This window comes from Euphorbia lathyris, chromosome 3, assembly GCF_963576675.1.
Source record: "Euphorbia lathyris chromosome 3, ddEupLath1.1, whole genome shotgun sequence".
In the NCBI taxonomy this organism is placed as follows: Eukaryota; Viridiplantae; Streptophyta; class Magnoliopsida; order Malpighiales; family Euphorbiaceae; genus Euphorbia; species Euphorbia lathyris.
This window is the reverse complement of record NC_088912.1, coordinates 9,680,820-9,742,528: the sequence shown is the minus strand read 5'-3', so window position 1 is coordinate 9,742,528 and position 61,709 is coordinate 9,680,820. Positions and strand designations below refer to the sequence as shown.

The following is a 61,709-nucleotide window of genomic DNA, read 5'->3' as shown; positions in this document are numbered from 1 at the left end:
ATCAGATAAGACGGTGAGATATTACCACTGACTTATTATATAAACCAGTAGCAGTATCTCTCAAATAAGGAGAAAAATCAGGCAAAAACCAAATTCTAATGTTAAGCTCAAATGACCAACATATGTCATTTCCAGCATAACTTTTTCATACGGAGTCCGATTAAGACGATTCAAAAACCCCTGGAAACGTAAGATAATAATAAAGAACTTTCATTTAGGACTCCATGACAGACTCGGCCTATATCTGGTCGAAAAATGCATCACAAGATTCAAGTACGAATCTGATTTTCCAGCATCACCTATATAGACAAGTTATGACTTACTCATAACCCATATCACAGTATTCCACAAATTCTCAACTTCAGCTAATTATATATATATCTACATGTAGACAGTACAAACCAAACAAAAGGACACTGCCAAAAACAAGTTCTTCAAGTGTCCGTATACTATCCACATATATGTACATGAACAAAATAGATGCAATACCCTAGAGACGACTTGCACCTCGTAGCTGTAACCGAACCTCGCCCTAGGATCGAGTACCCCTCTCGGTACCTTGCACTTCTTCGCCTAAAACAAAACATTAAAAACATTTGGAAAACATGAGACAAAAATCTCAATAAGAAACTATCAGCTATAGAAATCAACTTTACTTAACATAACTACTTATATATACATTTATAAAAGATTTAATCAAAACCTTGTAAAATATACTCAAAACTAAAGTTCATAATAGGATCAATGTATTAAACCAAAAACCCAAAATATATAATCTTGTATCCATTCTTGAGTTCATCCCCTTATAATTCAAATCACAATTCAAAACATGTATGAGACGTCTCTTAACATTGCCTATCCCATATGGTCTTACCCAACACTTTACTGCCATACCCAATAGGTCTTCAGACTGTGTACACAGGCCATATTTCTCACTAAATATGGTCTTTAAAATTAAATCCACCATACCGGACTACTCTCAATGGATACCAAACATTTAATTCCATATATATATAGATTGAAACCAAAAACATATATGTATATATGTATATACTTCACTTGATCATAATCAAGTTCACAAGTGTTCAATTCTCCAAAATATCAATCGTTAATCAAATAAAATTCCAAAATTAATCAACCAACGAAACCTCAAATCAATATAACCTAGTAAAAGCTGTAATTCATATTTAAACATAGTCAATAGTTCATTTGAACTATAATTTCGCAAGATTGTGAAAAACCTCAATTTTACAAAATTCCAGCATAACCCTAAAATATCAAGTTCTGGAAATTCTTTGATTATATATATATATATATATATATATATCTATATACATAAAACTCAAAATATAGTTGATAGTGACTTACCTTAGCTATGAATTGAAGAAAATACACCCGTTCAATTCTCCGCTAAATCAGTCTAAGACGTTTCCCCTCCAAACACTTCCGAAATTCAGAAACTCTTCGGTTAGGATTTAGATCTATGCCTAAGGATGCTATAGTTTAAGTTTCAAGTGATTTGGACGGTCGAATCTCCGCAAATCAAAGAAACGGTGGAGAAACGGTCGAAGAACGATTAAAAGAAAAAGAAACAGAGAAGAAAATGAAGGAAAAGACGATGATGTCGAGAGTCTGGAACATTTGGGATTTATATCCCAAATTTGTCAAATATCCCTTTTGGTCCTCCATCTTTATATAATCTTTTAATACTTACCCTAAACTTTTAATTTACACCTAAACCCATCGAATTAACTCCAAATTTTTCCTATAACACCAAATAAAAATCACATACCCCATAATTATCATATATATTAATATCTAGATATAAATTCTAGAAATTTAGACACGGACGTGACAACCAGTGTTAGTGATGTCCATCTCGTGGGTTGGAGCAGGCCGAGAGAGAGGGTTGTGAAGTTGAATACTGATGGCTCCTGCCTCATCAATGGTAAGATTGCTGCCGGAGGTGTTCTTAGAGATGCGGGGGGCGTCTGGCTTTCTGGGTTCACCCAGAATTTAGGGTTGGGATCTTCCTTCTCAGCGGAGCTCTGGGGTATTCTCTCTGGTATCAAGCTTGCTAAAAGGCTGGGCGTTAAGAGGCTTTCTGTGGAGTCTGATAACATGGAGGCCATCAAAATGATTTCTGATAATCATGCTATTGGTCTTAATAGCCGCAACCTTATCAAAGCTATTAAAATGCTTTACTCTTTCTTTGAGATCTTAGAGTTCAGTCACATTTTCAGAGAGCAGAACCGAGTTGCGGATCGCTTGGCTGCGGCAGGCCATGAGGGGATGTTAGGTGTTACTACCCTTTCTGATCCCCCTATCTTTCTCTCTTCTCTTCTTTTAGAGGATATGATTGGGGTTAGCTTTCCTAGGCTAATCCCAGGATAGTTGTTTTTTGTTTGTTTTTTCCTTTCCTGTTTCTACCCAAAAAAAAAAATTGAATTTCAATAACCACAATATTAAAATAGATAAAGTTTAGTGTCTATGGGTGTAATTTATCCTTACAATGATACCTATATTCACATATGTCTTTCATGTACTCCATTATTAATCTGACAGCCTAACAGGTGCAAACAAAATACATTTACTGATAATTAATAAAGGGTCAAATTGACCCTTAAACTTGACATGGAAGGTCAATCTAGCCCAAATCAATATTTGAATATCAACTCAGTCATTGGAGTTGGTTTTAAGGGGTCAAATTAATTCACGATCAAATCAGCCCTCGAAATATAATACAATTTTTATACATAAAAGGTATTAAAATCGTACTAATAAAGTAAATCTCTAAAAATCTCTCGAAGTATGAGTATGAGCCCCGAACAATTAATTTTGATAGAAATCCTTGAAATCAGGGGCGGAACCAGGGGGTTTGGGGGGCTCGAGCCCCGACAGGGCGCCAGAGAATTGAGAAAAAAAAATTTAGTTTTGGTGTCTGGTAATATTTTGGAGGGAATTATATTGCCTCTATGTAGTATTATTTCAATGTTTAAAGGTAGATGAGATGGTTAAGGATACTTACTTGGGTCATATGTTCAACTCCTTTCAACCTCATTTTCTTTTAAAAATTTAATTTTATTTTTCAATAATTATAAAAACATGTTACCATTATTAATTAATTTAAATGGACTCTTTATTTTTATTTTGATAACACTTTTGAATTCATTTTTAATATATCTTTACCATTAAAAAAAATAAACATATTTAATATTCATTTTTATTATGTCTTTACCATTAAAAAAAAGTAAACATGTTTAATTTTCAATTAGTTCAATACTAGTTTCTAAAAAAAATGATAACATTTTCACAGTTTTAATGCGTTGGAGGCTAAAAAAATTTTGCCCAGCCCTAACGGGATTGACTTTGAAAAAATTTCAGAGATATTTTATTTATAAAGAGAACATACCAATATTGGATAAGAATTATTGAATCTATAATTTCCATTCTATTAAAAAAAATAAAAGTTTATTATCTATTAAGCGATAAAATATGAAAAAAAATAAAGGTCATAACTATATTAATAAAAGAAAATCTCTCAAAATAGGAATATGGGTCACAAACAATTACTTTTGGTAGAAACTCCTTGAAAAAGAGACAAAAAAAAACTTACTAAACCCCACAAAATAGTATTAGTCCATCGATATTCTGTATCGGCGCATAAAGAAATGTGTCGACGCCAATGTGTTATATGTCTCTGCAATTATAATATGCCAAGTTGAAGAGTGAATTTGACCCTTTATTCATCGATCAATATATTAAATTTGTAGTCAATGTGACGATCTTATATAGTAAATACAATTTGCAACATAACATTTATATAATGGCCTCACATTAAGAAATAGTAGCTTCCTTAAAAAAAAATATTCACATCAATAAAGATTAAGGGGATGTTTGTTTATTATATTTCCACCTCCTGTTTAACTTTTTATATTGAAAATATTAGTTTTAGGCGTTGGGTTAGAGCTGATGTTTGCCTTTTTATACATGAAAATTAGTTTTTTTTTTTTTTTTTACAAAAGTATGTAATTTCAATTCTTAACAATGTGACAACTCTACATTTGTTTAACGCCGGTAGCTACCCAACGCCTCAAAACATTGTTGACGGCCTCAAAATAAATTTTTTGAATAGTTAATGATATACTAAGTAACTTTAATTCTTGAACATTTTCGTTTTGAGGTCATTTAGGTATTATTTGTTTAGAAGAGAGAGAGAGAGTGAATTTTTAGAGAGAGAAGCTCCAAAAAAGGTGATTTTGGAAAATAAAAAATGTGGTTTCATGGTAAATGTCGTTATGAACAACTTCAATTCTTGAATATTTTCATTTTGAGATTGTTAAAAGTCATTTTGTAGAGTTAGTTAAAGTTGAGTGGTTACCAGTGTTAAAAAGTGTAAAATTCAATGGCCACATCGTTAAAAATTGAAGTTCAATAACCACAATGTTAAAATGGATAAAGTTCAGTGGCCATAGATATAATTTACCCTTAAAATGATACCTATATTCACTGTCATGTACTCCAATATCAATCTAACAGCCTAACATGTGTAATAAAATACTTTTACTGATGTAAATGAATAAAGGATTAAATACCATTGAACTTAGCATGCAAGGTCAATCTAGCCCAAATCAACATTCGGACATAATCCAATCCTTGAAGTTAGTGTCAAGATCAAATTAATCCATGATCAAATAAATTTTGAAAGTATAATATATTTTTGATACTTAAATTTTTATTGTGTTTGCATATTAATACCTGAAAACTATTTTTATACTAATAAAGGAAATCTTTAAAAATCCCTCGAATAGGAGTATGAACCGCGAACAATTAATTCTGATAATATTTTTTTTAAACATCCTCAAAATAGTATTAAGACACTGATATTATGCAATATTATTGTACGAAATTTATTTTTTCATTTCTTTTAAATAATTTTTTTTTCAAATGTTTAGCTAATTAAATAATAATATTAAATAATAACATATGATACAAATAGTGGTGAAGCTCTTAGCCTAGTGGTTGAGAGCTTACCTATGCTTTGGGAGGTCATGGGTTCGAATCACATCTGGGTTTGGTGGAGATTTTTCTTTCTTCTTTAATGTAAGCGCACTGTGCACAAATTTTATAAAAAAAACATATGATACAAACAAATTTCGGATATATTTTATTTATAAAGAGAACATATTCAATTTTTGGATAAGAATTAATTGAATTTATAATTTTAATTCTATTAAAAGAAATTAAAATTTTGTTGCTAATGAAATAATTCTATTAAGTAATAAAATGTGAGAAAAATAAATAACGGCCATAACTGCATTAATAAAAGAAATTTCTAAAAATCTCTCAAAATAGGAATATGGATTACGAACAATTACTTCTGGTAGAAACTCTTTGAAACAGAGACGAAACAAACTCATTAAATCCCTCAAAATAGTATACTTCTACAATATTCTGCATTAGCACATAAAGAAATTCGTCGATGCCAATGCATTAACATCTGTCCAGAATATAATAGCTTTTATGTATAAAAATAGATTTCAGGTATAAAAAATATGTTATAGGCATAATACTTTATTTGCCCCCTCAACTTTCAAAGTGTCCCGATAGCTCCTTTAACTTGCATAAAATATTTAGTTAGTCATTTGAACTTACATAAAATGTAATCAATTAATCACTCGGTTACAAAAAAAAAAGTAAGTGAAAGATGCATTGCACGCGTCTTATAACCAAAAAATTAGATTACATAATAGCCAAAAGATTCAACATTTAAGAAAAAAATAGTAATAGATGATAAGAAAAGCTTTAGGGATTAAATATGTTTTATTATATTTTTGGAGCAATTATATCCTGGTATAGTTCATTATTAAATCTAATGTTTTAAAACATATTCTAACTAAAATTTAAATTGGGTAAATTACACTCATGGCCACTGAACTTTGCTATTTTCAACATTATGACTAATGAACTTCAATTCTTAACAGTATGGTCACTGAACTTCACACTTTTTAATACCGTTGGACACTAAACGCCTCAAAACGATCATTGATGACATCAAAATAAAAATTTCAAAGAGTTAATAATATCCTAAGAAATTTTAATTCTTGAAAATTTTCGTTTTGAGATCATTTAAGTGTTGTCTGGTTAGGAGAGAGAGTGAATTTTTAGAGAGAGAAAGCTCGAAAAAAATGTGATTTTGGAAAATAAAAAATATGGTTTCATGGGAAATGTCATTCTGAACAACTTTAATTATTGAATATTTTCATTTTGAGGTCGTTAATGATCATTTTGAGGAGTTAATTAAAATTGAATGGTCATCGGTGTTAAAAAAGTGTAAAGCTCAGTGACCTTACAGTTAAGAAATGAAGTTCGGTGGCCATAATATAAAATGGTTAAAGTTCAGTGGCCATGGATATAATTTACCCTTAAAATAATACCCTATATTCACGAATGTCTCTCATGTACTCCAATATCAATATGAGAGCCTAACATGTGTAATAAAATACTTTTACTGATAAACTAATAAAAGGTCAAATACCATTAAACTTAGCATGTAAGGTCAATTTAGTCCAAATCAACATTTAGGAATCAACTCAGTCTTTGAAGTTGGTGTTAAGAGTCAAATTAATCCATGATCAAACCATCCCTGAAAGTATAATTTACTTTTGATACTTAAAATTTTATTATGCTTATATTTTAATACCTGAAAATTATTTTTATATTTAAAATGTGTTAAAATTGTACTAATAAAGGAATCTCTAAGAATCCTCAAAGTAGGAGTATGGACCGTGAACAATTAATTCTGATAGAAATCCTTGAAATAGTGGCAAAAATTTCAATAAATCCTTTAAAATAGTATTTTTTTTGAAACATCATCAAATAGTATTAAGACACTGATATTATGCAGTAACGCATATTGCACGGAATTTATTTATTTTATTTCTTTTAAATACTTTTTTTCCCTAATTAATGAAATAATAATATTAAGTAATGACATACGACACAAATAAATTTTGGATATATTTTATTTATAAAGAGAACATATCTAATTTTTGGATAAGAATTAATTGTATTAAAAAAAATAAAATTTTGTTGCTAATGAAATAATTCTAATAAGTGATAAAAATAGATAAAAGGCCATAACTGCATTAATAAAAAAAATCTCTAAAAATCTCTCGAAATAGGAAAATGGATTACGAACAATTACTTCTGGTAGAAAGTCATCGAAACAGAGACAAAAAAAAATTCACTAAACCCCTTAAATAGTATTAGTGCATCGATATTCTGTATCAGTGTATAAAGAAATGCACCGGTGCCAATGCATTAACATCTATGTAGAATATAGTAGTTTTTATGTATAAAAATAGATTTTAAGTATCAAAATATAAACACGATAAAGTTCGGGCATCAAAAATATATTACATGTATAATACATCATTTGCTCCCTGAACTTGTCCAAAAAGCTTGATTGACCCCTTGAACTCTCAAAGTGCCCCATTAGCTACCTCAACTTGCATAAAATGGAACTTGCGTAAAATGTAATCAATTGATTACTCGGTTGTAAAAAAAAGTAAGTTAAATGCAGAAATATTAGATTGCATGATAGCCAAAATATTCAACATTTAAGAAATAAACACTAATTGATGATAAGAAAAACTTTAGGGGATCAAATATGTTTTTTTAATTTTTTGGAGAAGTTCAATTATATCCTTAATGTATGATATAGTTGAATATTAAATCTAATGTTTTAAAACATATTCCAACTAAAATCCACAATTAAGTGTTGTTTGGTTGGAAGAGAGAGTGAATTTTTAGAGAGAGAAAGCTCGAAAAAAAAGTGATTTTGGAAAATAAAAAATGTAGTTTCATGAAAAATATCGTTCTAAACAACTTTAATTATTGTATTTTTTCATTTTGAGGCTGTTAACGGTTATTTTGAGGAGTTAGTTAAAGTTGAATGTCCACCAGTGTTAAAAATGGTAAAGTTCAGTGACCTTACCGTTAAGAATTGAAGTTAATGTTAAAATGTTTAAATTTCAGTGACTATAGATATTAATTTACCCTTAAAATGATACCCTATATTCACAGATGTCTCTCATGTACTCCTATATCAATTTGACAATCTAACAGGTGTAATAAAATATTTTTACTGATAAATAAATAAAGAGTCAAATACCATTAAACTTAGCATGAAAAGTGGGTAAATCATTAATTTTAGAATGTGAAAAGGTGGAAATATATTACAAAATATCTAATAAATTCGACATTTTAAAAAATAGTATTTGATGATATTTAGGGATTATTCAAGATTTTAAGTATTTTCCAGGATCTCTTTTATAATTTCTTGTTAATCCATAGACCTATTATGTTATTGTTATTTGTATCGTTGTTTTTGTTTTGTCTCAACGACACGTGTAGGATATTAGTTTTCTTTTTTTTGCCTGTTATTCCTTTATTGCTGAAATTTCACTGTTTATGGTATCAGAGCACAATAGCAATATGAAAAGGAATAAGAGTTTTTGGTATTGATTCCTTCGTCATTATTATTTTTCTCATCATCTCTCTGTTTTTTCTCTCTTTCTTCTTCTTTCCTTCTCAATCTAACTTTAAATCTCTTTCTTGCTTGCAAACCTTGTCTTAAATGGAAATCCTTAAAATCTTGAATAACCACTAATTAGATAATAAAAAAGTTTAAGGATCAAATATATTTTTAATATTTTTGGAGAATTTCAAATATAACATTAACGTACATACGGTTCAATATTAAATTTAACGTTTTAAAACATGGTGTAACTAAAATCCAATTTAAAATGATAATGATATCAATATATGTCACTCATGTACTCTAACATTAATCTGACGGTCTAATAGGTAAAATACAATACATTTACAGATAAAAATATTAAATTTGTAGTCTATTTAACGGGCTAACAAATTAAATATAATTTGTAACAAAACATTTGTATAACGTCATCACACCAAGAAATATTCCCGTCAATAAACTTTAGTATGTTAACATCTAGTATCATTTTAAATATTTTTGGAGAAGTTCGATTATATGCTTAACGTATGCCTAGTATCATTTTAAATATTTTTTGGAGAAGTTCAATTATATCCTTAACGTATGAAACGCATGAAACAATTTAATGTTAAATCTAATGTTTAATTATATCCTCAATATATGAAACACATGAAACAATTTAATGTTAAATCTAATGTTTATGTTTTTTTTAAAAGATCTAACGTTTATATTAAAAATTAATTTCAAGCATAGTCTAACTACAATTCAATTTAAAATGATACCCGATATTGACATATACACTTGTATATCGCTTATGTACTCCAACATTAATCTGACGGCCTAATAGGTGAAATATAATGCATTTACAGATAAATATACTAAGTTTGTAGTCAATTTGGCGGTTTAACAGATTGAATACAATTTATAATAAAATATTTCTATAATGTCATCATATCAACAAATAATCACATCAGTAAATTTTAGTATGTCAATGCAAAGTATCACTTTAAGAAAGTTAAGTTTTAGTTAAAATAAGTAACGATATAATGGAACGATAGATTTGAAATTGATCTCGAATGTAAACACCCACCATAACATTGTGTTGTTTTATATGTCACATGTATATTTGACTTTAAAAAAAATTAATGATCATATTTGATAAAATAAAGGAGGATAAGATATAAAATTTGGCAATATGACTATCGTGTTATCATGCAAGAAACTATGAAATGAGGATAAAAAAAACATAAAAGAAGTCACTTTCTTAACAGGATAAATCATTAATTACAGTGTGAAAAAGTAGAAATATATCACATAATACCCAATAAATTTAATATTTAAAAAAAGTTTAAGGATCAAATATGCTTTTATTATTTTTGGAGAAGTTTAAGATATAACATTAATGTTTAAAACAGTTTAATATTAAATTTAACGTTTAAAACACTCTAACGAAAATCCAATTTAAAATGGTACCGAACATTGATATATGTAACTTGTATATCGCTTATGCACTCGAACATTAATCTGGCGGTTTAACATGTGAAATACAATACATTTATTGATAAATATATTAAATTTATAGTCAATTTGGCGGTCTAACAAATTGAATATAATTTATATTAAAATACTTGTATAATGTCATCAAATCAAGAAATATTTGCATCAATAAACTTTAGTATGCTAATGTAAAATATCAGTTTAAATTAAGTTTCAGTCGACTAAGTAATAATATAATATGAATTGATCTCAAATATAAATATTGAACATAACATTGTGTTGTTTTATATGTCACGGGTATATTTGACTTATTCGGAAATGTTAATGATCATATTTGGTAATAAAAAAAAACTGAATGGACAGTGCAATCAAATTTGTATGGCAACGTCGTTAAAGCAGCATTACATAGGGTACAGAAAGGTTAGAAGGGCCAAAATTAGTACGATCAAAGATGATGAGTTTGTTATTGTGGAGAAGTTGAATGTGCATGGCGGAGATGTCAATGCTTTTTTGGAGAAGAACCCATCTGCCACGTGGAGGGTGTCTTGACGTGGAGAAGAAGGGTGCTCGTTGTTGGTGGTGAGTAGAGGAGTAAGGGTAAGTCAAATGGAGGGTTTGGGAGGTGCCTTTTCTTAGTGGTAACGGGTGATTCTAGTTGAAAAGCCTTAGATCGATATCTTTCATAGACAGGGGAAGCCCCCTTCCTTCTAGAGGGGGAACTAACAAGATAAACTCATCTCACCAGCCCTAACTAAAGAAAATTCTATTCCGGAAGATTTAGAAAGACAACCCCTTTAAGGAGCCCGAGGATCTTTTACTTAAAGTATGATACCACCAAAGGAAACAAAATTTCTTCAACTATGGCAATTCTTGGTCCCAGCTAAACAAGAGAATCTATCCTAACTACAGTAATGCCGATTCCAAGACCTGGTTCAAGCTTGAAAGCATAAAAGGAGACGAGATCATCACTAGAATACAATACAATATGATGATAACACCTGATTAGCAAAGCAAGAAAAGCTCTGCTGATCTGGCTAAGGTTACTGCGCATTTTGTAATAAGACCCTCTTCATGGGCATTCTCTAATTTTAAGTAGAATGCATACTCGGCAATCTACGATCTACCTAATGCCTTAGTTTATGTTGAATAGGCATAACAGCCGGACTTCCAACTAATTGTCAAATTAAGTTATATGTGCAGCAGCTTGAAAGCATTCTTCGAAGCCGGTAAATCAAACCCAAGCCTAACCTAAGCCAAATCATGCGTAGAAAACTTTACTTTTCCATGTGCAAGGCCACAAACAGTATTCCCCCCTAAAACTCAACTCTGCGAAGGCCTTTCGGAGATTGTGGGGATAAAAACAGTATAAATGAGGCTCTTCAAGATTCAAGTAATTGCAGAAGGAAAAAGATAAAAAATATATTACATAATACCCAATATATTCAACATTTAAATAAAAAATAGTGATTGATGATAAAAAAAAAATTTAAGGATTAGATATGTTTTTAAGCATAAATATGTATTATTGTTGATGTTTATTGTTTGCAGTTGGAGAAGTAGGGAGTCCCAGCTTCATTAAAAATCTACTTTTCATATATGGAAAGGCAAACAACATCTCCTTATCAAATACCTAAAACTTTCCTTTTCAATATGAAAAGTCAAAATGAGGTAGAAATGGACGAAACAAATACCCCCTAAGTAACTATGTAATGTGACAATAGATCTGAAATTGATCCCAAATATAAACGCCCAGCATAACATTGTGTTGCTTATATGTCACGAGTATATTTGACTTCTCCGAAAACGTTAATAATCATATTTGGTAAAAAAAAGGATAAAATATAAATTTAACCATATAATTATCGTGTTATCGTGCGAGAAATTGCAAAACGGGGATAAAAATCATAAAAGAAACCACTTTCCTAACAGGATAAATAATTAATTAGTGTGAAAAAATGAAAATATATGACATAATGCCCAATAAATTCAACATAAGAAAGTAAATGATAATAAGAAAAAGTTTAAGAGTCAAATATGTTTTTAATATTTTTTTTTTCGTAAACTCAAATATATCCTTAACGTATAAAACAGTTTAATATTAAATATAACGTTTAAAGTATAATCTAATTCAAATACAAGTTAAAATGATAACCGATATTAATATATGTCACTCATGTACTCTAACATAAATATGACGACGTAACAGATGAAATACAATACATTTATTTACTAATAAATATATTTAATTTACAGTCAATGTCAGGTTGAATACAATTTGTAACAACATTTGTGTGATGTCATCACACTAAGGAATATCCGTATCAATAAACTTTAGTATGTTAACGTTTAGTATTATTTTAAATACTTTTGGAGAAGTAAAAATATATCCTTCAACGTCTGAAACCGTTTAATGGTAAATCTAAGGTTTGTGTTAAACATTAATTTTAAGCAGGGCCGTTTCTGGCCTTTTAGAGGCCCGGGGCGAGATGATAATTTGGGCCCTCTATATATACATTTTACTTTTTTTTTTTTAGTTGTAGGTTAGATGATTTTTTTTATTATTACAAAGGATAAGATACAAATTCAATCATATTGTTATTAGGAGAGAGCAATCAGCGTTCATGCATAAAATAGTGCAATTTTAAACCTAATATTTATCAATCGGTATAGTTTCTAGCTTAATTGACAAAAATGAGGTTTTTTGTATGTAATTTCTTGTTCTATCCTCGCTCCAACCTCCACTGTTCTGGTCACTCAATATGGTTTGAAGTTGCACATTTCATGTTAATGAAAAGAACTCATTTTTAATCAACTAGGCTTAAAATTGCACCAATTCGTAAAGGTTATTTAAAATTGCAATATTCTCTACATAAAAGCTAAATTGGTAGTTCAATAGTAGCGAGTATACTAACTAGAATTATTTATGTACTAAAATAACAAGTATATTAGAAAAGATTTAATTATGCTATTTGTTATAAATATATAATTTTTTAGGTAGATGTTATGCTTACTTTGTTTTTTACAAAGTAATATGTATTTTGACAATTAAATTTGAGAAAAAAAAAATTGAAATGAGATAATAATCTTTTTTAGAAAAGATTAAATGGTTATTTCTTTTATTGAATACATAAATAAATTGATAATTTTGATTCAACAAAACAAAAAAAATGATAGTGATAAAATGGGTGGGAAGGGAAAAAACATTTGATAATAATAAAAATGAGGAGGAAGAGGTTTGAACCTCCAACCACAATGGTTAATTTAGAAGCATAAGCCTCTTACTTATACCAACTGACCCAATTCATTTTCATGTTATTTATGCATCTCGGTTTTATATATTTACAATCTAAAATATTTTTTTGGGCCCCTTAATCTTATGGGCCCTGGACGGGCGTCCCGCGTTTCATAGCCCAGGGCCGGCCCTGATTTTAAGAATAGTCTAACTAAAATTCAATTTAAAATGATACATGATATTAACTTTTTTTTTTAAAAATGTTAATGATCATATTTGGTAAAAGTAAAAGGAGGATAAGATATAAGTTTAGCCACAGTATTATCGTACTATCATGCGAGAAACTACGAAATAAGGATACAAAAAGAGCATAAAAGAAGTCACTCTCCCCACAGTAAATCATTAATTAGAGAAGTTAAAAAATTAAAATATATTACATAATAATACCCAATAAATTCAACATTTTATTGGATACTCGAAAAACTAATCGAGTCAAAAATATCATTTTGAAACAAAATTCAAATGGATACTCGAAAAACTAATCGTGTCAAGTGAGTTTCTCTAACATCGGTTATCACGTCAAAAAATATCATTTTGAAACCAATTTCAAATGGGTACTCGAGAAACTAATTTTGTCAATTGGCTTGTCTCTAAAAATGTGCTATTGTATCCGAAAATGTCATTTTGAAACCAAATTCAAATGGGTATACTCAGGAAAATTAATCGTATCAACTGGGTTATCTCTAAAAATACGTTACTGTATCCAAAATTGTCATTTTGAAACTAAATTCAAATGGGTATTCATAAAATTAATTGTATCAACTGGATTATCTCTAAAAATACGTTATTGTATCCAAAATTGTCACTTTGAGACCAAATTCAAATATGTATCCAAAAAATAATAATCATGTACTAAATTTGTAGTTGCAATACGAAAAAGATAAAAATATATTACATAATACACAATATATTCAACATTTAAATAAAAAATAGTGATCAATGATAAAAAAAAAAGGTTTAAGGATCGGATATGTTTTTAATATTTTTGGAGAAGTTCAACTATATCCTTAACAAAATAAATCCTTAGCGTATAAACGGTTTAATATTAAATCTAATGTTTTAAAACATAGTCTAACTAAAATCCAGTTTAAAATTATACCCGATATTGATATAGGTCACTCATCTACTTTAATATTAATATATCGATCTAACAAGTGAAATACAATGTCTTTATAGATAAAAAAACAAAAATCCAATTTAAAATGGTACCTGCTATTGACATATATCACTCGTGTACTGCAACGTTAATTTGACAATCTAATATGCGAAATACAATATATTTAAAGATAAATATATTAAATTTTTATAGTCAATATGACAATCTAATAGATCAAGGGTGGAGCCGGGGGGCAGGAGGGTCGGTCGACCCTCCGACCTGTTGGAAAACCCCATACTGGGGTAGCTCCGACCCTGTAAATTTTAGATCGCCATGGCTTGGAGCCCCTCCCAGCCATTGCGAATCGGAGAAGGGAGAGGAGGAGCAGCCATTACAGAGAGGACGAGAGAAACAAACGTAATTTTTTAGGGATTTTGAATTGATGATATTTATGGTTTTTGATTTTAGGGTTTTGATTGACTTAATAATGTGATATTTTAGAGGTTTAAATTGAATTGATGATGTGATATTAAACTACCTTATTGTTATGAATGAGTATGTCATTGAAGTAAACCACAACAAACTTCCTGGTCACGGGGCGAAGTACTTGGTTCATGAGCTGCATAAAGGTACTAGGTGCATTAGTCATCCCAAATGGCATCACCAACCACTAATACAATCCATCTCACATCTTAAACGTCGTTTTCCACTCATCTCTAGCTCTAATCCTGATTTGGTGATAGCCGCTCCTCAAATAAATCTTGGGAAAGACCTTAGAACCACTGAGTTGGTCTAGCATATCGTCAAGTCTTAGGATTGGAAACTTGTACTAGATAGTATTCTTGTTGATGACCCTACTATCCACACACATGCGCTATGAACCATCCTTCTTTGTGTTAGCAAAGCCGAGACTGCACAGAGGCTTATACTCTCTCTCACGTACCCCATCTTCACTAACTCCTCCGCCTTCTTTCTCATAATCTCACTCTCTTTGGGACTCATCTGATAATGAGGGAGACTAGTTGGACTAGCCCCTGGCACTAGATTAATATGGTGCTGAATATCCCTTAGAGGTGGTAGCCATGAGGTACTTCTTTCGGAAATAGATCGTCATACTCTTCTAGCATTCAACCCACTTCTTTCGGTAACTCTCTCTCCTCTTCTTCACCATGTGATCTCCCACTTGCCTTGACCATTACTACATAAATTGTTTCGCTTTCCTCACACTTGTTTATAAAACCTTATGAGTTGGAAAATAATTAACGTAGTCTTCTTCTTAGCTTTTGGTTCCCCCACCATAGGTGTGAGCACATACTAAACATAATCCTTCACAAATCGATATGTGTTTCTCCTCCCGGCATGTGTAGCATCTCGGTCAAATTTCCATGGCCAGCCTAAAAGCAAATGGCATGCATCCATGTCTACCACGTCATAATACACTTCATCATAATATTCCCCTATAACAAAAGGCACTTTGCATCTTTGAGTCACCTTCAACTCTCCCACACTCTTAAACCATCTGACACTATAGGAATTCAGGTGCACTTTCATGACCAAACCAAATTTTCGAGCCGCAATATCACTAATGATGTTCTCTTGGCTCCCACTATTAATAATCACATTGCACTTCACTCCTTTCACAAGACAATAAGTGTGGATGAGTTGGTGTCATTGGTCCTCAATTCGATTGGAGACCAATAATGTCCTCACTACATCGATATCATGGTCATCTTCATAACCCCCATCATCTTCATCTTCAATAGTCTCACAAAACACATCATCCTCATCCTCATAATCATCCTCATATATTTCCACCACATTCGCACTTCGTCTCTTTAGGCACTCATTGGAATGGTGTCCTGACTCATTATATTGAAAACACTTGAAAGGAGCCAGTTTAGCATATGGATTGTTACCTTATGAGGTGGTGGTGCCCCCTATAGGGCCTTACATCCCCACTAGGTGCCTTGCTCACTATAGGAGCCTTGGTTTCACTTGTGCTAGCCACACTTTATCATCCCCCTTGGAAGGTTCCCTTCCACCATACGACCCATCACTTTTGGATCTTCTATAGTTATCTCGTTCCATTACACTTAATCAGGATTCGACCTTCAAAGCAAGATTCTAAGCGTCTTGCACCCGAATAACCATTTGAGTCCCAATTCTATCTTGGATGTTGTACCTTAGCCCTTCAAGATACCTTGAAGTCTTTTGGCTTTCGTTTTTCGATAAGTTAGCCCTTGTCGAAAGCCTCAAGAACTCCGAAGTATACTCGTGCACACTCCTTGCACCTTCTAACCAACTACAGTATATAAATGTATTGCTCATAATCAGGTGGTAAGAATTGTTCCCTCAATATATCCATAGCCAAGACCGTATCGTTTCCCTTCCTCCTCTTCTCCTCTCTTCCTTAACGTGGTCCCACAAAACTGATGCCCCACCTTTTAACCTATATGTAACCAAATGGACCTTCCTCTCATCCGGTATTCTCAAATATTCGAAGAACCGCTCAACCTCCGATAACTAATCAAGAAATCCCTCAATATCAAACTCACCTCCAAATGTAGGCAAGTTTATCTTCAACTTAAAGGCATCATCCAGATCATAATTACTGGCATACCTGCCCCTAACACTCATATTCTCAACATATGGGATTCCCCCAACATAATTCATATTCACATGACCAACCATACCAACATTATCATTAATATCCACATTTCTACCAATTCTATTATGCTTAAACTCATCAAACGCATCTCCATCATTATTATTATCCACTTTATGAATAATAACGTGATTAGGACATCTTACCTCGGGAGCCTTAGGGCCCACATGTAGTTGAAGAACATTCCTCCTTTGTGGTTGACGGCCATTCGACATCTCTAGCTTGAAATCTTCAAGAGAAATGATTATCTCCCCCATTCTGTCATCATGCCTTTCATTTTGCTTCATAAGAGCCTCTTTAAATCCTTTCATACAAGCTTCCATGTCTTCAAATCTCTTATCAATGGATTCCATTGCCCCTTGGGGTAGTCGGGGTTGAATCATTGCCAAAAAGAAGTCTCTGGGAAGGAAAACGATTCGGTTCTGATACCAACTGATACAGATTAATGTTGAACATGTTGATTTTAATCGTAAATCAACGAAAGAGTTTCTTCTCAAACCTAGCTTGAAGGAGTTAATCCCAAATAAAGGTTGAACCTTGCTCCAATGGATGCTGATTTTGTTTGATTGAATAAAAGATGATATTCGTTACAAATAAGGAGGTTTATTTACCTCTCCTAACTTAAAAGCAAAAGACCTAAATACCCTAACTAGGGTTACAAACATTAAGGAAAATGACAGGGTAGGGAAAGGACAAGTGGCTAAATGGAATTTAGGATATCATCCCTAAATGGCAAGACAACATTTACCGTCAATGGTAAAATAGTAAATTACAAAAAAAATGTACAGTAGATTGACGGCCTTGTCTCTTTGTCCAAAAATGCTGAAAAGCCATGCCACACGGCGTGTGGCCTTCGTCCTTCGCCGGCTAGCTTTGTTCAACTCCTCGGGAACCAGCCTCCCACGAAGTTCACACGGCTTAGGCAAGGAAGAACATGCTCAGGTAGGGAAGTTGTAACATAAATACTAGGGGTACCAAGGAGACATGAATTACGTGCTCACTAAGGAGACATGAATTACGTGCTCACCAATGAGACGGGCTTACTTGCTCATTAAGAGGACAAGCCCGACACCAGCCTGCTCTCTGCAATTCACTGTTTTGCCATTACCTCTTATTTACTAAATTGCCACCTATTTTCCCTTCATCCCAATGATACCCTTGTTTGATGTTTTAGAATGAAAACCCTAGTAGGGGCTTATTAGTCTTTTGTTCCTTTCTTTATAGGTATTTAAATCCCTAGATTGTAAGAGGAAAGTTAACTTCTATCAAATCAAAATATAATCTTCTCTTTGAAGTTTTGTTAAGGTGAAGATTTCACTATTCCAACGGATTTATTCTGTGAAACCTTGAGATTAACTCCTTCAAGTTAGACTTGACGAGAAACTCTTTATGGGTTTAAGATCAAAACCTTCTACTTCGATTATCAATCCATCGGAACATTTTTACTAAGTTGAGGTACGAGGGATTCATCCTTCTCTGCCTCTAATGGAATTTATATGTACTTTAAATACATCTCAAGAGGCAGAATAAGATAGACTTTAATATAATTAATGATTTAATGAAAGTATAGCTATACCATTTCAACCAAAACATTATAATAATGAAATAATCATTTAAATAATAAAAAAAAAACAAGTTCTTGGGATGGATTAGTTTGGTATTATCCTCATAGTTGATGGGTCAACATCCATAGCTTGTCATCACCTAAAACCATGCCACATTAAGATTCCTTTCCTTTATTAGTAACAGAAAATTGTTCCTCTAAGGCTTTAGGGTCATTTGATAACTCATTTTAAGGTCTTAATCTCTATATTAGGTAAGCCCTTCATTTTCTTCTTCTTAATGCCCTTACTCTTCATCTTTAATTTAAGGCTTAATACATCATTTGCCCCCTCAACTTGTCCAAAAAGTTTGATTGGCCCCCTGAACTTTCAAAGTGTCCTGATAGCCCTCTCAACTTGCATAAAATATTCAATTAGCCCCCCTAAACTTGTGTAAAATGTAATCAATTGATCACTCGGTCGCAAAAAAAGTAAGTTAAATGAGGAAGATGTATTGCACGAGACTTAACAAAAGTAAAACGATCAAAATCGGGGTATACGGTTCTAATATTAGAGAAGACACGTTGTATATTTGAGCAAGCAATAACTTCATTTTTAATCTATTTTTTAATTATGTAATAACATTTTAAGATGCGTGGAATATATCTTTCGCATTTAACTTACTTTTTTTTGTGACCGAGTGATCAATTGATTATATTTTACGCAGGTTAAGAGGGCTAACTGAACATTTTATGCAAGTTGAGGGGGCTATCGGGACATTTTGAAAGTCCAGGGGTCAATCAAGCTTTTTGGACAAGTTCAGGAGGCAAATAATGTATTAAGCCTTAATTTAATGTCCTAAAGTCTAATCAAAATAAAAACATCAATAAAAATGATTTAGCTTCGGATGAATTGGGAGAGATTGTTGTTTGGGAGGTCAATTTTGGATTTTTTTTTTATTAAATAGTGTACGGTTGATGTGGTTGAAGAATTAGTTTGAAAGTTTATGGAGCAATTTGATAAATTTTAACATAGTGGCAATTTTGTAATTTTTTATCAACTTTTGAGTTTCGGTTTTTTTTTTTACGTTTTTGGATGGAAACGGGTCAACGAGGAAACACACTAATTCACAATGACGTTTGTGCTTTAGACATCCGAAATTGCAATTTACTATTTTTGGGATTTTTATGTAATTTTTCTTTTAAAAAAAAGTGTTTTCCTATTCCATTTAGGAAAAAGGTTTTCGGGTTTTTCTTTGATTATTTCAGGAACAATTTCGTTTGTAATAAGTAGCTTTTAATATTCATAATACAGATTTCGTTTTTTCAAAGTTCTATTCAATTTTGAGGGTTATCGATAGGTATTCATGCGTGAATCAACTATTCATAATGTGTTCTTGTGTTCATATTACTTTTCGCTACGTCAATAGTGTTCAAGAAAAAGGCACCTCGGTCCCGCTTAGATACCCAAAATCGAGAATTTGTTTTGATTTTTCCTGCCTAAGCTCTCTGGGCATTTTTTGGCTACCTAAGCCAGTTGGAGGCCGCCTAGAATCCGCGATTATTATTTTGATTTTTTTAAAATTATAATTGACTTCTGAACATTATCGTATAATTTTTGGTGAATTGTGTTTATTATTTTCAGATATATTTTTATTTAATTATGTTCTAAATTTATTTTCATGATATGGTTTAAGACTTTAAGGATATTGTTTTATAGTTTTCAATGAATTATATTACTTGTGGACATTAATTTTACTTGTTTGAGTTGTTTCAATTATATTGTTGTTGAAATATTATTTTTGAGATGTTTTTAAAGACATATTACAAATATACATGTTTTTCTAGATTAGATCATTTTATATATTTTTAAATAGTACAATGTATATTTTAATTATATTTATATAAAAAAAACTTATTTGCAAATAAGAAAATGCAACAAATTCGATTAGTTTTCTAATTATACTAATCCTCGATTAATTTCTATAGATCTATATGTAGCGTCTAGTATTTTTTACAACATAGGATCACTGGATTTATATCAAATGTTAGCATTAGAAACACATGATACTTAACATTGATTTTTTTTTCTACACCATCGCCAATTGATTAATAGTTGTAGCAACATCCGACATTGAATTAGTGATTCAATCGCCAAATTATTTGAATTTAAAACTGGTGTTTTGAATATCGATTTTAAACTCTTTTTGATACACCATTAATTTTGAGTGAATTTCAAAGATTATTATAAAATTTATTCTTAAATCTTAATTATTAGTTTACGCTTTTTATTTAATTGGTTGTTTGACATGATATCAAGTTTCTTAAACTAAGTGATCAACGTTGACGGATGAAATTTGGCAAAAAACATCATTAAGTCCTTAATCTTTCATTTTTTGATTCATTAAGTATTTGATCTTTTATTTAGATACATTAAACCCCTGATCAATTATTTTTGGTCTCGTTAAACCCTTACTTACCAAATTAGTAAGTTGTGAACGTCTAATTTTGTTAAAAAGATGTTATTAATTTTATCTATATTTGAAATTATAAAAACAATATATTTTTTACTGCTTGAATTAAGATTTTCATAGTTTTTATATAGTCACATTACACATCCCGCGTTCAAACAGTTAAAAAATACAAATTCCTAATGCAAGTGTAATGAATAACACTCTGCTAACTTTATGTTCAAAATTACGTTTTTTTAGTTATCAAATGCTTAATGTGATAAAAAAAATAAAAGATGAGAGGCTTAATATATTTAAATAAAAGATCAAAGATTTAATGAATAAAAAAATAAAAGATTAGAGACCTAATGATATTTTTTGCCATGAAATTTCAATGCATGATAAAAATAGGTATATGTTGTACACAATTCAAATCAAAAACATTTACATACAGAAATATCAGGGTCGGCTCTCTACATATATGTTAGAAGTTCGACCGCCTTGAAAGGGTCCAAATATATTTTATAAGTAATATATAGAATACATATTTTTATTATAAATATATTAATACCATTTAGAATGCTTAAAATAGATGCAAATAATATGAAATTTCACTTCTAACATTTGTTTATAATGTATTGAAATATATTTTAAATTTTTACATAATTTTTTTATTAAATGATTTCTTATTCTCTTATTTTTTACTTATATTTTATAATTTTTTTTAAATGGACTCTCATAAATATAAAAACATAATTGCGCTACCAAAATCAACTTTGGTACTCTTAATTATTTTTTTTTTGCAGCAGCTTTGAGTAACATAATCACACATAACAATATGAAAAAAAAAACAAATATAAATAAATATAAGTCAAGAATTAATAATAGTTAATTAAAAAAATATTTTGGGGTTTAGATATCAATGAGCAACATAATTGATGTTAATAAAAAAAAAAAATATTTGTAGAGAGAGAAAGTGAAAAAAGGGACCCATAATCTTCTTTTTCCTTGAACAAAAACATGAAAAATACAAATATATTTTATGTTGTAATCATCTACTACCTTTGTAGGTAATATGCTCTCTCTACCAATTATTCCTATATGATACCAATGATTGGCCTAAAATATATATAAAAAAAAGATGTTTTTTTTATCTCAAAAATAAAAGCTAGAGAGAGAAAGTAGTGTTCATGGATTTGGTAAATTTTTAAATACATACGAGTGCCTTCTTTACTTGCTTGATGTGATTTCAAGTGTTTATTTGGCTCCTTAATCTAAAACTTTTAGAAAATTTTAAACTATCAAAATCATCAATTAAGTCTCTGATTTTTTTATTGAAATACGGACCTAGCCCAACAGAAATTCCAACCAGGTTGACACCCCCAAAAAGGCATAGAACCAAAATATATAAATGAAGAGATTAAAATATATGAATCCAGTACAAAGAATGCTTTAAGAAAATCTAAACATATCCCTACCAAGGGCATCATCTCTAGCAAGAAGGGAGCAGAAGTCCGAAAGGGTATTCCACATTTGTAAATCTGAGGCCAGACGTCCGTAATTAGCAAGAGCGTTCGCCACTTGATTTCCTTCACGGAGCACATGGGAGACAACCACATGTATATGCGTCATTGAATCTAAACAATTTAACCAATCCACTCGCATTGTCAAAGGAATGATCTGCGCTCGGGTACGGAAAATTTGAATAACGTAAGTCGAGTCACTTTCTATCCAGAGACGAGTCCAACCACGTGACCTCGCAATCGAAACTGCAAAAATAGCAGCTTGTAATTCTGTCATGTGTACCAAAACACAATCAAGGAGGAAGGCAAATGACCCAAGAGGACGCCCCTGAATTAAACAAAAATTATCAATTCAGTTCTCATCCTATCTTAAAATAAAAAATCGTGACTATTTAACATGAACTGTCATGATATATTTGTTGGCTCAAAATGGGTATGGGGAAGAGGGTCTGAAACTGCTCAATCGAATGATTTTTAATGAGGACTCAATTGATGATTTTTACTTAGTTCAAGGATTTGATTGATAATTTTGATAGTTTAAAGTCCTCTTAAAGTTTTAGGTTAATGAGTCAAATGTTTAAAGACATGATAGTCATTTGACCCTTAAACTAAAACTTCAAAGTCAATTAGGAGCTTAAACTATTAAAATCGTCAATAAGATCTCTGAACTAAATAAAAATTATCAATTGAGTCATCATTTTATCCTAAAATCAGAAATTATGACTATTTGAAATGAACTGTAGTAATATCTGTGTTGGCTCAAAATCGATATGAGGAAGAGGGTCTGAAACTGTTCAACCGAATGATTTTTTATAAGGATTCAATTGATCATTTTTGTTTAGAATGGATATTCAATTGATGATTTTTACTTAATTCAGATATTTGGTTTATAATTTTGATAGTTTAAGGTACTAATTGACTTTTAATCTTTATTTTGAATACCCAACTAATGTTATGTCATTTTAAAAGCATATATTATAAAGTAATTTGTTCCCAAAAAGCCTTACAAAAAAATGTTGATCATAAGATTATGATGAATCTTTTAGAGCACAAGATCTAATTAAAACTATATAGTAGTTACTTCTTCTAAGATCTTTTTATAGAAAGGTGATTGGTCTAAATCAAATCCATGTATTAATTAATACCCTTTTGAAAAATTGATTCAACTATATAGATTAAGCCATTATTACTTGTCAATTAAGCATTTATATATGGCAATTTCAATACAAATAAATTCTCATTGATTGTTCTTATAAAGTAATCAATTTAATTATTTCAACTTGCTTATATTATTCTAGTTTTGTATCATTACTCTTGAAGTTGTGTGGTTAGACTTTAACAGGTGGTTTTCACGCGCGGTTTTCACGTGTTCAGTGACTGATCAAGTGAATTTGACCAGTCACTGTAGACTTATTAAATTTAAACTTTACAATGATTTTAATTTAATAAACTCATATGTAACGGTGATTGACCAAATTCATTTGGTCAGTTACTGACTATGTGAAAGTTACTGGTGTCTTTAGAAGATTGTCTCGTCTTGTTTAATTTTAGGGATACGGTATAAAAATATCTCTAATATTGACAACAATGAATGTGTAACTTTACTTCTAACGCGATAGCTAAAAACAATTTTACTTCTAAAGTTGGCAAGTTGTGTCAATTTCAGATATCATTATAAAACATAAATATTTTATTCCTTGTTCTGCACTAAGTGTTATCAGTTGGTTCAAAAAAAATTCTATTTTTTTTATGATTTAGTAATAGAATTGGAGATTAATATTTTTAAACTCGGTGAAATATTTGGATTTTTTCAACTCGTAAAAAATACAGTATAATTTTTTAAAAATATCTTTAATAAAAAATTCACATCTATTTAGATGTTTGTGATTTGTTATTATTATGAGTGATAAAATAACGCAATGTCAAAGTGTAGATGATAAGATTCATGATTGAGAAGATAGTTTGATAAATTATTTCTGAAATTAACCAAACTTTCCAATGTTATGGATAAATTTGCTCATTGCTGTCAATGTAAGTGGTAAAATTACACCATTTTATAAATTAAAGATAAAATTGGTATTGACTCTCAACACTGAGTGTATTTTTGCACTTTATCCTTTATTTGATTAGACTTTAGAAGATTGTCGTCTCTTGTTTAATTTTAGGAGTAAAGTATAAAAATACTCTATTATTACCGACTAGGGCGGACTAAGGGGGTTGATCGGGGTTTCAATCCCGGCTAGTTCTCAAACTTTTGGTTAAACGTAATTTTTGAGCTCTCCTATCAGACAGTAAAGAAGAGAAAAAAAGGGTTGTTGCAGTGGTGATAATTATTGGGTTAGTGGCGTATTCCAATCATATCACTTAACGTGTCAAATGAGTCAACCCTAATTTAATTGAATGAAATTTTGTGTCATAATTATTATAACCTAACGGGGTGTTTGTTAGAAGGGATTTAGGAGGTGGGATATGGATAAAAACACGAGGTAAGTTATCTCGTGTTTGTTTGGGAGATAGAAGAGTGAGACAGACGAGGGATAAGCTTTTTATCCCTCAAATGCTATACCAGGAGGGGGTGGTATAAGGAGGTGAGATAAGCTCCTGCGATTTTAATAGGATGGAAAAGTTCATCTTATCCCTCAAATTAATGTTATGTAGTTTAAATAAGGTTAAAATAGTAAAATGTATTATTTTATCCCTATCCCTATCCTACATACCAAACATTGAATAATAATTCTCGAATATCATATTTTTATCCCTATCCCAACCATTTATCCCTATCCCTATCCCAACCTTTATCCTTATCCCTATCCCAATTGAATACCAAACGCCCCGTAATTGGATAACTGATTTTGTGTTAGGTTTTCAAGTCACATGTAATTTTACTATGTACATATACTAGTAATGATATTTAAAAATATAGTAGGATATAGTAATAATTTTTAAATATTTTATGTTGTTTTTGGATTGGTAGGTTAACCATGATCATCCAAGTTCGCTAAATAATTTTAAATATTCGTATCATTTTTTTATTAGCAGGTCAACTCTAATCCAATCCAAAAATTTGCATGTCAGTTTTATGTCAACTCAAGAATAACCATTTACATACTAAGTTAAATGCAAACACTATAATTACGAATCGATTTCGTGTCGCGTGTAAATTTTCATCTTTAGGTTGCTGCCGGTAAAATATATAGAAATGATAGGTAGATTAGGGTGCAAAAATGAAGTTTTAATATATATATTTTAAAAATAATCGATGGTGAAACGATGTTGTTATATTAAGTTGAGTCCCAAATAATCTGATGAAAAAATCTTGTTATATTAAGTTGAGCCCGTCTCATATGGGTCCTGGTTCTTTCACTGGTTACCGGTCAAAATTAATTTTTATCTCGAATGTTCGCGAACATTGATAAACTGGATCAATTCAATATTGTTAATGGAGTTATTTTCTCAGTCATGAATCTCACTATTCAACTCCACATGTACACCATGTTATCTATCACTCCACAATAACACGAGAAACTCTAATATATTCTTGGAGAAATACACCGTAGCAATCAACATGTACCATTTGTACATTTTTATTTTTAATAACAATCGTCTCCAAACGAGATGCATACCTCTTTTGATTGGTTGATGTATTACTCGAGGAGTGTAATACAACTGTAGAAGGTCTCGGGTAATAAAACACACAACATCATCTTGTATGAATTCATATCATATGTTCTAATCTTGTCAGATAACAAGAAAAAAAAATCAAATATTTTATCGAACTTAAAGATATTTCATTCTTAAACACATCCGAAATCATTAAACAAAATTCTTTATAAACGAATTGAATTGATATGTATTTGATGAAAAATACGTAAAACAAACTATTTAGTTTTTTCATAATATATGAAATTCGTTCTGCTTGTTATCCTGTAAAACCATAATAATAGAATTATTTTTTTTTTGTACATTATCTGAATTCTAATTAGGATTAAATCCATATTTTATCATTTGTCCGTTATGATATCATTGTAATATTTTTTTCTTGAAGTATTCTCATAGATGATATTTAACTCATTTTAAATGGAAAAGTAACTGATTTGTTAAAGTTTTTTACCACATGACACAATTTTTGACACGTGACATATATATATGACAATTGAGTTAATTTTTTTCCGTATAGATTTAATATGTACATAAATAAGAAATTAACTTTTTTCTTATTTATACACATATCCAGTCTATATAGAAAATAAAAAATAAAAAAATGATTATATTTACATGTCACATATTAAAAATTATATTATATGGTAAAAAAATTAATAAATCGGTTAAACTGGGTTAAATGCAATCTACGAGAATATTCCGGAAACAAATGTTATCAAATAATACTTTAAAAAAAATTAATTATAAAATTTTAGATACAAAACAAAATAAGTGTTTAATCCTTAGCTTCTACCAAAAAAATCTTTGTAATTATTAACTTAATTAATCCAGAAATTTAAAAGGAAAAATAAAAGAAAAAATAGAGACAATGTTTTGACCTTTCCACTGACAAGAAAATCACACCTTTCAATGATTACCAGCACGACTCACACCACTTGAAAATCTTAGATTTAATTAATAATTATATATATAATTTTTATTTTAAATAAACTCATCCTTGTTATTTCTGGACAGAAATATTATTTATGGAAAGGAGTTTGTTTGTCGGAAAATCATAATACTAGCTTTCAATCCTCATTTATTCGATCTCTTAAATCTGCAACGTTAATTTTTATAATAGGTTAAAAAATAGGAGAAGGGAAAAAATTACATCTCCAATAGATGAAGATATATTTTTAGAATTTATGTTTAATAGGTTTTTGTATTCGGTTGTTACAAAATAAACAAGTTCAGGAAGTTGGTGAGACACTTATAAAATTCATAGAGCTAATCTACTTTTATGAATAAGTTTAGGGAGTTCGTAATACGAAATAATCAAATTCAATGAGCTGGTGAAACATTTGTAAAGTTTAAGAAGCCAATCTACTTTTATGGACAAATTTAGAAAGTTGGTAATGTATTTGGCGTATTTTTTAACAACAAAAATACAATATTTATAAACATCCAAATATGTACAATTACATGAGATTAAAAAAAAAAATTCTCTATAATATATTCCTCAAAATTTCCGTTTATACAGAAATTAGAACTCAAATCATACTAATTAAAAGAATTTCCAAGCTTAGTCCTACCCGACTTGTTTTTGATTACGACTGTCACGTCCGTGTCTAAATTTCTAGAATTTATACATTGATAGTAATATATATTATAATTATTAGGTGTGTGATTTTTATTCGGTGCTATAGAAAAGTTTGGAGTTAATTTGATGATTTTATGTGTAAATTAAAAGTTAGGATAATTTTTAAAAAATTATAAAAAGATTGAGGATCAAATGTGATATTTGTCAAATTTGATATATATATTATCAGATTCTTCCGGATCATCTTCATCATCTTTATCTTTTCTTTTCTGATTCTATTTCCTTTTAAATTCATCAGTTTTCTCAGAACCGTTTCTCCACCGTTTCTTTGATTTAAGGAGATTCGACCGTCCGAATCACTCGAAATTTTAAACATAATATCTTTATACATAGATCTAAGTCCTAATCGAAGAGTTTTTGAGTTTCGGTAGTGTTTGGAGGGAAACGCCTTAGACAGAATTTAGAGGAGAATTGAACGGGTGTATTTTCTTCAATTAGAGACCTATCAACTATATTTTGAGTTTTATGTATATATATATATATATATATATATATATATATATAAGCAAAGAATTTTCAGAAATTGATATTTTTGGGTTTATACAGGTATTTTATAAAATTTGGATTTTTCACGATTTTGCTTTTTATTGTGAAATTATGGTTCAAATGAAGCTATTTACTATGCTTCTATGTGAATTTCAGATTTTACTTGATTAGGTTGATTTAAGGCTTGATTTGGTTGATTTACATATATACATATATATTTTTGGTTTCAATGTATATATATATTGAATAACATGAATTTGATGATTTCTTACGAATTGTTTTTTGGATTGAGAAATCTGTTGCGGGTATTGTTGTTATTATTTTGGATTGAAGTCCAAATATGATTTTTATGAGTTGTGATATTTTGACAGATAAAATGGTCTTGTCCATCTAGGATTGCCCGGGGTAAGAGTTGTATTTGTTAGACCATATCTAATGACGGTATGGCCAGAGTGCACGGCTGGTTGTCCTAACTGTTAGGCAAGGAACGAGATATAAATGAGATATCTCGATATTGTTATGATTGATGTTATGATCTACACAGGTGGAATTCGAGGATGGATACACATACACAAATTTTATTTTATGAACTTAAGTTTTGAGAATATTTTATAATGTTTTGATGACTATCTTATAAACTTAAGTTTGAGTATATTTTATAAGGTTTTGATTAAATCCCTTTATAAAGGTATATATGTAGCTATGTTAAGTAAAATTGGTTTTTATAGCTGATAGTTTCTTACTGAGATTTTTGTCTCACGTTTTTAAATGTTTTAATGTTTTTAGGTTAGAAAGTACAGGATATAGAGAAGGTTACCGACCGTTTAGGCGAGGTTTGGAAGTTGGCTGCTTATTGTTAGAATTATGGTTAGAACTTTGGTATTGCAATTGTAATATAATGGAGTTGGTATTGCAATTGTAATAAGAAACTAGAATGATATTCTAGATTTATTGACTTTTATGGGTGTAAAGATATTATTTGGAGTTTGGAGAAGACAGAAAAAAAAACATTGATTGTCGTAATTTAGGTACCATATATTCCTTGACTATATAGTTTGGAGAGATGGTTGAAATTTATTTGGTTGGATTGATGGTATATATAGTGGTGATTATAAGAAAAAAAAATAGCATGTAAGCTTAATTGATTTTGAAGAGTTAAATAGAGAATTATAAGAGTGATGTTGATATTAAGAGTTTATGAAATGACTCTTATTGATAGGAAATTGTATTATAATAATGAGGTTTATATTAGTGATGTTGATGTTGATGTTTATGAAATGACTCTTATAAGAGTGATGGTGATGTTGATGCTAATGATGGAAGATTATAATATAAGTAATGATTGGAGTGAAAAATTATAGATACAAATATTATAAAATAAGATTATATATTGATGCAAATCATTAGTCGAATTATTTGAAGTTTAAGAAAAATATAATATCGAACATACTAACAGTTCAAAAGTGATATTTTTGAAGTCTGTAGAACTTGGAGATAGATGAAATATAATTGATATATTACTTAGTTAGTAAGGCGTGTTAATTACTAATTACTAGTAAGGCGTGTTAATTACTAATTACTAACTTGATAATATAATTTGAATATATGCGCTTTGTGCGCAAATTTTTTAAAAAAAATATAATTTGAATATATATATAGAATTCGTACATAACATAATATGATTATAACATGAAATTTTAAATTACTAGGTACATTAATAATAAGGCGGTTTCAAATTCCGAATTTATTTGGACGGAAAAGAAAAATTCCAAAACATACCCATAAAAACATGTCTTTAACCAAATTCATCCAAATCAACAACCAAAATTAAACAAATCGACCTAAATAATCCCTAAAATTTACGAATTCCCTGTGTTTTTTTTTAAGATTATAGAAAGAAAGTAGGTGCTACCAATTCTTCATGGTTTGCACAAATGTTCATGCACACATTTCAATTTTTTTAAGGTTTAAAAATGGTTGACTTTTGAAGAGTTGCAGGCACAAATTTGATCGTATTCAATGTCAACTACTTCCACACAAGTCCTAAAGTCAAATGGAGGAAGTTTCATAAGTCAACTATTCTTTTATTCTTTAAGACAGCTCATCATTTAGAGAAAATTTAGCAGAAAATCTGGAAGAGAATGATGAATTGGGCTTGGATGTATATTGAGATTTGGCCCGTTAGGCCCAAGTTGTATATAATTGGGCTTGGGAGTTGTTTCAAAAATTCAAGCCCAGTCCAATTTGATATTTGCTTCTTATCTAGATTCGATTTCTTTTATTATTGTTATTTTAAATGTTTTCAGTTTAATTAAGGTTATATTAGTTGCATTTTATCAAATTAATTAGGGCTGTAAATAAGCTGAATCGATAAAAATCCGACCGTGTTCAGCTTGATTTATAAACGAATCGAGTTTGAGCATGACGAAACTCGATTCAAAAGCTCGGTTATAGGTTCATGAACAAATTCGATTATAATATTCATGAATACGTTTGTGAGCAAACTTGGTTCGATTATATTGTTAATAATAGTAATATAAAACAACATAATTTTGTGTAAATTTTAGTTTTGTAGGTATAAAAATTATATAGTTTTGTGTTAAAGAAATTTTAAATAAACATAATGAAGTAGTTATTCACTAGCGATGTTTATGAACAGAATTAACGAGTTTCTCGTGAGCAAAGCTCATGATGAAGCTGGAGAGCACCTCATGAACAAGATATTGAGTTCAAACTTATCAATTTTTTAACGAACAGAGTATAAGCAGACAAAGCTTGGGTCGATTCGATTACGATCCTAAAATTAATGAACTAAATTTTTAATTTGATGTATTTTTATTTGTTCATAATCATTATTCAATTTTAACATAAATATATTACTTACTGATTGGACTTTGGAATTAGTTAGCCTAATTTAGCCCAACCCAAGCCCAATGTGAATATAGTATGGGTTGAGTTGAATTGGGCTCAGATAAAATAATTAGGGAAAATTACACAGAAATTCATCTTTTTAAAAACAATTTACAATTATGTAAACTAGTAAAATCAGTACTTTAAATATATTTTAGGATTAGAATTTATAAATTATAAGTTTAGAATAGATTTGTTAGGATTTATGATTTATGAACGTCTAGAATTTTTAAATTATGGTATAAAATCATAATATATAGAGAATAATGACATATTAAAAATTAAATTTGATGATATGACTTAATTGTAATTTTGTACTTAATTATAATATTCATGTAATTCACCCAAATAATTACTTGTCAAGCTGGTTAGGTTCAAGGTCAAATACATAAATATTATAAACAATTAAATTATATTATGAAACTTAATTCTTAATATGTCATTATTTTCTATATACTATATATTATAAATAAAGTATTATTTTATATCCCAATTTAAAATTTATAGACATCAATTCATAAATCTTTAATCCTAAAAGATATATCCTAGACTTTTAATTTATAAATTTTAATCTTTTTTTGAGGCAAAAAAAAATTAAAATTTATAAATTAAGAGTCTAAGATATATCTTCTAGGATTAAAACTATTAATTTTACTAATTTGACATAATTCAAAATCATTACTTGACATAATTATAGATAGTTTTTTAAAGGCTTCATGCATATTTACATCCTTAAACTTGGTAAGTTTTGCCTATTGGCACCCTGAACTTTTTAAATAACCTATCACACACTTATAGTTGGCTTTAAAAACCTATCACACACCTATAGTTGACATTAAAAACTCAGCACACACCTAAAGTTGGCTCATTCGGACCCCTTGCACACAAAATGGGTAATATGTTATTTAAAAAGTCCAAGGTGCCAATAAACAAAACTTGTCAAGGTAGACTAAAAGAACAATATTGTAAAACCATAAATGATAAATTCAAAAATAAAAAATGCAACAACATGTTTCTTTGACAGAAACAAGTAAAAAATTTCCAATTTAGAGAATGAAAAATCAATGGTCATTTACAAAATGCAATAAATGCAACTAAAGATCTAAACTTTTACCTGAAAAATATGTTAATACAACTTATATATGAATCAAAAGAATAGAAATACTTACCATGGATTTGCTATTCATACTCAAACTGCACATCTACTTTCATAAACTTCCTCATCAGCTGAACCATCGACGACGTAAAATTAGCCAACATCTGACAATCTTCTTGGCTCTTCGCCTCCGAAACAATCCCGTGAATTACCAATTTCCGAAGATTCGGGCACCGTTTTAGCAGACCCTCTACCCAATGTGAGAAAAGATCATTGATTACAGTCCACCCAAGTTCCAACACAACCACATCGAACAACGTCGAAGATCCCTGCAAACCATACTGGAGCACCCCATCTCGCAAGTCATAACTTAAAGACAGATGGCTGAGATGCGGGAAACAAACAGCAATCGTTTCTAAGTCGACAATCCCATCCTCATCATCGAATACCACGTCCCAAAGACGAAGCCTTCTCAACTTCGACGATTTTGAGATCAATTGGTAGAACTTTGGCCAGATGATTGTGAAGTTGCTGACATCTACAATCTCGAGATTGTCGACTGTTTCGCCGATATCAAGATGTATGACACTAACATCGTCGATTTTGAAATGCTTTAGCGTTCCTTTTCCGATGAGTTCGAATAGTTCGAGTGCACAATCCTTCAAGTGCAGACACTCGATACTATCCGCCTCTAATATGAACTTGTCCAGACTAATAGCTTCGACGTAAACAGCCTTCAAAGTAGGACTCGTGAGTTCAATAGTTACCTGCGCATCAGACATTGCAATCTCCGGATTGATGAGTTTCAGTACCTCGATCTTCGGGCAAGCAGAGAGTAAGAGACTGAGATCCAGCGCGGAGATACTGATGTAACTCAACGAAAGGGATGTCAAACACGGGAATCTCTGAAAATTCGGTTCAACCCCTGTGATAGAGTTATGAGACAATTCCAACACTTCTAGCTTCTGCCTCCCACAGATTTCGAGAATGTTAACGTAGGGAGTAGTCCGCACGTTGTAGAACAGCCTACGCAAGGTTTCTCTGGTATACATGAGCCAAGCAATGACTGTTGAAGCGGAGAACTCATCGACATCATCCATCAAAATCGATAGGCCTTGCAACCCCGTGGTTTGAAATATGGTTTGAGTAATCAATACTTGCAGACGGGTAGTAGTCAGATCATGATAGACTGGCCAATCACTCGAATTGAACGATAGCGTTTGAAGGTGTCTGCAGCAAGCTTCCCTCCATTTTCGACACGTTGCAGATGCTATCACCACATCCCGGGCACCTCCTAGCCGAGATAATATGTTACCAATGACTTCAACAGGAAGGTGCTCCATTAAGGGTATCAAATCTCGAGCTATGATTTCCCACGAAACATGCAGCGTCTCGCCCAGAAATGGTAACAGTTTCGTCGAATCTGTAAGCAGTAGAGCAACTCAACACAGAGAAACAGCGAATTCCGCAGTTGCCAGTTCGGCCCTGGCGAACTTTTGATCTATCAATGTACCTTACTGTTAATAAATTACTGCCATAAGAAGATAAATTGCCGTTATCGTCATAAGTAGAGGTGTGCACGACTCTAAAAATACGACACAAACTCAGCACGAATTCAGTGGATTAGTGTTTTATTCATGATACGAAATTGATAATCGAAAGTGACACGAATATATAGAATTATTATATCTCTCGTGTGTTTCTGTGTCAGCTTAATAGAAGTAATTACATTACAATTGTCATCCGCAAATACGACTCCAACCTCCCATATTTTTACATGTTATCCTTCATAAACATAGTAAAACGACACGTGATATGTGAACACGTTACACAAATTCAACATTAACATAAGCAGATTAGGGGTTTCCTAAATAGATTATGGATCAAACTTTCGAATGGTCAGAGTTAACGTGTTAATCCAAAAATAACATAAATATATTCTACTCTCGTATATTTTTAAACATCATTATTAATAAATGTAGCAAAATTACATCACGAACACAAATACGATAAAAAAACAATACTAACACATTACACAAATTCAACATTAATATAAGCGGATTAGGGGTTTTCTAAGTAGATTATGGGTCAAACTTTCGAATGGTCAGAGTTAACGTGCTAATCCATTATTATTCTATTCTCGTACGTACTTAAATGTTACCATTAATAAAAGGTAGTAAAATTACATCACGAACACAAATAAGACAAGAAAACAATACTAACCCGATCGGGTTGACATGATTATAATACGAAACTTTTGGGTTCTCTCATGTGTTTATGTCACCTTAATAGACGTAAATATTAATTAAATTCCAATTGTCATCTGCAAATACGACTCCAACCTCCCATATTTTTACATGTCATCCTTCATAAACATCGTAAAACGACATGTGATATGTGAACACGTTACACAAATTCAACATTAACATAAGCAGATTAGGGGTTTTCTAAATAGAATTTGGGTCAAACTTTCGGATGGTTGCTAATCCAAAAAGTATTATTCTATTCCCGTATATTTTAAAATGTCACCATTAATAAAGGTATCACGAACACAAATACCACAAGAAAACAATACTAACCCGATCGGGCTGACATGATTATGATACGAAACATTTGGGTTGGGTAAAAATTGCCACTAAACCTGATAAATTAGGGGTGGCAATTTCTGATACGAAAACACGATTTACAAAGACAACCCGACTGACACACTTGATACGAAAATCATTTTTCTAGCCTTTATAACATATAAAACCATGTGGAATATTCAAAATCACGAAATTGCCACCTCTACTGATAATTGACGCGACACAAACACGAAAACCACCCACTTGCACAAATTGCCACCCCAAATCACAAGGATCAAACTATACAGAACATCTGGAATTCAGAATCCATCAGCAAATTCAACATCTATGAATCTCAAATTGCATTGATTTAAAAGAAAACAGCAAACACATTAATAACACAGCAAGCAAGCAAGAATCTACAGACAAAATCTATCAATAAAATTCACGAAAAACTAAAATTCCATCGGGATATTCACAGTGAGATACAAAATCGAGAAAGCTCGTCTTAACCCCGCTCACCAATTTAAATTACGGAGCGAAAATGAATGAATAACTCAACAATGGATTCAATGCGATTGAAACCCCAAAAAAAACAAAAAAAAACCGAAAGGGGCTCGAAGGATTTTGATTTACCAGAAATCGGAAGAAGCAAAGAGCGAGTGAGGAAAATTCCGTTCCGATGAGGAGAAACAGTGGAGAGGGAGATCAGAGGGAGGGGTGATTAGTGATGATGACGAAGATCAGCTTCCAATTGGGGGAATTTTTAATCAAATTGGTCTGGTTTGAATAAAAAAAAGTAGGATTCTTTTTGGGAACTAATACAAAATTACCCACTCGTGGAAATCCATGAACAAGACCATCCTTGTTTGTTTGGCAAGTGGGTCAATCAATTTACATTTTTTTACAAAAAGAATAATAATAAATTAAATAAAGGTTTTTTGCGTTTAAAATTTAAAATATTTTAATGGCTTAAGTATATAAAAAAAAAATTGATTGGCCACCCATAGAGGTGCAAACCATCTGCGAAAGTGAATAGCCACTACTGTCGGCGATGGATATACTTACGAATTAAAAAAAAAATTAATTGGCGCTTGAACTTTTAAAGTATTCCGATAGCTCCTTGAATTTGCATAAAATGTTTAGTTAGCCTCCTGTACTTGTATGAAATGTAATCAATTAATCTCTTGGTTATAAAAAAAGTAAATTAAATACAACAATAACAAAGTCTTAGTCCCGAAATGATTCGGGGTCGGCTAACATGACCTATTATATAAAACCGTGAAATCAAGTCGTGTCGGTGACATAAATTCTCTCTCTCCACTCTCTCCTATTCATTGCCATATTTTCCTCAATCCCCAATAAATTCATATCACTCTTGATCACCCTCTTCCAAGTTTGCTTAGGTCTTCCCCTACCTCTCACCATTACATTTTTTTTACCACTCTTCAGTCCTCCTAACCGGCGCATCAAGCGCTTTTCGTCTTACATGGCCAAACCACCTTAGTCGGTTTTTCATCATTTTATTCTTAATAGATGTAACCCCTACTTTTATCCTAATTATTTCATTACTCACCCGATAATTATTTCATTACTCACCCGATCCTTTCTCGTATGACCACACATCCATCTCAACATACGCAGCTCCACCACCGACATCTTATGAATGTGACAGTGTTTCACTGCCCAACACTCTGTTTCATATAACAATACTGGTTTAATTGTCGTGCGGTAGAACTTTCCCTTCAATTTATTAGACATGTCGAGGTCACAAAGGAAACTCGTAACACTCTTCCATTTCGACCAACCGGATTTAATTCTATGAGCAACATCTCCATCTACTTCTCCATCCGTTTGGATAATAGACCATAAATACTGGAAGCAATTCGAGGCCTGGACAACTCTCACATCTAGAGTGATTGTCCCCGTCTCCCTACTCCTATCGCCGTTAAACTTACACTCCAAATATTATGTCTTACTTCGTCTCAACTTAAAGCCTCTAGATTCCAAAGGTTGTCTTCATAGTTCCAACTTCCTCTCCACGCTTTCTTTCGTCTCATCAACCAACACAATATCATCTGCAAACAACATGCACCATGGTATACCATCTTGAAGTGAACTCGTTAGTTCATCCATAACGATGGCCAAAAGAAATGGGCTAAGTGCAGAACCTTGATGCACTCCAATCGTAATAGGGAACTCTTCAGTCTTCCCAACACTAGTACGTACCCTTGTGCATGCTCCTTCATACAAGTTGATCTTCACGGCATAAAACCAAACTGGTTTTCCGAGATTTTTGCCGTCCTCCTTAGCCTTTGTTCGATCACTCGCTCCCAAAGTTTCATAGTGTGACTCATTAATCTGATTCCTCGATAGTTGGCGCAATCTTGGACATCGCCTTTGTTCTTATACAAAGGGATTAGGATACTTTTCCTCCATTCTGATGGCATCTTATTGTTTCTCCAAATTTTATTGAAGAACGTGGTCAACCATTCGATTCCTTTTTGTCACACCCGACCCTAGACGACCTCAATCGGCATTGGGCGTGAAATAGAAAGATCATAATCAATACTTAGGAGTCTCCAATTCATCCAAAAATCATAATATTAGTCATTCGAGGACCTCAACATATATTTACCAATTCCATTATATTACAATTGAAATACCAAAGTTCTAACCATAATTCTAACAATAAGCAGCCAACTTCCAAACCTCGCCTAAACGGTCAGTAACCTTCTCTATATCATGTACTTTCTCACCTAAAAATATTAAAACATTTAAAAACGTGAGACAGAAATCTCAGTAAGAAACTATCAGCTATAAAATCCAACTTTACTTAACATAGCTACATATATACATTTATAAAGGATTTAATCAAAACCGTATAAAATATACTCAAAACTGAAGTTCAAATAACTTTATATATATAATGCATTTTATCAAAACAAATCAAAACCAATAAACGTTTTATTAAACCAATTCATAATCAAATAAATGTTTTCTCAAATATATCAAAATCAATCATAACCGAAAACATAATCCAAATGAATTTAAAACATTGTATCCATCATCGAGTTTCTCCCCTGAAGTATCAATCCATGACCACATACATAGTCGAGACGTCTCTTAACATTGCCTATCCCATATGGTCTTACCCGACACTTCTTTGCCATACCCAATAGGTCTTTCAAACTATGTACACAGGCCATGTCCCTCACTGAACATGGTCTTCAAATATAAAACCACCGATCCGGATAACTCTCGATGGATATAAAATCATAAAATCATAACGTGCCCAAATTTCCTTTCACAATCCAATTCCAAACTATTTCATAACCATAAATCATTTGGCTTCAATTAGCCATTTTGTATCATAAAAATCATATTTGGACTTCAATCCAAAATAATAACAACAATAACCGCAACAGATTTCTCAATCCAAAAACAATTCGTAAGAAATCATCAAATTCATTTTGTTCAATATAGATATATATTGAAACCAAAAACATATATGTATATATATAAATCAACCAAATTAAGCCTTAAATCAACATAATCAAGTAAAATCTGAAATTCACATAGAAGCATAATCAATAGCTTCATTTGAACCGTAATTTCACAATAAAAAGCAAAATCATGAAAAATCCTAATTTTACAAAATTCCTGCATAACCCTAAAATATCAATTTCTGAAAAATCTTTGATATATATTTATCTATATACATAAAACTCAAAATATAGTTGATAGTTACTTACCTTTGCTGATGTGAAAATATTTTCATATTATTTTTTGTCTTTCTTCTCTTTTTCAGATCTGTCTTCTCTTTCTGAGATCTGTTTTCTTTCTTTCAGATCTATTCAGATCTATCCTCTCTCTCTCAGATCTGTCTCTCTCTCAGATCTGTCTCTCTTCTCTTTTTCAGAGCTATCTTCTCACAAGTCACCAAGTACCACCGCAAGATCAGGTTTGTTGATCATCAAGTCGTTGGATATGCAATTTCATATTCCAGGAAGAAATACAATTTGACATTTGCAACTGTTAAGGAAAATTAGAAGAAAAACTAAAACCTTCCTAAAAACTCCAAAACCTTCCTTACTAAATTATAAATCAATTATAGCAAGAAAAGGAAGTATCCTATAAAGTTATGGAGATTCAAATCTGCCTAAAAAGACTCCAAAACCTTCCTTACTAAATTCCAAATCATTTAGGAATCACTCTTTATCCACCATGGATTATCTAGATAACTACCTCGGTACAGAGGTTCTCTTTAATCCAAAGGCCCCTTTTCATAATTCGCAATCGCGTATCCCACAACCACAGATTGCTTCGATTTCACAGGATCCTTTGAGAAAGCCTAATTTGGCGGTGCAGGGCAGGTCATTTGCGAAGGTCCTTGCTGGGAATCTGGATCCGACTCCTTGCTCGTCTACTGTGATTTCTGATATTGGCGGTCTTCGGTCGGTTAGAATTTCTCAATCTGCCTATGATAGGCGTGCGGCCCTTTGCTCCTCATCTCTGATTGGCAGGTTAATCTTAAACAAAGGAGATGCCCCATGGAAGGTTCTTTCTCTTAAGGAAACTTTAACAAAGGTTTGGGGTTTGAAGGATTCTTGGCGACTGATATCTATCGGGAGAGGCTTTTTTCATGTGGTTTTGGGATCCCAAGAGATCAAGAATCAGTTGTTAGCGCGGGGCATTATCAATACTAAGCCAGGTACTTTCCGTTTGCAACCATGGGTTCCGGACTTTGACCCCTATGCTGAGAAGTCTACAAATGCTCAGGTTTGGATTAGATTATATTCTCTTCCATGGGAGTATTGGGATCCTCAAATTCTTTCAGATATTTCAAAGGGTATTGGAGGGCTTATACGATTTGATAATACCACTCTTGAAGGTGAGTTTGGTCATTATGCTAGAATGTTAATTGATGTGGATTTGATGAATGAGCTTCCTATTAAAATGGGTATTGAGAGAGAAGGAAAACAAATTTGGATTGATGTGGTGTATGAGAGATTACCAAGCTTCTGTAAAGTTTGTTCAAACATTGGCCACATGGCTTATGACTGCAGGAAAAATAAAAAACCATTGGAAAAGGTTCTAGAGGCTCCGGTTATTGAAAAAAAACGTACAATGGTTTCACAGGAGAGGAAGTTTGTGAAAAAGCCTAATGCAATTCAGACCGAGGTGCCTGTTCAACATGCCACTTCACGGATTGTTTCTGAGCTTAGGCCTCCTGTTGATACTGGTTGTGTGGTGGAGGTTGTTCTACCTGGCAGCCCGCAACTTAGGAAGGAGGATGAATTCAGTTGTGATAAAACTGATAGGCCAGATTCACCTGGAATGGACAATATTCTCACTAGATATGAGGGAGCTGATTCAGCATCTGAATCATCATCCCGTACTAAATCCTGGGCTGATATGGCAGAGGATGATGACAATAGCTGGAACACAGTTAGCACTAAGAAAGTAAGGTGGAGGGAAAAAATTATGACAACAACGGAGAATTTGCCAGCTCGAAACAAACGAGCCAGTAAACCTCCGGTCCGTTTTAAATGATCTTTCTTTACTGGAATTGTAGGGGTATTCTTAATAGGGATACTCAGGGTTACTTGCATCATTTGTGTTCTCTTCATAAACCGGATTTTCTTTGTTTAGCTGAGCCTATGGTGGAGTTCAGTTCTGTTAATGAGGCCTTCTGGAGAAGGCTTGGTTTGTCTTTAATTGCTATGAACAATAAGGAGCTTCCAACTCTATGGGTTTTTGCAAAGATTAATTCTTCCATGGTTACCAATATTTGTTTCAGACATGAACAATTTGTTATTCTGAGTTTGTCTAATTTAAATACTTTTGTCTGCTTTGTTTACGGGAGCATTTGGGCAAATAGACGTGTCACTATGTTTGATGATATTTTGGCTCATCAAAATAGGTTGAATAGGCATTGGGTGCTTCTTGGAGATTTTAATTCTGTCCTTGGATCTCATGAGAAATCAGGACGGGCTCCTGCTTTGCGTCCTTGTAGGGAGTTTCGTGATTTTATTGATTCTGGTTCTTTTATTGATGGTCCTACTCATGGGGCCTTCTTTACTTGGTCTAATGGTAGGTCTGGCTCTGCGCGGGTTGAATGTCGTCTGGATAGAGTTTTATTATCTGTTTTATTCTCGGACTTCTGGGAATCGATTTGCAGTTTGGCTTTGCCGCGACATCACTCTGACCATTGCCCTTTGATGTTTAGCTGCTCCAAGGGGAATCGCCCTATCTCTAGATTCAGATTTCAGTCTATGTGGATTCCGCATCCGGGGATTAGGGAGGTGATTGCTGATTTTTGGAATGGAATGCATCCTAGCTTACCTCCTATGCAAGCTTTATGCGATAAACTCAAGCGACTTCGGCCGGTGCTTCGTCACTGGAATAAAGTGGTTTTTGGTAACATTGATATGTGTCTCACTGATGCTGAGACGGATCTGGCCCGTGTGCAGGCAGAAATCTCTGAGAATGGGTTTACTCCTGAACTACATCATGAGGAGATGAATGCTCATGCACACTTGGATAATATTTTGCATAGAAAGGAGGCTTTTTTGCGTGACAAGAGCAGAGTTAGATGGCTTAAGGAGGGAGATCGAAATACCAGCTTCTTCCATCGTATGGCATCTATTCGAGCTGCTGCCTCTGGGATTTCGGTGCTTCAAATTGAGGATGAGCTGGTCTTTAATCCGAATCAAATTGGGACGCATATTGCTGAATTTTATTCAAGTCTTTTTAAAAATGACGAGGTCTTACCGCAGAATTATGATCTAGTTTATGAGGTTGTTCCACATCTTGTCTCTGACTTGGATAATGATTTGCTTACTCGTTGTCCGGATATGAATGAAGTTCGTATGCCAGTCTTTGCCATGGATAGCAGTAGTTCTCCTGGACCTGATGGGTTTTCTGGGGTCTTTTTTCAGTCTTTTTGGGATATTATTGGTGCTGATGTGTTTGCTGTTGTCAAAAGCTTCTTTATGAGTGGCATGATACATCCTGGCCTGTGCTCCAGTATTATGGTCCTTATCCCGAAGGTGGAGGGTGCGATATCTCTTGATCAGTATAGGCCTATTGCAATGAGCAACTTTAGTTATAAAATAATTGCAAAAATTTTGGCTGATAGACTCACTTCTATTGCATCTCGCATTGTTTCTCAGAATCAATTTGGATTTATTCCTGGACGAAGTATTCACCAATGCATTTCACTTGCTTCTGAAGGCACTAATATGCTTCGTAAAAAGTGTTTTGGAGGGAACTTAGCCTTGAAGGTTGACATCAGGAAAGCTTTTGACACTTTAAATTGGAATTTTTTACTTGCCATGATGGACGCTTTTGGTTTCTCTATTCAATTCAGAGACTGGATTCTGAATGTTTTATCTGCATCTCGGATTTCAATTTTGAACAATGGAGCCATTAGTGGATATTTCAGATGTTCAAGAGGGGTTCGACAAGGCGATCCGCTGTCTCCTATATTGTTTGGTATTGCCGAGGACTTTCTTAGTCGTTGGTTGCTTCACCTCGTGGATACTGGGCGACTTGCTCCAATGCAATATACTTCTGCAAAGGTGTTTCCGACTCATTTATTTTATGCCGATGACATTCTTCTCTTCTGCAGAGCCTCTTCGAGTAATCTAGCTGTTATTAAAGGTGTATTTGAGTTGTATGGATCTATCTCGGGTCAGTGTGTTAGTTGGAACAAATCTGAATTATTTCTGGGCTCCTTTGTTTCTTCTGGACGTGGTAATCGTCTTGCTGATATTATTGGTATTCGTCAAGGGTCTGTTCCATTTCGCTATCTTGGAGTCCCTTTGTTTTTTGGTTTACCAAAGACACGACATCTGACTAGTTTGATGGATAGGGTGCTTGCTCACTTTGCTAAATGGAAAGGGCATTGTTTGTCTATGGCTGGGAGAGTGGCTCTGGTAAATTCTGTAATTACTGGTAGCTTCATTCACTCTTTTAGCATTTATAAGTGGCCCTCTGCGCTGCTTACACGTATGACTAGGCATATGAGGAATTTTATTTGGTCTGGGTCCATTAATTGCAAGAAGCTTGTCACTGTCCCTTGGAAAATTTGTTGTCAAAACTTCAAGGATGGAGGTCTTGGAATCAAGAATCTATCTATTCTAAACAAAGCGTTGAATGAAAAGATGGCTTGGGGTCTTCTTCAAGAAAAGTCTCTCTGCTTTAACTTACTTAGAACTCGTTTTCTCAATAAAGCGGGACAGTCACGACATTATATCATGAATTCTTCTATTTGGGGCTCGATAAAATCCATTTATTCTGAAGTTGAGCATCACTGTTTTTGGTGGATTGGTCAGCACTCTGAACTTAATTTTTGGAATGGGGCCTGGATGCGTCCTTCACTGGCTGCACAGGTTGGCCTATCTGCTAGTCAACAGCGTCGTTGTTTTGATTTGGTGGAGGATTATTTGGATGGTAATAATTGGCACAATCTGCCCGTGTTACCTGCGGATGTGGAGAATAGATTGCGGAATATTAGGCGGGGTAGGGACGATGTTGATATTTGTGTTTGGAAGCCTGCTACGAGTGGGGTTTTAACTGTTAAGCTCTTGTACACTTGGCTTAGATTTCCTCCTACTCAACAGCCTTGGAGTCGTTTTTTAAGGTGTCAGAGTGTTCCTCCTGCACACTCGCTTATTGGATGGCGGGCTTATCTTGGGTATTTGCCAACACATGATCAGCTTCAGTTGCGTGGCTGTCAAGTTGTTTCTCGTTGCAGTTTGTGCTTGTTAGATTCTGAAACGTTGGACCACCTTTTTGTCTCCTATCGGTTTTCCAAATTTATTTGGCATGGTGTTAGCTCATTGTTTGGAAGACGAATTAACACAGACTCGACTCTTAAGAATCTAGTTGATCATGCTGTTATTCAACGTTTCAGTACTCAAATCGCTGATTTATGGGCGGCTGCAATTGTTAATACAATTTGGGCTCTATGGCTTGCTCGTAATAGGTCCATTTTTAAGGATGAGAGGGTTGATACTTCCATCACGCTGAGACGGATTTGGGGAGCTGTTCGTGAATCTGCTCACACTGGACGGGGCTCTGTTTGGAATTCGCTAGTTGAACTTCAAATCTTAGGTGAGCTCGGGATTGAAAAGCGTCTTGCTAAGGCTCCGCACATTACTCCGATTTTTTGGCAACCACCTCCGAGGGATTGGATTAAGATCAATACTGATGCGTCTGTCATGGGTGCTCCTGGTCCTGCGGGTTGCGGAGGTATTTATCGCTCGCATACTGGCATGTGCCTTGGTGCGTTTGCCTTTCCGATTGAAAGTTCCTTTGCTTATCTTGCTGAACTATCTGCTGCTATTTACGCCATTGACATGGCTATCAGCAAAGGTTGGCGGAAAATTTGGCTTGAAAGCGACTCAATGTATGTTGTGCAGATGTTCAAATCTAAATCTTGTTTGGTCCCTTGGTTGCTTAGACAAAAATGGTTCAATTGTTTAAATCAGACCGATTCTGTGGCTTTTGTGGTCTCTCATATTTTTCGTGAAGGAAATCATGTTGCGGATTCGCTTGCAAATTATGGACGGACGGCAACAGCTTCGACTTGGTGGGATGTTGTCCCAGATTTTTGTGGATCGGTCTTTTTTCATGATCGTGTAGGACGTTGCGTTTATCGCTTTTCCTAATTCTTTAGCTTCATTTTATTCTTTTTTCTTTTTGTATTATGACATTTATTTACTCTTTTAATAAATTTGGTTCGGGGCTTTTTTGGGTCTGTGGTGGGGGTGCCAGCATAGCTGGGATGTCCGTCGCTTACCCTTCCTCGCTAACCAATCTTTAATCAAAAAAGTTACTTACCTTTGCTATTAATTAAAGAAAACACACCCGTTCAATTCGCCTCTAAATTTTATCTAAGACATTTCCCCTCCAAACACTGCTGAAACTCAAAAACTCTTCGGTTAGGACTTAGATCTATATATAAGGATACTATATTTTAAATTTCGAGTGATTCGGACGGTCGAATCTCTGTAAATCATAGAAACAGTGGAAAAACGGTTCAGGATCGATGAATCTGCAGAAGAAGCAGAAAGAAGAAGAAAAGGAAAAAGAAAAGAATAGAGTAGAAGGCCGCTGGAGATTTGGCATATATATCCCAAATCCGGCAAAGACCCTATTTGGTCCTCCATCTTTATATAATCTTTAAAAATTACCCTAAACCTTTATTTTACACATAAAACCCTCAAATTAACTCCAAACTTTTTCTATAGTACCAAATTAACTTCACACACCCAATAATTACAATATATACTAATATAAAAATATAAATTCTAGAAATTTAGATACGGACGTGACACTCTCTCTCCCAAACATCTCCAAATCTCAATGGGTGATGCCATCAATTCCTATTGCTTTCTTCAATCTCATCTTATTTAATGTCATTTTGACTTCACCTTTTTGAATTCTCCGCATGCAGTCACGATTTATCATATCGTGAGGGATACTTATATCTCCAACATCTTGTCCGCGGTCTCCATTAAATAAATCATCAAAATAGGACCCCCATCGTTCCTTCATATCCTTATCTCCAACAAGGACTTTTTGGTCTATATTCTTCACACATTTAACTTTTTCGAGATATCGCGTATCTTTTTGGACAAGTTCAGGGGCAAATAATGTATTAAACCTATTTTAATTGATAATATGTAAGCTTAATTTAAACTAGACATGTAGAGTTATGGACGCTGTCTTATCGAAAATTAAGTGCTAAAAGAATAAGTACTAAATTTTAAGTGTTAAATTTATAAGTGCTGAAAATATTAAATGATATAACTGTTTGATAAATACTAAAAATAAATGCTGATATAAAAATATTAGTTGATATTATTTAATTTAAAATGTTAAGTTAAATATTTTGACTTATCAAAATAAGTGATTTTTATTTTCGCTGCTGACCAGAAATTCGGGTCTCAGATAAAAGCTTTGTGGTCTGCTGTAGTTGTTAGTACAGTTTGGATAATCTGGTCCGCCATGAATAAGAGGATATTCAAATCCGAACTCCCTAACATTTCTATCTATCTGTGCAGGTTGTGGCAAGCTATTAGAGAGGCTTCAACATTTGGTTTTGGTTCTTCTTGGAACTCTTCAGTCGAAGCACATACCTTGAATGAGCTTGGGGATCCCTTATCGGCCTTATAAATCGCCTCGTATTCTACCGGTATGCTGGCAACCTCCTCCGCTGGGATGGATAAAAGTCAATACATACGCTTCAATGATCGACTGCCCGGGTAAGGCGGGGTGCGACAGTATTTTCAAAGGAACAAACAGAAGCTTTATTGGAGCGTTTGCTTACCCGCTCCCACCAACGTTCTCTTACTTGGCGGAATTATCAGCTACGATCTTTGCTATCAAAACGGCTATCTCTAGGGGCTGTACACAGGTCTGGCTTGAATCGGATTCAACCTACGTCGTGTCTTTCCTTCGCAGCAGAGCTCTAACAGTCCCATGGTTGCTTCGGCAAGACTGGTTGTTCTATTTACACCGTCTTGACTCTCTCCGTCTGGTTACGTCGCACATCTTCCGCGAAGGCAATCAGTGCGTTGATGCTTTAGCCAATTATGACCGAACAACTTCTGAACATGTTTGGTGGAACGAGCTTCCGCTGTTCTGTTCTTCGTTTTTCTATTGTAATTTAGGTGGACGTCATGTTTTACTGTTTCACTTGATTTGTTTTCCTTTGAATACTTTGTTTCGTTTTCTTTCTCTTAATAATATTGGCCCTGGTTTCGGGTGTTCTTTTGGGGGTACTGATCAGCTGCCTGCTTTTAATAAAAAAAGTGATTTTTAATTTAATTGAATAATTTAAGTGGTGGAGAAATAACTCTTTCAAATACACTTAAATTAAATAAGTAATTAACATTTTAATTTAAATGATTAAATGAGTTGTCAAATAAGGCCTAAATCTACTAATAAAACTTTAATAATAAAAAAATTCACTTAATAAGACTCGAACCGAGCAATTAGATAGTATTAAAAAAAGGGAAAGCCAATAAGGATTAGTCTGAGGGATAAGAAGCTGAACTTATGCTTGTTTTAATTGACTTTTTTTTAGGTGGGGGATAAATATAGTCCCCTGGAATAGGATACAAGTAAGGATAAAAGATTGAGATCATGTTTAGTATCTATGGATAATGATAAAATAATTCATTTTAGGCCAAATGATCTGTTCTTTTTTATTGAAAAAAACTGAACTGAATTCTACTAAAATTGAAATAATAATATAATCCTTCAAAAATAGCAATAATTAAAATAAAAATAATAATGGTTCTAATAATAATAATTATTATAACAAATAGTAAGTAATGATAAATTACTGAACTGAACTGAATGCTACTGAAATGAACTAATTACTGAACTGATTGATACTGCAATTAAGTAATAAAGAACATGACCTAATACCTTCCTAGCCCCCCAGCAACTGACCCTCCGAACTTAGACTTGTGACAAATAACCCCCTTACCCATTCCAAATTTAAATAGACTCATATATTATTGTAGTATCAATGTCAAATGAAATTAATTAAATTTAATCTATCATAATAACTTGAGAAATACTTGGAACACTATATTAAATTTGCAAAACAAAAATAAAATAACTAATATATTTAAGATGATAAATTTAATTTAATTAATTTCATTCCATATTGATATTACAATAATATACGGGCAAACTTAAGTTTCCAAACATTCAAAATTAAAATTAATTTGAGAAATATTTGGAACATTTTATTGAATTTTCAAAACACACCAAATAGTAATAATAAAATATGAGGGACAAATTAGACTTTTCCATCTAAACAAGTTATCATCGTGTCTTATACCATCAACTCTTTCTAGATAGGCCCTGTTCTTTGTTACTTAATTTCAGTATCAATCAATTCAGTTCAGTAGTATCCAGTTCAGTAATCAGTTTAGTTCAGTAATTTATCATTACTTATTATAATTATATTTATTTATTATTATTATTATTAGAACCATTATTATTTTTATAAGCATTTTATTTAATTATTGCTATTTTTAAAGGATTATATTATTATTTCAGTTTCAGTAGAATTATGTTCAGTAGCATCCAGTTCAGTTTTTTTTTTCAGTAAAAAAAAAAAATAGCCGTATAACTTTAGTGGAATAATGAGTTTAGACCATGTTCTTTGTTACTTAATTTCAGTATCAGTTAATGCATAAGACTAACACCAATCAATTTTAAAAAAAAAAACAAATTCAGAATGCTCTAAAATATTAAGAAAAAGAAAACACTTAATTTTTTTAAAGAAAAGAAAACACTTCAATTAAAAATAAGCAAAAAAAAAAAAAACATAATTAAGTTTCCGAATTTTTGCATGTTTTAAGGATCAAGCCACTGATCAATTATTTTTTCATATTGACCTCTTAATCATTGATTCTGTTATGAATTCCGTCATTATTTAACTTTTTCGTCGAGTTTGGATGACACGCATCGTTAGGACAGTTAGGTCTATTAATGTGGATAAATAAAAATAATAATTTATTGACCAGGAAAGATAGAGTAAAGTAATTTTTTTTTATAGAAATCAATTCCCAGTAGGTTCTTCCATACTTAATATTCTCCTTTCCTATTTCGCGATTTGAAGCATTAGATTCACCAAATCGATTTTCTTCCTAACATCAAAATTCATTTTTAGCAATTCATTTTTAGCAGGTTCTTCCAAGCTCGATTTCCAACTTGAAAACGAGTTTGAAAGAACTGAGTGGAAATTGTTTCTGTAATTTTTTTTTTACTTTTTACTTTTTCTCCCTTAATTAAAAAAGTTATTTTTTTATTTATCCGCACAGAAGTGAAAATGTCTACGTCAACACGCCGAATCTCTCAAAGGCTCGTATCGTCCAAACTCAATAAAAAAATTAAATAAATGTCGAATTCATAACAAAATCAATGATCAATCATCCTTACACCAACGAAAGTTGAGTCCGCCTTTTGTCTTAAAAATAAAAGAATCATACCAATCGGAAAGAATGACAAGCTTAACTTAACCACTTCAAACGGCGTGTCGTCCCATCTCGACATTCAGAGCTTTCTATGTCCGCGAGAGACCCCAAAAACATGGGAAATGTTGTTTGACTTCTCCAACTGATCCACCATTGCAACATTTCTGCGATTCAATTGAAGAAAATGCAAATTCCTTTCTTAATTTATGCACTTTTTACCTTCTCAATCCGATCCGCCACCTCTTCGTCGGCCGATCACCGGTACAATGTAGGAGATTCCGTTCCTCTCTTCGTCAACAAAATTGGTCCTTTGCAGAATCCCAGGTACCCATTTCTTGAAATGTTACCTTCATTGGTTATATATTAAGCTGACTGTCTTTGGAAATATATAATTTTTGGATCTGGGTGTTGCAGTGAGACTTATCAATACTATGATTTGCCCTTCTGTCGTCCAGGTTAGCCTCTTTAGGTATTTAACAAGACATCTTTATCTATTTTGTTCTTTCTTTCTTTCTGGATATTAGATACTTTTAAGGCGTAAACATAAGCGGCCCCTCAACTTGTCAATTTTGGTCATTTTACCCCTTGCGATGATCTATTTACCCCTCAACTCAACTATTTAAAACTATTTAAAAGTGGTATTAGCAACTCTCTCTTTTCATTATAACGAATTAATCATGACATATAAGATCATAATAAAAAGGGTCGTGCACTACTAAAACAAGTTGACTGTACACAAGTTGTCTTGTAAACATTGCATATGGCTTTAACCCCTTCTAAATTGTGTACATATATGCAGGTTGGATCCAATAATTTCAAGAACACTTGTACTAATGGGTTGTGCTCCTATTGTCAATAGTTGAGGGGGCAAATAGATAGCCCCGTAAGTTCAGGGGTAAAATGACTGGCAATTTGTGTAAATGGGTTGTGCTCCTATTGTTAATTATGGGATTAGTATCAAACGAGTCAATTCTAAACCAATCCAAATGTATCCGAATACATGCTAACCTATTGGATTAGTGCCGTTTTCATACAATGTTAGCTTATGACATGTAATTTTTACTACCTATGTTAAAAAATCGATTGACTCCTTAAATTTTAGAGATTTCTTATTAGCCTTGTGAACTTAGTTAAAGTGAAGTTTACTTAAAGTGACGTGTTAGTCCTAAATTTCTTAAAATGACTTATTGGCTTCAGAAACCTTTAAGAAAGTGATGTGCGCTTCAACTTGCCAAAATTTCCTTTTTTAGGATGCCACGTAGAAGTAAGGGGCTTAATCATGTCATATTAAGCAGGTTTAATGGTTAGTAAGACATTCTTAAAGTTGAGGGGGTCAATCAATTTTCCCAAATTCCGGGGCCTTGATGTATTTAGGTAATTATTTGTGTCATTTTTAGATTAGGAGGTTAACTTAAGTGTCTAATCCGCTTATAGTATGTTTGCTTTGTGTAACATGTTCATAGGTCATATGTTATTTTACTACCTATATTAAAAACGGTATATATAAATATGAGAGGTTAGAGTCGTATTCGAGAGTGATAGTTATAATTTTATTACTTCTATTAAGGTGACATGTAAAAATATGAGAGAATATAATAATAATGTTGAATATTCGTGTCAATTTCGAGAGCCTAACTCATCTCTAAAGGTACTTCAAACGGGGATTTTCTTCATATATATATATATATATATATATATATATATATATATATATATAAGGAGTCATATAGCTCCCTAATTAACAACATGTGCTGTTTAACACACCTCCCTCCTCACGCCCAATCTATTTTGAGCATCATAAATATCAACGGGTGATCTAACATTGAATCCAAGGCTCTCTAATACCTAGTAAATAAAGACCGATGGGGTCATAAACGACTAAAAAGCAACCACGGTCACTGAAGTTTGTTCATTGTCACAACATGGTTAATAAACGTTAAAATAGGACAATAAAGTCACTAAAATTTTGCTCCAGCCACAATAAAGTCGCAATGGCTGTTTTAGTGTCCATGTGTCTTTATTCCGGCGCCACATGGAAACTAAAACAGCCAGCAACTTTATTGTAGCCGGAGGAGCAAAACTTTTAGTGACTTTATTGTCTGTTTTTAAAGTTTAATGACCATGTTGAGACAATGACAAAACTTCAGTAACCATGGATGCTTTTTACCCGGTCATAAACCCTAACTCAATCTAAAACTTTATGTGTCAATTTTGTGTCAACTCAGAAATGACCTTGTTTAATAAAACACTAACCCAATTTCCTGTCATGTTGTCGGGTTGTGTACACAATTTCCACCTCTACTCTTAATTGGACCTTGTTTTGTTTTGGGTTTTTGCAGAAAATGTAATTCTAAAGCAAGAAACGTTGGGTGAAGTCTTGAACGGGGATCGTCTGAGCAGTAGTTTATACAATTTGAAATTCAGGGAGGACAAAACTGGGATCACAATTTGCAACAAGAAACTTAATTTAGATGATATTATGAGATTCAGAGACGCTATTCTCAATGAATTTTACTTTCAAATGTACTTTGATGATCTTCCATTATGGGGCTTCATTGGGAAAGTTGAAGAACAAAGTTGGGTTCCTGATGAGAAAAAATTGAGATTTTTTCTGTTTAAACATGTGCAGTTTGATGTTGTTTACAATGGTGATCGAGTCATTGAAGTAAGTGGTTTCAGTGATCCGAATCATAGTGTGGATATAACTGAGGATGTGGATGTAGATGTTGAGTTTAGTTATTCAGTTCTATGGAATGGAACTTCAGCTTCATTTGAGACAAGGATGAACAGATATTCAAGGGCTTCGTTAATGCCAATTCACCAGCAGATTCATTGGTTCTCGTTTGTTAATTCGGTTGTCATAATTTTGCTGTTGATGGGATTGCTTACGGGGCTTTTTATGCGTCGTCTTAAGAATGATTTGAGAAAGTAAGAATGCTGAATTGAATTCTCTTTTCTAGATCAATTTATGTCGGGATTAATACGTCAGGAGCACTCTAAACTTGGCCAAAAAATCGATTGCTCTCTGAAATTTAAGGATGTCGTTCGGTATACGTTAAACCGAACTGATGCACACCCCTACCAATGGGACATCCTTAAATTTCAGAGTAGGAGAAAATTTGAGCAAGTTGAAGCGTGTATCACTTTAAGCAAGAGAAGATTTGAGTAACCCCTAAGTGCTATGTGGCAGAGTAAGAGAAGATTCGAGCAAGTTGAAGCACATATCATTTTAAACGAGTTCGGGGGCAGTAGGCCACTTTAAGTGAGTTTAGGGGGCAATATGTTACTTTAAGCAAGTTCAAGTAATCAATAGGTTATTTTAAGGAAGTTCAGGGGAAAAATGAGACATCTCCAAAGTTCAGGCCCCCTGATGTATTAAACCACAATCTGTTCAGCTTCATGATCTTTGGAGATATCTCATTAGCCCGTTGAACTTGGTTAAAGTGATTTTTGGCCCATTGAACTTGGTTAAAATGGTGTATTGATTCTCTGAACTTGCTTAAAGTTACATAAGTCCTACGTGGCAGAGGAAGAAAGGATTGAGCATGTTGAAGCGTGTATGACCTTAAGGAAATTGAAGGGGCCAATAGGTCACTTTAAGTAAGTTTAGGGGGCAATATGTCACTTTAAGCAAGTTCAAGTGGTCAATAGTTATTTTAAGCAAGATCAGGGAAAAAATGAGACATCTCCAAAGTTGAGCGCCCCCTATGATGTATTAAGCCATAATCTGTTCGGCTTTTTAATCTTTGGAGATATCTCATTAGTCCCTTGAACTTGCTTAGAGTGATTTATTGACTTGTTGAACTTGTTTAAAGTAATCTATTAACCTGTTGAATTTGCTTAAAATTGTCTATTAATTATTTAAGTGATCTATTAACCCGGTGAATTCTATCAATTTAGGCTGAATATATGAGGATTTGCTGAACTTAGCTCAAAAGATCGATTGACCTCCTGAACTTTAAGGCTATCTCATTAGCTCCTGAATTTGCTAAATATAAAATGGGTTTAATACCTTCCTAGCCCCCTCAAGTTGTCCTAATACTGCAACTGACCCTCCAAATAAGCAAGTTGAGGGGCTTAGTTGTCACAAGTCTAAGTTCGGGGGGTCAATTGCAGTATTGGGACAACTTGAGGGGCCTAGGAAGGTATTAAGCCTATAAAACGATTAACTCCCTTGTTGCTACGTGACAGCATAAGTAAAGATTTGGGTAAGTTAAAGCGCGTATCATTTTAACCAAGTTCAAAGGGTGAATAAGTCACTTTTAGTAAGTTCAGGAGGCTTTTGAGTAGATTCAAAGGGTCAATAGATCATTTCATGCGGCTAATAAGACATCTCCAAAGTTTAAGAGGCCAACTGAATTTTTTGAGCAAGTTTAGGCGGTGATGTATTTAGCCATCAATTTATGTTGGTTTAACGGATCAGACAGGTTGTTTATACTTGGCTAAGTGGTCCGATCCGAATGGCTACTCGAATTTTGGAGATGTCTCATTAGTCACTTGAACTTGTGATAAGTAATCTATTAGCGAATTCGCCTTGAACCTGCTTAAAGTGATCTATTAGTCTCTCGAATTTGCTTAAAGTGATACATGTTTCAATTTGTCCCGACATTCACTTTGCTTTATCACGTAGGACTTTAAGAGGTAAACATGTCATTTTGAAACAAGTTAAGGAGTTCATAAAACATCTACAAAGTTCAGAAACATGATTTTCAGTTTTGAGTTTATTTTTTTGTGTATTTCAGGTGTTCTAGCGGAGACGATGAAGAAGATAAAGAGGTAGGCTGGAAATACATTCATGGTGATGTTTTCAGACATCCTAAAAACATGTCATTGTTTTGTGCTGTCTTGGGCACAGGAACTCAACTGTTTGCAATGTGAGTCAACATGGGAACTCAACCTTTCTTGCATTTTGTAATTTCTTAAAGCGGAAAGTACGAAATAAATATTGTGATTTTAAGTATTCGTAAAGACGATTTTTGGTTTAAAAGTTTACGAACATGGTCTGACCGTTTCCTTTATTCACAAAGACAACCTTTTTAGCCATCTGATTCTTCCTTGTAATTAGTGGTGGCGAATACAGGATTGCTTCGTTGCGTGGTCCAATTTTATACTAACTACCCTTTTCTGAGCTAAAGTTTTTCCAGCAGATAATTTTGGGGGCCCATCTTGCATCCGAAACCCTTAATTTGCCGAAGACAGGGGGCCGGAAGCATTGCTGATAGGGGTGATTCCGGAGGCTGGGGGCCAGTCCCCCCTGGCACTCCCTGTCTCTGCCCCTGCCTGTAATAATTGTAGTTTGATGGGATTTTAGAGAGACGGAAGTAAGAAAGTTTTAGAAAGGCCTAAACCATATGGAGTCCCCTAAAGTTGTCCATTCTGGTCACTTTCCCTCCCGAACTTAAGGGACAACGCATTAGCCATTCCAACTTGCATCTAGGAAGTCAACCAAAAGACGTGTGATCAAAATATAACAAAAAATAAGGGGCACGTTATGTCACTTTCAAGGAGTTGGAGTGGCTAATGGATTGTTCCTTAAGTTCGGAGGGGGAAGTCACCAAAATGGACAACTTTAGGGGCTCCGTATGGTGAGAGTTTAAACAAATTTTGTAATCTTGATTCAGCGATAGTACTTCTCTACCAGTGAGCATAGGCAAAATTAACCGAACCACATATAACGAACTTGTGTAATTAATACCGGATTCCGATCCAATTCCTAACAGCTACAAATCTGATGCCACTTTTCTTACAGGGTCTGTTTCTTATTCATCTTGGCATTTGCTGGTGTACTTTACCCGTACAACCGTGGAGCTTTATGCACATGCTTTGTTCTGGTTTATGCCCTTACATCTGTGGTTGGAGGTTACTCTGCTGCTTCTTTTCACTGTTACTTTGCTGAAACTGGATGGGTGAGAATCTTTTTATAACAGTGTGTGTCTGAGTAAACTGCATCGATGATCACTTAAATTTGGACAATGTCCCAATAAGATTATAAAAGTTTATTTCGTGTTAACAAAGTCACTTTGAACGTTTTCAGGCCAAATTTTCACCAGTAATGTTGACTAGGACGCTTAGTCAATTCAACCCAGTCACTAAGCGCCACATGTATTATTTTACTGCCGCGTGGCACTCATTTACTAGGTTAGTTAAGTTCATTAAGGTTGAAAGAGAAAATGAGTGAAAAGTGGCAGTAAATTAATACACACGACGATTACGTGGCCTGGTTGAATTGACTAAGCGCCCCAGTTAGTATTTTTTTTATCACAATTTGGCATGAAAATGTTCAAACTCTTATCTCTCAACCTTCATTTAATCTCAGGTAATCTAACTAACCTAGTAAATGAGTGTCACGCTACAGTAAATTAATACATGTAGCGTTTACATGACCTGGTTGAATTGACTAAGCGTTGTAGTCAGCATTTCCTGCAAATGTTCGAAGTGACTTTATTGGTACAAAAAGCAAAATGAGTTATTATTGATAAAAAATAAACTTTTGTGAGAGATTGATGATTTTTGAAATGATGAAGTTATTAATTGTGAGATTAATAACCTTGAGATGACCGTTGAACTTCTTATGATGAAGGTATTAATCATGCGATTAATAATCTTGAAATGACCGTTGACGTCCTTATAACGAAGGTATTAATCATGAGATTAATAACTTTGAGGAGACCAATTCCTTTGCCTTAATAAGGTGCAGAGTACCTGTTGCAATGAGGAAAGAGTGTTTTTTTTTCCACAAACACTCTGATGTCAAAGTCAGATCAACTTTCGTCAAAAAAATCAAACTCGTCTCTCATTAAATGAAGAGCTATTTATAACTTTTAAGGATAAAAGTTACCTTATATGCCAAGAAGTTGAACCGTATTTCATGTCTAAGAGCGCGGGTATAATGAGGGCGTTGGTGGTAACTGTTAACGGTGAGATAAAGAGTTAATTACATGCATAAAAGTTACATCTGGAATAATGGGGTAATTAACGCCGCTGGTCACAGAAGTTAGGACAATGTCTCCAAAAGGTTACAAAAGTTTAATTTGTCTCAACAAAATCACTTAAGTTTGTTTTTGTCCCAATAAAGTCACTTTAAACGTTTTCAGATCATTTTTTCATCAAAATTGATTACGTGACATATAATCACATGTCTCAACATCATGTGACATATTAAAAAAATTAACCACAAATTAAATCAAGTAAATAAGGATTGTTAATTAAAATTTTAACCACAAATTAACCTATGAGGCATATCAATTATCAATTAAAATGTGTACTTACATTTTTTAATATGCCAAGTGGCGCTGACGTGATGTTGAGATGCCACGTTAGTAATTTTGGTGAAAAGGTGACTGAAAAACGTTAAAAGTGACTTTATTGGGACAGATTAAACTTCTGTGATTCGGGAACATTGTCCAAACTTTTGTGACCACTGATGCTAATTACCGGGAATATTGTCCAAACTTAAGTGACCGTCTCTAAAATTTATCGGTGTGTTTTCTTTTCTCGCATTCTATGCTTTTTTTTGTCGTCTAACAAGCACAATTTCAATTTCAGAAAAAGAGTGTTCTTCTGACTGGAATTCTATACCTAGCTCCATTATTCCTAATATTTTCAATTCTGAACATCATTGCTGTATCCTACGGAGCTACAGCTGCACTTCCATTCGGAACAATCATGGCAATTCTTCTCATATGCATATTCTCAATTATACCATTACTAATCTTTGGTGGATTGATTGGATTCAAGTTCAGATCTGAATTTCAAGCACCTTCTGCTACAAAAAAGTACCCAAGAGAGATTCCTCAATTAGGATGGTACAGAAAAACTCCTTCTCAGATGTTTTTGACAGGTCTATTAACTTGCAGTGCCATTGTTCTTGAGCTACACCACTTGTATGCAAGCCTTTGGGGATACAAAATATACACTCTGCCTAGCATTTTGTTTGTTACATTGATTATCCTTGTGTTGATTACTTCAATCTTGAGTATTGGGATGACTTATATTCAGCTTTCTGCAGAAGATCATCAATGGTGGTGGAGGTATGTTTTCATAAAATTCATTGCCATGTCTATTAATTTATTGTAGTTACTAGTTAGGGTTAATAGATAAAGGGATGTCTGAACTTGGTTCGAAAACCGATTGTCCCTGAATTTTAAGCATGTCTCGTTAGTCTCTGAACTTCTTTAATGTGACATAATTAACCTCTAAATGCTATGCGGCAGAGTAAAATGAGATTTGGGCAAGTTGAACCGTCTATCACTTTAATTTAAGCAAGTTTAAGGGGCCTAATACATCGGTTGCCCTAGTAGTTGGTCCAAAACTTCAACTACCCTCTTGAACTTTCAAAAGTTCCAAACGATCCCTATTCTTATTGAATTGTGTTCAATAACCCCATATTATTGTCCAATTGCATTCAATAACCCCTTATTCGTGTCCAATTGCGTTTAATAACTTCTTTTTCTTGTCCAATTGCATTCAATAACCCCAAAACTTCAACTTCCCCGTGAACTTTCAAAAATTCCTATTTATTTGTCTATTTGGCATTTTCTTTTTGACATGTGGCGGAGTGTGTCTCCCATTTTATGCATTCAACAAATTCTATTGAAAAATGGGGAGTTATTCAATGTAATTAGACAAGAATAGGGGGTCATTTGAAACTTTTGAAAGTTCAGGGACAGTTGAAGTTTTGGGCCAAGAAAAGGTGCAAACAAATGTATTTGGCCCATTTCAATTCGTCTAAATCTTCGATTTGCTCTGCCATGTAAGATATAGAGAGTTAATTATGTTACTTTAAGCAAGTTCAACGAGGCTAACGAGATATGTCCAAAATTCAGGGGGTCAATTGAACTATTTGGCCGAATAAAGAGTTAAGCCATTAGTTTATTATGGATACTTCTGAGATAATTGGAATCAGATATGTTCTTGGAATTTCAAATGCATAAATTACATTCATGGTTTTTGATCTATAGCGCTACTAACATTGTGGCGTCTACACTCAATTTTTTGAAATAAAAACCATTCAATTACGTTGCTTATGAATCAATAAAAATCCATTGAAAAGTTAACAAAATGATGACTTTGGTATAGATATTTCATAATAATTTATGGTGACATAAATAGAAAAAGAGTCAATAATATAGTCAAACTTGTCCATGTCATCATTTCGTTTGTTTCTCAATGGATTTTTGTTGATTTAGACTTTTATGTTACATTAAAGTAAAGTTGAAGAATTTTTCGTAAAAAAAGGAAGTTTAGGAGCCATAATATTACTAGCGCTAAATTGAGAGGCCATGGATGTATTTTTCCAAATATGGAGTTTCTTTGTTTCTTAATAGCTAAATACATCAAGGTCTTCCTGAACTTGCCCTGAAAAAACGATTGTCCCCTTGAACATTGGAGATGCTGCTTTAACCCCTGAACTTACTTAAAGTGTTCTATTGACCTTTCTAAACTATCTAGGGTGAAATATTAGCCTGCAGACTTGCTTTAAATGACCTATTGGCCCCTTTAACTTGATTAAAATGATCAAACTTCAAGTTGCCACATCTCTTACGCTGTCACGTAGCGATAGGAGGTTAATCATGTCACCTGAGGCAAGTTCAGGAGTGCTTAGTGAGATATCTTTAAAGTCCAGTTAAATCAATTTCTGGACCAAGTTTAGAAGAGATTGATGTATTTAGTCTTTCTTAACCATTACATGGAAATTAACGCGTATATAAGGAGAGACCCGCTAGATGTTTGCGTTTGATGATTACTAATCATAACACAAATGTTATATCTGCTTAGTTGTCTTACTTGGTCCAATTTAGATGGAAATTAGCGTGTATATGAGGAGAGTCGCTCGACGTTTGCATTCAATGATTGCTAATCGCAAAACAACTGTTATATATGCTTAGTTGCCTCATTTGGTCCAATTTAGATGGAAATTAGCGCGTATATAAGGAGATCTGCTAAATGTTTGCTTTTGATGATTGCTAATCGCAACACAACTGTTATGTCTGCCAGCTTAGTTGCCTATTTTCTATATAATATTTCACACTCGAAAATCATTTGTTTTTTCCGCTTCTACAACCTTGGAGAATACCAGTTCTTCTCTATCTTATTAGCAATCATCTCACACGTGATTTAACGGTCTCCTTACATACATGCTAATTTCCGTCTAAATTAGACCAAATGTGATTGATTGCTATACCCAGGGATAGATCCATGGGGGGCTTGAGCACCCACTACTAGTCACTGGAAAACACCGAAAATTCCATAAAAACTGTATATGGGCTTAATTTTTTATGTTAAAGCAACTAAAAATATCAATTTAGTACTCATAAATCACAAGAGACCACCACAAGCACCGAATTTCACCTCGGAATCAATATCACCGAACATTTTTTGTAACAGTTTGTTTTGTTTTCCATGTGTTGCAGATCTACATTATGTGGTGGATCACCAGCCATTTTCATGTTTAGCTATGGCATCTTCTTCTTTGCAAGGTCAAGCATGAATGGCTTGCTGCAACTATCTTTCTTCATTGGCTATAATGCTTGCATTTGCTATGCAATTTTCTTGATTCTTTCTACTGTTGCTTTCCGAGCTTCTTTCATGTTCGTTTCCCACATTTACCATGCCGTCAAGAGTGAATGAACGAACTTTGATTCTTACTGCCTCCTATACTTTGAAAACGTTATATTTATCCTCTGAACATGTTTAAAGTAACCTACTGATCCCCTAAAATCTACGTGGCTGAGCAAGGAGAAATTTTGGATAAATTGAAGGCTAATAGATCACTTTCGCAGAATCAATAGGTTATTTTAAACAAGTTATGTAGGTAAATAAGACATTTTGAAAGTACAGGAGACCGTAGTTGAATGTTTGGGATAAATATAGAGGTATAGAGATGTATTAAGCGAACTTGATTCTTTTAACCCATTTTTAAGGGCATTGAGGAGAGGGGAAGAAGTTAGAATGAGTAAAGGAGAAAAACTTGATTGAGTTTTTGTTGTAACATAACATGTATGATTTTCTTCTTTGTAAGAGCTATGATTTTGTCAATAAATATAGACGAGAAAATTTTTACATTCTTATTATTAGATCTGTTAATGGATTCGGTTAGCTCAAGTTCAGTCTGACTCAAGTTTAAAAATTAAATCCTAAGCTTAATTCGTATAAATCTACTATAAAAATTGATAATAAATTTGATATTTCTATTAAAAATAAATGATGTATTGATTAGAATTTTAACTGTAAACTTATATATATATTTATTATTTTTTCGTTCTTGTATTGTTGGAAACTTTCCGATTAGGGAAGGTAAAACTATTGGTATTCGAGAGGTTCTTAGGTGGATCAAACTCAAGGGTTTAGGTGATGTGGATCAAACATATTTTCTTTCTTCTTATGGTTCAATTATAGACGATTATAAATTTTTTATTTCTAGTATCAATGACGTGTCAGATTCATAGGTTGTTCTGCGAATGGAGTGACTCATGTTTTAGTTAGGTCTTTTCATTCATTGTCAGAACTTGTAGAGTGGGGTACTGTTGCTCCAAATTTTATTTTACTTTCTTTGTATGTTGTTATTTTTCTTCAATATATATATATATATATAATAATTAATATTAATAAGATACGCAGGGAAATTTCAAACTTACTGAATGGGTTTAAGTGGATATAGTGTTTATTGTTTATACTGTCTGTTTAGATGCTTAAAATTGAGAAGTTTCGATTTTTTTCACTTGGATCCTTTGAGCGTTTTTTGGGCTATCTGAGCGTTTTTTGGTCACAGGAGAGCCGTCTGAGCGGATATGATTGAAGATTTTAAGGGTACTGTTTTATAGTTTTCGGTTAATTATATTACTTATTAACATTCTTTTTTATTTGTTTAAATTGTTTCAGGGATATTGTTGTTAAAATCATTTTTATGACATGTTTTAAGGATATACCTTACAAATATATACGTTTTTTTTTACATTAAATCATTTTATATTGTTTTTATATAGTATAATACATATTTTAATTGTATTTATGCAAAAAAAATACAAAAATAAAAATCCAATTAATCACTTATTAATCCCCTGTCCACCGGATTAGCTCCTAACATTTTTTTACGACCATAGTATAATTTTTCTTTATCCAAATTCAACCTTTAAATAAGAATCTAAATGGATTGGATGGATATTTAAACTTGTATATATGCCTAATTATATATATATATTTTAAAAATAAAAATAAATAAAAAGATAAATGTATTTAGATTGGGTTTGAAAGTTAAGTCAATAAAAAATAATAATATATATATATATATATATATTAGGCTTAATGTTTCCACAAGCCCCTTAACTTATTTAAATTGGTCATTTTACCTCCTCAACTCATCGAATGTCCTATTTACTCCTCTTAACTCCATAAAAGTGGTATTTCTCACCCCATCAACTTGTCCATTTAGCCCACCAACTCATAGAATGTCCTATTTACCACCTTAACTCCATAAAAATGGTATTTATCACCGTCTAAATTGATACCATTTTTTAAACGTTAAACATATATTTGTGCTATTTTGTACGTGACACCTAAATTGATACTTCTCCAAAAACTATAGGCCTATTTTGGTACCTTATCCCTACATATAATGTCTTTAACTTGTTTAACAAAATCAAAAGTTGATATTAAAAAATATATTTTCAAACTCATTTGAATAAGTCCTATTAATTTTGTACTATAAAAGGGTAAGAAATACCATTTTTATGGAGTTAAGGACGTAAACATGATCATAA

At 32.8% G+C, this 61,709-nt stretch overlaps 2 protein-coding genes across 3 annotated transcripts; one reads left to right on the top strand and one right to left on the bottom strand.

The window, feature by feature from the left end:
* Positions 1-32,310: 32,310 nt before the first annotated feature.
* On the bottom strand, positions 32,311-35,786 carry LOC136224624 (F-box/LRR-repeat protein At1g67190-like). The gene is made up of 2 exons (XM_066013009.1): positions 35,576-35,786; positions 32,311-33,906 (listed from the first exon to the last, which is right to left on the bottom strand). Exon 2 carries the CDS (start codon positions 33,716-33,718, stop codon positions 32,459-32,461), a length of 1,260 nt encoding a protein of 419 aa, XP_065869081.1. The 5' UTR covers positions 33,719-33,906; positions 35,576-35,786; the 3' UTR covers positions 32,311-32,458.
* A 13,199-nt stretch (positions 35,787-48,985) lies between these two features.
* On the top strand, positions 48,986-60,020 carry LOC136223588 (transmembrane 9 superfamily member 5). 2 transcript variants are annotated; one of them, XM_066011680.1, is made up of 7 exons: positions 48,986-49,275; positions 49,366-49,406; positions 51,291-51,879; positions 53,694-53,825; positions 54,701-54,857; positions 56,497-56,981; positions 59,364-60,020. In XM_066011680.1, exons 1-7 carry the CDS (start codon positions 49,136-49,138, stop codon positions 59,578-59,580), a joined length of 1,761 nt encoding a protein of 586 aa, XP_065867752.1. In that variant the 5' UTR covers positions 48,986-49,135; the 3' UTR covers positions 59,581-60,020. The 2 variants fall into 2 exon arrangements, with proteins under 2 accessions (XP_065867752.1, XP_065867753.1); XM_066011681.1 differs by having other exon boundaries at positions 49,195-49,275; positions 49,366-49,420.
* Positions 60,021-61,709: the final 1,689 nt, after the last annotated feature.

What these genes read in the sequence shown, in the direction of transcription:
- LOC136224624 (XM_066013009.1), bottom strand. Translation starts at nt 33,718, where the DNA reads ATGGAGCACCTTCCTGTTGAAGTCATTGGTAACATATTATCTCGGCTA.
- LOC136223588 (XM_066011680.1), top strand. Translation starts at nt 49,136, where the DNA reads ATGCAAATTCCTTTCTTAATTTATGCACTTTTTACCTTCTCAATCCGA. An exon ending in TTTGCCCTTCTGTCGTCCAG is followed by an intron (nt 49,407 to 51,290) that starts GTTAGCCTCTTT and finishes GGGTTTTTGCAG; the next exon opens with AAAATGTAATTCTAAAGCAA. An exon ending in CTTAAGAATGATTTGAGAAA is followed by an intron (nt 51,880 to 53,693) that starts GTAAGAATGCTG and finishes TGTGTATTTCAG; the next exon opens with GTGTTCTAGCGGAGACGATG.